The sequence below is a fragment of the Garra rufa genome, chromosome 5 (genome assembly GCF_049309525.1).
Source record: "Garra rufa chromosome 5, GarRuf1.0, whole genome shotgun sequence".
Taxonomy (NCBI): domain Eukaryota; kingdom Metazoa; phylum Chordata; class Actinopteri; order Cypriniformes; family Cyprinidae; genus Garra; species Garra rufa.
This window is the reverse complement of record NC_133365.1, coordinates 28,521,715-28,593,803: the sequence shown is the minus strand read 5'-3', so window position 1 is coordinate 28,593,803 and position 72,089 is coordinate 28,521,715. Positions and strand designations below refer to the sequence as shown.

The window sequence follows — 72,089 nt, the reverse complement described above, 5'->3', positions numbered from 1 at the left end:
AGGCTGTGTTCAGAACACTGCTTTAGCTTGAAATTAAAGCACACACAGAGCAGATGCATGTACATGATGTGTCAAACACCAGGTACAGTTCTACAGTGCATAAACAGCTACATTTCAGATTTTGAGATTGTGACATTTAAAGAATGTGAATGTTAATTCCTCTGATTTTGTTCTTTTTTGTATTTCTTTTCATGTCTAATCACTACTGAGATCTGAAATCTGACATGAATTAAAAGTGTGTGTGATATTGTTTCAGGTAAATAAGAAATAAAGCCCCATTGACTGGGAAATGAATTGCATTGTAATTAAATTGCTGTTTTTTCTCTTTTGTCTTTTATACACTATTGTTTAAACGTTTAGGGTCTGTAAAACTTTTAAAGTGTTTTTGAAGTCTATAAAAAAGACCTATTATGCCCCTTTTGTAATGTAATATAAGTCTCTGGTGTCCCTAGAATGTGTCTGTGAAGTTTCAGCTCAAAATACCCCACAGATCGGTAATTTTTATCATTTTGAAAATGCCTATTAAGAGTGGAAGCAAAAACACGCTGTTTTCATGCAATGTCTCTTTAAATGCAAATGAGCTGCTGCTCCCCGCCCCTTTTCCAAAATAAGGCTGTGCTTTTAAAGCTCTTACTTCAGAGACTCTGCCAAAAAACATCTGTTTTTGATTATTATGTCTATCACACTGAAATCAAGCGTTTTAAAGCCATATCAGTTTAAACTTCTGATAGACATCTTACTGAGCGCAAACATCCAAAGCATGCGCAGAGAAAGCGGCTGTCACACAGCATGTGAGTATTAAACTAAGTTCTCTTTCATGTCTTATTGCACTTAACTGTCAAATACACACAAGTTTATGTTAATAACACGCATGAGTTACAAAAAAGGTTATGTCTGTGAAAGTCAGTGATGGAAATAACGGCATTATAAATAAATGGCGTTACTTACGGCATTACTTTTTCAGTGACAAGTAATCAAACAAATGATTGTTTCTCCCGTTACAATGCTGTTACCGTTACTGACAATAAAATGCACCGTTACTATAATTGAGCTTGCTGAAGCGTTTTTTTCCAAGTAGGCTCTCAGCCATAGGACCTGCAAAGCTGCGCATCACATCACATTCTTTTATTAAGGTAAATTCTGGCTTATTCCTCTCAGCGCGTCTTCTTCAGAAATGAAAGTAGCTGAGATGAACTTGATGAACATTCACGTTTGTTTATAGAAATGACGGTGGCGGAGACCGAGACAGCAGAGAGCGCACCCTGTTTATTTTTTTATTTTACAAAAGTACATTGTTCTGTTGTTATTAAGACTATACACAAAGAAAAGTAGAGCCTTTGCCGTTTCAAACAATACCTTATTCTTATCTGTGGGATGTTTTTCATGCTTGCAGGTTGAAGCGACCCCAAGTAGAGTAAAGGTTACTTTTTCTGGTAATTAGTTACTAACTCAGTTACTATTTGTGAGAAGTAACTAGTAACTATAACTAATTACTTTTTTTAAGTAACATGCCCAACACTGGTGAAGGTAAACAGCTGGGAAAGAAATAGTACATTTATATTAGATCTGTGTGGCAGCAGCGTAATATACAGTAAATAAATCAATAAATCCACTGCTCATTTTTTTTCCTCTGAGGCTGGGACGCTAAATAGTGTTCGTCTGTGAAGTCAATGACAGAATAGTTATCATATATTGCTTGAACTTTTGCCGTGGTGTTAGAGCTGGTACACTGTTGTCACTTGCGAAAGCAAAATGACTGTGGGTGGAAACATGCAGATTAAGATTATTATAATAACGTCATGAGAGGAGCAAAATCTGAGCGTCCTGTTTTTCACAAGCTTGCAGAGAAAGGCTTACCAAAACAAATTTACTGGGTTGTTCTTTTTCACATTTTCTGGGTTGCACCGGGGACCCGATTATAGCACTTAAACACAGAAAAAGTCACATTTTCATGATATGTTCCCTTTAATCTTCACTAGGACAGCATTTAGTTGATCAAAAATACAGTAAAAACTGTAATATTGGGAAATCTTTTTTTCCAATTTAAAATATTTATTCATTTTTTTTAATGTAACTTTCATTTCCTTAATTAACTAATTCTTTTTTTTTTTATCCTACCCAAACTTGAACGCAAGTTTGTATTTTACTCTGTGGCATTTACATAATATATGTTCCATAAATAAGTGCTGGTAATTATAGATTTTCAGTGGCAGATGGGCTGTGTGGATTTCTGTGTGTTCAGGTTGAGTTGAGGTTGAGCTCTGCTGTCCGTCAGCTTAGGGATGTTTTGGGTAACTGGTCTATTCCTGTTGTTCTGAGAGGTGCCAAACGAGTCCTCTTATCAGAGCCAAGTATACACACCACCGCAGGCGGCCACTTCCTTTTCAACACAACAACCCTGTTTTATCCCAAACAAACTGTAGTCGGAGAACGACACACACACTTGTGAAAATAGATCCACGTGAATAAGGTAAGTAAAGTCAGCTGGATTTTCCTCTAATGCCACTGAAGTTTAGCACAAAATTTCACAGATTCTTTTTCTTTGATTTCCATATTTTTTAAATATCTGACTCAGACAAATAGTTCAATTGGTGAATGTTACTTGCCATCGAAATCTCAAAATAGTATTCTTGTAAGAGTTTTGAATAAAATTAAAGAGAGAATTAAAATCTCATACAATATCTTTAATTTATCTGGGAAGTGAGTAATTGTACGTCAAAGGGTTAGTTCACCCAAAAATGAATTATTTAAGTCATTTAATACTTAAATACTCACCCTCATGCTGTTTCATAGCCTTAAGAGTTTCGTTAATCTTAGAAACACAAATTAAGATATTTTTGGAGGGTCAGAAAACTTTCGGGTTTCATCAAAAATATCATAATTTGTGTTCCGAACATGAACCAAGGTCTTATGGATTTGGAATGACATGAGGGTAATTATGAGAGTAATTATGACAGAATTTTCTTTTTTGGGTGAACTATCCCATTAACACCTATTGTATTCATTATAATCAAACATTTGGCTAAGACAATAAGAGAAACTGTAAATTTTAACAAAATATATGTTTTGTGATGTGCAGACCAATGAAACAGGGTAGATAAACAGACTATGCCACTATGACAGAATATTTATTTTTGGGTGAACTATGCCTGAAAATTTTGTTTACTCACCCTCAAATCATCCAAGATTAATATGGGTTTGTTTCTTCATTGGAACAGATTTGGAGAAAGTTGGGGGAGACCCCTCATTAGAAATCAGTAAGGTGATATATATATATATATATATATATATATATATATATATATTAGTGGTGGGCCGTTATCGGTGTTAACGTGCTGCGTTAACGTGAGACTCTTATTGGGCGATAAAAAAAATATCGCCGTTAATCTATTCTCAAAGTTGGGTTGGGAGCTGGGTCTAAACTACGCAAGATATGATGACTTTCACCTTGATATTTTAGCGCGGATGACGTATACCTAGTCGAATTGCACTGTAGGGGACGAGAACGAGTCTTCAACTTCTGTGAAATTACCACATCAAAATGAGACGTGCAAACATGGATGCAGCTATGAAGCCGCTTCAGGGCAGGTGCGTTGCTAGACCCTTTTTACTGGGGCACATGAGTTATAATTTACTTTGATAATCCCGAAATAAAGACATTAAACTATATGCAGCAACTGAATTGACGCTTCTAAAAGCAACGCAGTTTAATGGAAGACTATGCACGCAGAAATCCATGTCCGTGCGCGTCTGTGTATTTAACGGCAACACGCACGTCGTGCAGCCTTTTGCGCAGAAGTACTTGGTTACACAAGTTTGTATAGGTAATTATGTTGTAAATGCAATTGTCAAGCAGTTTGTGATGCATTTTGGAAACAGGAGATGAGCGCCTGATCTAATGCGCCACCTGGCCCGTTCTGGAAGACTTACTTTTAGTCATTATTTTGGTAGCACACATATTCTGAATGCCTTCAGCAGAATTCAAATTAGCCATTTAATCTAGATTAATTCCAAGATTTAATCTAGATTAATCTATGCCCACCCCTAATATATATATATATATATATATATATATATATATATATATATATATATATATATATATATATATATATATATATATATACAGTCAAACTTTTATTCAACTAGCAAGTTTTTTTTTTTGACCGGAAATGACACAGGCTTCTCTCAGAAGATAAAGACGATGTACAAGAGGCATCATTGTGGGAAAAAATATTTCTCAGCTTTTATTTACATTTGAACAAAAAGTGGCATGTCCAAAATTATTCATACCCTTTGCAAACTGTCACAGTCTATGGGAAAATCCAAAGTTCTATACCATTCCAAATAGTCCAAGCTGTTCTAAAGCATCCTAATTACACTGATTAGTTTTAATAAACTCAACAGGTGAAAAACAGAAGCTCTCTGCTGTTGGTTTGTGGACAGTCATGGCTAAGACAAAGGAGCTCACTGAGGACCTGCGGCTGCGCATTGTGGCTGCTCACAAGTCAGGAAAGGGCTATAAGACCATATCTAAATGTTTTGAAGTTCCAGTGGCTACAGTGCAAAGTATTATTAAAAAATACAAGACGTTCTGTGAAAAATCTCAGAGGACATGGTCGGGAAGCCAAAAGTGACACCTGTGCTGGCCAGGAGGATAGTGAGAAAGGTAAAAAAGAATAAAAGGATCACCATCAAGGCCATCCTGATGAATCTGGGCTCTGCTGGTGGCAACATCTTAAGGCAGACAATCCAACGGACACTGCACACCGCTGGGTTCCACGGATGCAGACCAAGGAGGACACCACTTCTCCAGATAAGGCACGCAAAAGCCCGCTTGGCCTTTGCAAATTCTCATCTGGACAAAGAAGAAGACTTCTGGTCTTCTGTTTTATGGTCAGATAAAACAAAAATTGAATTGTTTGGCCACAATGATGTAGCCTTCATTTGACGTAAAAAAGGAGAAGCCTTCAACCCTAAGAACACCATCCCCACTGTCAAATGTGGTAGGAACCTAATGTTTTGGGGGTGTTTTTCAGCCGGTGGACCAGGGAACCTAATCACAGTAAACGGCACCATGAAATAGGAGCAATACATCAAAATTCTCACCAACAACAATAGCCAATAAAGGCTTTTTTATTGATTATTGAGAAGGGTATGAATAATTTTGGACATGCCACTTTTTGTTCAAATGTAAATAAAAGATTGGTAATAATTTTTTCCACAAGGATGCCTCTTGTACATTGTCTTATTATCTTCTGGGAGACATCTGTGTCATTTCTAAATAAAATAAAAAATCTTGCTGGTTGAATAAAAGTAACTTTAAGTCAGAATTTGCCACATAATACATAATTTTGGATGTAGGAATTGTCTATATAGTAAAAAAACTAAACCAGACTACATGAATAATATTTTTCTATAATCAATGTAAATATACAGTTGTAGCAGTCTGTCTAGTCTATAAAGCATCACTGCAAAAGTTTAGTTATGTGATGCTGTTTAAACTATAAAAACCTTTCGTTCCTGAAGTGTTAAGCCCTGCCCTCTTTAATGGACCCCTGCCATTGGCTCCAGCTGAGAAGAAGTTAATTACTTCATCAGACATTCTAATCAGTGGCAACGGAATATAGGAATATTACAATGGATTTCCCAGAAGCAGCTTTCCTTTCATTACGGATGGCTTTGGAGGAACTGTCAGTACCTAACGTGTGTTTGTTTTGGGAGTGCTGCTCACCTTCAGGCTTGGTCATGAACTCTCCTTCCCTTCTACCCAAAGGTACACACACAGATTTTTTTTTAGCTGTTTGTTTGAGTGTTTTGGAAAAAGATTAATATCAGAGCCCTATAGGCAGGCACACACACAAATATATGATGCAGACACACAGGAACACCCAAACAAGCTTGCTGAATAACATGACATGACATAACACAACCAATTTTACATGCATGTGCACACACACATACACATACATGCATACACACAAACACACACTTATGCACTCCACTCTCCTGAGAATAAAAAGTCAGTCAGTCATTCACCTCTGTGCCACCACTTATGTTGAACAATGGAGGTGTGTATTCAAGCAAACAGGACATCCTTATTTATCAGAAAAAAATTCACTTGCACACACACACACACACACACACACACACACACACACGTTGTGTATTATGTAGCATACTGTGTTGCTGCTGTACAAAGTGTTTAAAAATAATGTATGCTTTTTGCACTTACATCAGACTGCAAATATTTTACAGAGACAACAACTACTAGTCCTAAGGTCTAAGTCTACAAGTCTACTTATATTTTGCTAATTTGTAATATCAGGATATAATATAGGTTTCTACATTGTTTCCAACAGTTTATCTACGATTTAATGTCCAAGTAAAGAATCTAATCTTAAAAAATATTTAAATAAACCACATAAAACAAAAATCATTTCACAAGAAAATATTATTTCAGTCTTTCTAGATTTATAGTTCATGTTTACAGTTTTTTACAGACACTAGGACACATTTCCCTTCCGGAGGGAACTCTACGCTGCGTCCTTATTCAGGACACTATGGGAACTGCCTCCAGCGTGACCGGTTCTGAAGCTCTTATAGAACAACAACAATGAACTTTGACCTTGGCCGGCGCCAGCCTATGACATCATCACCAGGCGCCTACCAGTATAAAAGGGGCGCTTGTGAATACATCAACCATCTTTTTGTCCCTCAGACTGACCTTGTTCTAAGCGTGAGTAGAATGATGATTCCTAGAGTAAACAGTTCGGGAAATGTACGAAATCCGTGTCAGAGAAATCTGACACCAGATGACGTGCACAACCTGTTTGTTATGTGTTTGGGTGAAGAGCACGCGCGCTCTGTTCTTGAGAGTGCAAAGCGCGTTCATTGTGAGAGTTTCTCTCTAAAGAAACTCCGCTCTCGTTGTCCCTTTTCCCGAGGGAATTGGGACATTTATCTGCCCTACGCGGCTCGGGTCCCGTTGCAGCCGAGGCTGCACGGAGAACGAGCCCGAGGTGGTTACAGATGAAGCGCGTACACGAGTTGAGAGATGTGTAATCTCTCACGCTCGTCAGCCGCTGACGAGGGCGAGCTGCGGGCAAAGGATGTATTATTCTTTGACATCCTTTGATACAGCAGCAAGTGCTCTACTGGTTTTAGCCAGGTGAGCAGGATGTGGCTGTTATGGGCGAAAAGTGATTTTCTGAGCTCTCACAGCCTGCCTGCCCCGCGTATGATGAGCTGTTGTCTGTTCTGAACTGCGCTGCAGTCTGCTTTGATCTGCGTTCAAAGCACATGCAGGGGGAGGTTGCTCATAGCAGTTTATATGAGCAATTTCACCCTAGCCATAACAGACCAGTCCCCATGTGCATCCCATTCCTTCCTGATCTATATAATAAGATAGGGAGGGCATGGGATAAACCATATTCCGCCCGCACTCATCTATATCAGCATGTTAGTTATGCTGATGCAGAGTGAGTGCGTGAGTATGGCGGGGCGTCGATGCCATCGCCTGAGTATATGCTTGCTGTCTCTCGGCGGGGTTGGCGTCGACGCTGAGGGCATACGCGGCAGCGGGTCAGGCTGGTGCTGCCTGCACACAGTGGCAGTGTTGCAGGCGTACCAGGCTGATCTGCTGGAGGATAAAGACCCGTGGAGATGGCTGAGCTGTTTCACACCACAGATTTGTGGGTGAATTTGGCAGACATCGGGGAGAAAGAGAAGTGCTTTCTCCTCGATGCGCCAGTCTCGCCTTCCGAATTATTCTGTACATCCGTTGAGACGGGGGTCGACTAATTCAGGGAGGCGGAGGCGTGCTCAGCAGCTACTAGACCCCTTAGATCTTTTTGGATCTTCTGGGTCTGTTATTCCTCACCGGTCTTCATCCCCACCCAAACGCAGGGGGGAGCCTGGCCCCTCCTGGCCTGCGGGCTGGAGGCAGGACCAGGCGGTTTGTGTGGCCACTCGAGACCCTCCTCCTTGGAGGAGTAGGTCTCAGAGGAGACGTGATGTGCGTTATAGGAGACGGGATCGTAGGGAAACGATCCTCTCCCTTCTCCCTCACTATCGTTCGGCCGCCTGCCCTTTTTCCCCCATAAGACTCTGTGGCTGGGCTGATGTTAGATTGATAAACTCAGTCTGTTGGCCCGGTACATGAACTGACATATATGTGGGTGTGTATATATGTATATGTATGTATTCTTTGTCTACCAGCTCCGCTTGGGTGAGACTTTAGTATTTGAGCTCCATACTGAGCTTCTACGGTCCCTAAGTGTCGAGTGTAGCCAGGTCTTCCCTCGTTTGTGAGGTAGTGTACCGAGACCTCCACTCGTAAATGACTCCGGTAGGGGTTAAGCGTTGTCAGGCTTCCTCTCATTCTGAGAGTTATCCTTTGAAGCCTCCGCTGTTTTTGAGCTCGGCTTAGGCATTATTTATGCCTGCATATGCATGTTTACACACCTACTGGGTGTGGCAGACTCCCCGTCCCGTGGTAAGAGTCTGGCAGAGACTCCGCTCTTTATTTGAGTGTAAAGACCGGGAGATTTGGGTGAGATCTCTCCCCATCCTATAGTGTAAGCAACCTTGGGTTGAGTGTTGTAGGCTGCCTCTCTTTGTGAGTCAGTGCATTGAAGCCCACGCTCCCCAGGGCTCTGCTTCTAAATTCTTAGGAAGAGGAAAGTTTAGTAAAACCCCCCCTGTGAGTATTTTTATTCAGGCCTCCTCTCTCTGAGAGTTGCGCTGAGGAGATTTTCCCTCTTTTGAGGTTCATGTTTAGGCCGATTTCTCACAGTTCTATCAGCACTGGGCAGTTCTAGTAGCTTGTAGGCTCCTTTGAGCCTCGCTTTTACACTAAGCGTATTGTGGCGGGTCTTCCCTTGGTGAAAGCCCTGTGTTGGACCTCCAGGGTTCACTTTTGAACCCTGTATAGGCGCTTAAAGCTCTGTCCAGATGGTAGTTTAGTATGTAGGCTTACTGAGCCTCATTTCTATATTGGGGTTTAGTGTAGTAGGTCTCCCCTCATTGTTAGTGAGTTGTGTTGTTTAAGACCTCCACTCCTAGATTTTCCTGCCACGGTGAGCGTTGTCAGGGTGTTGTAGGCTTCCTCTCAATATGAGAGTCTCTCTGCAGAGGCCTCCACTCTTGAGTGCTGCTGATTAGGTCTCCTCTCGCCTGTGGCGTTATGATGATGATCTGGCTCTCATAGTCTTCCCTATGGCTTAGACTGAGAGCTCTTAGATGTGTTCTCTCTGTGAAGACCATCTAGCTGCAGCCGTCGCTCTCCTTAGAGCTCCGCTTCTAGTACATTCTCACAGTATATAGCTAGTAGGCCCTGTTAGGTCTCGCTAACTATTTTGGTATAGGCTTTCTCTCCCTAGAGATTCATTTGAAGCCTCCACTCTATAGAGTCCTATGTGTAGACTCTCGGGTGAGTTTATGTACTTGTAGCGTTGAGTGTAGCCAGGTCTCCCCTCAGTGAGGGCTGTTAGTTGAGACCTCCACTCTCGAGCTTCTCTCTCTAGGGAATATTAGGCCTCTTGTGAGCAAACTGCTACCACTATGACAAGGTTTCCCCCACTAGAAAGCCTGGGTACCTCCTTAAACCCACAGTAGTGGTGAGTACTCATGTAAAGCTTTGAGCACTCCCTAAAACCCACATAAAGTGGTAAGTGCACACGCAAGTCTTTGGGCACTTTCTAAAATCCACATGAGTGGTAAAGATCCCCCCTAAGGGTTGGGTTCTTTTCTAAAATCCTGTATGGTATGGGTTACGCAGTACTGCTCCGTTCCCATTCTAGAGTTGGTTCTAAAACCTCTGGTTTTTCCCACTCCTTTTTGGTAGCATGGTGTTTCGGGTCTCCTCTCTGCGAGAGTTGTTTGACCGTCACTCTGAAAGAGCTCACTAGGCCCATTCTCACAGTCATGACAGCTGATAGGCCCCTTCCTGGCCTCGCTAACTATTCTTGGTGGAGTGCTGATACTACCACTCACCAAGACTGAGTGTCGTCAGGCTTTTCTCTCTCTTTAGAGATTCATTTTTGAAGCCTCCACTCTACAGAGCCCTGCTTTCAGCATGCGAGCCCTGCTGTGAGTCTTGTTATTCCCAGAAAGGCGTTGAGTGTAGCCAGGTCTCCCCTCACCGAGGGTCATTATACTGAGACCTCCACTCTTAAGAGCTTCTCGTAGGATTGAGCGTTGTCAGGCTTCCTCTCATAATAGAGAGTCTTCTATGAAGCCTCCGTTCTCCAGAAGCTCCGCTTCCAGTACTTTCAAGCGTGAGTGTAGCCAGGTCTCCCCTCACTGAAGGGTTATTTGAGACCTCCACTCCTAAGAGCTGGTGGATTGAGTGTTGTCAGGTTTCCTCTCATTTAAGAGAGTCCTCTATGAAGCCTCCGTTCTCCAGAAGCTCCGCTTCTAGTACTTCCAAGCGTGAGTGTAGCCAGGTCTCCCCTCACTGAAGGGTTATTTGAGACCTCCACTCTTAAGAGCTGGTGGATTGAGCATTTAGGTTTCCTCTCACTTTAGAGAGTCTTCTACGAAGCCTCCGTTCTCCAGAAGCTCCGCTTCCAGTACTTCCAGGCGTGAGTGTAGCCAGGTCTCCCCTCACCGAAAGGTTTTGTGTCTATGACCTTCACTCCCAGAGTTCCCCGCAAGCACAGAGTGTTGCCAGGCTTCCTCTCGTTTAGAGAATCTTTCTGGAGCCTCCGCTCTTCAGAACACCCGCAGAGTACGAAGACTTAAGGGTAAGCTTCGGTACTTTCTCTAGCGGTGAGTGTAGTTAGGCCTACTCTCACTTAGAAGAATCAGGCCTCCACTCCTAGGAGTTCCGTGCTTGAGTAGCCGAGCTAGCTGTGACGTCGGCCCAAGCGATTCTCGCTGGTAGTGGGGAGTGATGTTCCTTCTTGACTCCTCAATCAGTCAGTTGCTCACTTACTCCTCAGCATGGCAGAGTTGGTATATCGTTCCCATAGTGTCCTGAATAAGGACGCAGCGTAGAGTTCCCTCCGGAAGGGAACGTCTGGGTTACGTATGTAACCCCTGTTCCCTGAGGACAGGGAACGAGACGCTGCGTCTCGTAGCCATGCTTCGGGCCCCACTTACGTCTCCGTCAGACAAAAAGATGGTTGATGTATTCACAAGCGCCCCTATTGTACTGGTAGGCGCCTGGTGATGATGTCATAGGCTGGCGCCGGCCAAGGTCAAAGTTCATTGTTGTTGTTCTATAAGAGCTTCAGAACCGGTCACGCTGGAGGCAGTTCCCATAGTGTCCTGAATAAGGACGCAGCGTCTCGTTCCCTGTCCTCAGGGAACAGGGGTTACATACGTAACCCAGACGTTCTCAATACTTAGGTCACTTTTGCAAAACTCTTCAAGACTTTCAGCTTGGCAAAGCAGTTCATTTCACATTCAAAATGCACCACAACTACCAAAACACTTTATTCAGGTCTCAAATGAACTCATTCTTCCAGAACACTAGCAAAGGTTGACAGCCGACAAACACACTTTGTCACCCACAAAACAATGACCTAAAAAACACTAATAACATGTAGCATTACAAAACAAGGACACATCTCTGTTTATAATTGCAGTATATATGGTTTATAACTGCAATATATGTTACTGGAATGAATCAGACATGATGCAGAATTCGTCAATATTTTATGTTGTTTATTTATTTTTATTTTTTTGCACTAAGTAATTCCAAAATACAAGAATTTGTATACACATCATCCACTGATACAGATACAATAGTAATGCTAATCTACTCGCATTTTTAGATTTGAAATATGTTTCAATAAAATATTGCTGTTGAATTTTGCTGTCTTATTCAGTTTTGCATTATGTTATTGTTTTGAACATAAGTTTAACAGTTTTGAAAACAGTATGTAAGCACGTGCAAAATGTCCTGTACGTACAAAGATTTTTGGCAGTTGTTGTGTCTGAGTGAGAAAAGAATTCATGAAATTTGAGAGATGTAGTCATTGAATGCATTTTGTGCCAAAACAATGATAATTGATCCTCAGTTTAGCCCACATAGACTTCTGTTGTGCACACTGTGTGAAGAGTTTTGCAAAAGTGACCTAAGTATTGAGAAATGTGTCCTAGCGTCTGTGAAAAACTGTAATTCAATGTTACCTGCAATTGTTTAGGAAATATAATGGCAATTTTTAGTTAAAGTTGTTTAAAAACTACATTAATACACTAATTTGTTCAGTGTTCTTGTACCACATTATTAACTAGACGAGTAAAGTTTGCAGACAAACTTTGAAGTTGGCTTAAGAAAGCCATGTCTGAAAGTTTGAAATAACTTAAAGCTTAAATTTTAAATTTAATTTGAGTTTGGGAACACACACACCTTTCTAGCATTAATCAGCATGTTGTCAGTATTATTAGATGATTTGCATGTTACTAGCATGTTGTTAACATAATTAGCACGTTACTAACATATATATTTATTTATCTGGATCCCCATTAGCCACTACCTGTTATGAAGCAGACAGGACAACAAGGTAAGTATAAATGCAGGTGTTTATTATATTTAAGCAGCAGTGCCGGAGATGAGATGGGATCCAGAGATGGTGAGTATAACTGCAACAGATAGACTTGAGCCGGGTTTAAGAGTGTTGAAGATGACTGATCCTTTTCTTTGCAGATGGAGAGACAGGATGATTCCAAGAACGATCGCTGGAGGAAGTTTGGTGAGTCTGTGAATCCACACACCCACCACTGACTTGGGAGTCAGCTTTACGGCCACACACCGCTGAGGACAGGAACTGGAAGGACTGGAACAAGACAGAGTTCAGGTAAGTATAAACAGGTAAGTTTTCAGATAATGACACTCGCAGTGAGAAGCACTAGCAGTCCGCTTCGCGAGAACGAGCCCGGACACTGAGCGGTGTGTGGTGAGAGTTCTTATGGTGCGTGGTTGATTGAGTGCAGGTGCGTGTGAATCAGAATTTAGGTGATAGTGATCTTGGCGTGATTGTGGGTGCAGAACCTGACCAATCCGTGACACTACCCCCCTCCCCAGGGCCCGCTCCTGAGGGCCGAGGTCTCTGGCACCGTGGTGGTCTACCTCGTCCTCGGGGTGCAGGGCACTCAGGGTGATTGGAGTGGAACTCCTCTGTGAGCGTGGGGTCTAGGATGTCAGCTCTTGGAACCCATGACCTCTCTTCTGGTCTGTAACCCTCCCAGTCAACCAGGTATTCTAGTAAACCACCACGACGTCGAGACTGGAGAATCTCCCGGACGGAGCAGACGGCCCCCTCATCAAGCATCAGGGAGGAAGGAGGTTCCTCTTTGTGGTCAGGTTCTGTGGAGGGAGTGAGAGGTGGGTGAAAAGGCTTTAATAATGACACGTGGAAGGTGGGATGAATACGGTACTGTGGTGGAAGCTGAAGTCTGTAGGTGACGGGGTTGACCTGTTCCAGGATGTCGAAGGTACCAACAAACCTGGGACTTAACTTCCTTGAGGGCAGTCGCAGACGGATATCACGAGTGGAGAGCCATACCTTATCGCCTGGGACATATACTGGGGCCGAAGTCCTCTTTAGATCCGCGAAGGTCTTTTGTCTGCGTACTGCCCTCTGCAGATGGTGATGCGCTTCGTCCCAGACCCTCTCGCTCTCCCGGAACCAGTAATCCACTGCGGGGACCTCAGATGGTTCACCATTCCAGGGAAATAACGGAGGTTGGAACCCAAGGACACACTGGAATGGTGTGAGGCCGGTGGAAGGTTGCCGCAGTAAATTTTGGGCATACTCTGCCCAGCCCAGAAACTGGTTCCAGGAGTTCTGATGGTCGTGGCAGAAGGTCCTGAGGAACCGCCCCACTTCCTGGATCTTCCTCTCCGTCTGGCTGTTGGTCTGCGGATGGTAGCCAGAGGAGAGGCTGATTGTCACACCTAGGAGTCGGAAGAATGATCTCCATACCCGGGATATGAACTGCGGACCCCTGTCCGACACTGTCTTCAGGGATCCCATACTGACGAAAGACGTGATTAAACAGGAGTTCTGCAGTTTCCAAGGCAGTGGGTAGCCCTTTCAGGGGTAGTAACTTGCAGAACTTGGAGAATTGGTCCACTATGACAAAGACGCAGGTGTTTCCATCCGATGCTGGCAAGTCAGTCATAAAATCCACTCCTAAGTGTGACCAGGGGCGGTTCGGGATTGGCAAGGGATGGAGCTTCCCTGCTGGTAAATGTCTGGGACTTTTGGACATGGCACATTCCTAACAGCCTTGTATGAATCGCTTCACATCCCTTGCCATACCCGGCCACCAGAAGCGTTCGGACAGCAGCAAAAGGGTGTTGCTGGTCCCAGGATGTCCAGTGCCGAGGGAAGTATGGGTGGAGCGAATGAGATCTACCCGTTGTGTCCTAGGGATGTACCGACGGTCAGGAGGACAGCCTGGCGGAGGTCGAGGCTCAGGAGTGGCGACACTTGGAGGAGCTGACCATTCAATGGGATTAACAAAAATGTCCTGAGGGAAGATGTTGGTGGGAGGCTCAGGAAAATCAGAGGAGTCGTGGATTCTGGATAATGCATCTGCTCGTACATTCTTTGGACCGGGACGATAGGAAATGGTAAAATGAAACCTGGAGAAGAACAGTGCCCACCTGGCTTGACGTGGGCACAGTCTTTTTGCATCACGGAGGTATTGAAGGTTTTTGTGATCCGTAAGTACCTGAAACGGGTGATTGGCTCCCTCCAACCAATGTCGCCACTCCTCCAGGGCGAGTTTGATAGCCAGGAGTTCCCGGTTGCCGATGTCATAATTCCTCTCCGCCGGGCTAAACTTCCGGGAGAAGTAGGCACATGGATGGAGTAAACTAGGGGTTCCGTGATGCTGGGAGAGAACTGCTACAATTCCCGAGGTAGAGGCATCCACTTCGACGACGAAAGGGAGTTCAGGATCAGGATGTCGTAGGATGGGAGTGTGGGTGAATGCTTCTTTGAGGGATTGGAAGGCTGCGGCGGCTTCAGGAGTCCAGAGGAGTTTCGTCGGTTTTCCCTTGAGCATGTTGGTTAATAGAGTTGTTATGATGCTGTAATCCTGAATGAAGCGTCGGTAAAAGTTTGCGAAACCGAGAAACCTCTGGAGCTCTTTGATTGATGAAGGTCTGGGCCATGAGGTGACAGTGGATACCTTCCTCTCGCTTCCTCTCGTCCATACGGATACCCTCACGGTCAATGAAGTATCCCAGGAAGTGAACGGATGGAAGATGGAATGAACATTTTTCTGCCTTTAGAAAGAGCTGGTGTTCCCTGAGTTTCTGGAGGACCTCCGCAACGTGGTGGCAATGTTCGGCTTCACTCCGGGAGTAGATGAGGATGTCATCTATATAGACGATTACGAATCGATGGAGAAACTCCCGGAGGACTTCATGAATGAAGTTTTGAAATACGGAAGGGGCGTTGACCAGGCCATAGGGCATGACGCAATACTCATAGTGGCCAGTAGGGGTCACGAAAGCAGTCTTCCATTCATCCCCCTTCCGTATTCTCACCAGGTTGTAGGCGCTGCGGAGGTCCAACTTGGTGAAGATGGTGGCTGACCGGAGTTGTTCTAGGGCAGCGGGGACGAGAGGAAGGGGATACTTGAATTTAACTGTACTTTGGTTCAGGATACGGTAGTCGATGCACGGCCGCAGCCCTCCATCCTTTTTCCCCACGAAGAAGCTGGATGCTGCGGGAGAAGTGGAATGGCGAATATAACCATCACGGAGAGACTCTTGAATGTACTCCTCAATGGCCTTGGTTTCCGGAAGTGACAACGGGTAGATTCTTCCCCTGGGCAAAGGAGCATCAGGAATCAGGTCAATGGCACAGTCCCATGGCCGATGGGGAGGTAGCTGGGAAGCTCTCTTGGGGCAGAAGATATCCTGGAAGGAGGAGTAGAGATCCAGAATCTTGGTGGATTGCTTCTCCAGGGGGCTTTTGATCGATGTAACATATACTGGGACGGATCTTGGAACAGGACGTGGGATTTCAGGAAAGCAGGCTGGAAAGCAGTCTTGGCCCCAACGGATCACCTCTCCGTTGCCCCAAGAGATGATGGGATTGTGCTTCACCAGCCACGGGCACCCCAGAATGATGTCCATATTGGCACCCTCCAGAACCAGCAGTTGGATTTCCTTCTGATGTAGGGCTCCAATTTGCAGGATGATGGGTTGACATTTTCGATGGATGCGTGGTTTTGCAGTGATGGAGTGGGTTATGGGTTGAATCTGGTAGACGCTCGACGAGGCTTCGGTTCGGAGCTGTAGCTGGCGACAGAGGCTCCCCGAGATGAAGTTTCCCACTGACCCGGAGTCAATGAGGGTGTGGGCTACAACAGAGGATGTAGGAGTGGTTAACTGGACACAGGTAGATAGAGGATACATCTTTTCATCTTCTGACTGGATAACACTCACCGCTGTTGGAACTGGACGAAGGGGGCATTTCATCCGAACATGCCCACTAGCTCCACAATATAGACACAAACCCCGGGTCAGCCTTCTCTGTTGCTCAGCTGCTGAAAGTCTACCAGATTCAAGAATCATGGGTTCTGGTTCTGGAGGTTTGGCGGTTTCAACTGGGCGGAGGAGTGCATGAGACGATGGGTCCGATTGAGACTGATAGGATTGCATGCAGTCAGAACATCTGATGGATTGTTGTATGAAGCACTCTAATCCCATAGCGTCATCCAACGCAGCAAGTTGTAGGCGAAGATGGGGTTGGAGGCCAAGACGATAGGTGGTCAGCAATGACCGCTCGTTCCATCCACTGGCGGCGGCTAAAGTACGGAAATGCAAAGCATACTCATGAGTTGACATCGATCCTTGTGATAAGTGATAGAGTTGCTCACCAGCTGATAATTCCCCATCCGTACGGCCAAAAGCTTCCTTGAAGTGGGAGATGAACGCCTGGATGGAACGAGTGGCCGGGCCGCTTTGCTGCCAAATCGAATCGGCCCACTTCAAAGCTGGTCCTGTGAGAAGAGAGGTGATAAATGCAATTTTAGACTGGTTTGTGGGATAGAGTGCAGGTTGCATAGAAAAGACTAGAGAACATTGCAGCAAAAATCCATTGCACTCCTCCGCCCCGCCAGCGTAGGGCGTTGGTCGGGCCATGGGACTGGATGGTAGTGGTTCCGAAGAAGTGCATGGTGGAGTGGGTGCCGGTGGTGCGGAAGGCGTGATAGATGGAGTGGACAGTAAAACCTTCCTCAGAGAGTCCACCAATTCCTGGAACGGATCCTGAGCACTCATGCTGCTTACTGTATAGGTCCGGGCTTCCTGTTATGAAGCAGACGGGACAACAAGGTAAGTATAAATGCAGGTGTTTATTATATTTAAGCAGCAGTGCCGGAGATGAGATGGGATCCAGAGATGGTGAGTATAACTGCAACAGATAGACTTGAGCCGGGTTTAAGAGTGTTGAAGATGACTGATCCTTTTCTTTGCAGATGGAGAGACAGGATGATTCCAAGAACGATCGTTGGAGGAAGTTTGGTGAGTCCGTGAATCCACACACCCACTGCTGACTTGGGAGTCAGCTTTACGGCCACACACCGCTGAGGACAGGAACTGGAAGGACTGGAACAAGACAGAGTTCAGGTAAGTATAAACAGGTAAGTTTTCAGATAATGACACTCGCAGTGAGAAGCACTAGCAGTCCGATTCGCGAGAAGGAGCCCGGACACTGAGCGGTGTGTGGTGAGAGTTCTTATGGTGCGTGGTTGATTGAGTGCAGGTGCGTGTGAATCAGAATTCAGGTGATAGTGATCTTGGCGTGATTGTCGGTGCAGAACCTGACCAATCCGTGACACTACCAGAGTAGTGGCTATTCTTCCTGGGGTCCATCATGCACACAACAAAATTACATTAATCCATAACAAAAAAAAAAAAAAAAAAATCACAAAAATCAACACTCCACTCAGTACTGTGCCATTAAATATTTTTTCAACATTTTTTTAATCCTTATTTTACTTATTAAAAAACATGTAATGTCCGATGGCAATTCATTCCATGTTTTCATTCCTCTATACATTACAGTCCGTTGCTTTGAATTCGTTTTTGAAACCGGAAGCAAAAAACATCCTTTTGATGCATGCCTGGTGTTAGAATTATGACTAGCATTACTATACAAAAGTTGACAGTACAATACACTTGGAACTCGTGATACAGAAATATTTCTTATAAAACACAGCAGAGAAACAATTACCCTATCCTTCACCAATAGCCAACCTAGAGTTGTGTGCATTTTCATAATATTAACCCTTCTATTGCAGTGCAAAATTAGTCGTGCAGCTCTGTTCTGAACTAACTGTAATTTTTCTAAGTCTTTATTTGATGCACTCGACCATACCACCGGACAGTAATCTAGATAAGTAAGAACCATTGCCTGCACAATTTTAGAGATACAATACTGTGGCAAAAATTTTACACATCTCTTAATAACTGATAAACCTCTTCCCATAACAATTACCATATTATCGATCTGTTTTGACCAATTAAACCTACTATCAAGAATAACTCCAAGAAGCCTAATTTCCTCTACTTGTTCAATAGACACATTCTTTACAGACAAATTTAATTGTGGTTTACATTTAAGTTTAAAATTTGATCCAAACACAATACTTTTGGTTTTAGTCAAATTTAAAACCATCTTATTATTCTGTATCCAATTTACCACTAATTGTAACTCCTCATCTAAATCAGCAGATAATTTTTCAGTTGATGTCGCTGGTAGATATAATGTTATATCATCTGCATACATAACTGCCCTTGCATGTTTTAAAACCAAAGGAAGATCATTGGTAAAAATAGAAAATAACAATGGTCCTAGACAGCTTCCTTGAGGCACACCACATTGCAACTCTTTTACTTCAGAGAAACTTCCATTGTTGCCTCCTACTAGTCAGATAACTTTTAAACCAGTGCACAGTATGAGAAGTAAATTTATACCATTTCAATTTTTCCAGCAATAAGTTATGGTCCAGTACATCAAAAGCAGAGCTAAAATCCAAAAATACTGTTCCTACTAAATTACTATCATCAATCTGCACTAAACAATCATCAATTATCTGTGTTAATGCTGTTCCTGTTGAATGTCCTACTCGATATGCATGTTGAAAGTCAGAGAATAAACTATTTTCCTTAAAGAATAATTGAAATTGTTCACAGACTATCGTTTCAAACACTTTACTAAGAACTGGCAATAAACTTATTGGTCGACTATTAGCACCATTAAAACTCGATGCTGCATTTTTCTGTAAAGGAATGACCTTTGCTTCTTTCCAAGCTAAAGGGAAAATCCCTTCTTTAATACTCACATTAAAAATGTGGCAAACTGGTCCTGCCAAACAACTGGCTGCTAATTTTACAAGACAACCATCTAAATTATCCATTCCCGATGGTGTCACAATCACCAGCTGGAGTGCAGGTCATTCCCAGTAGAGGGCACTCCATCCTGAACTGTTTAATGTTATGTGTTCACTCAACCCACCATGCTTTGCCCTTAAGTGTCATGTCCTCATTGGTTCTCCTGCTCCATGTGTCTGTCTCCCATTGGTTGTTTCTGTCATGTGACCCCTAGTGTTTGGTATAAAGCCTTCCCTTTCCCCTCTGTCTGGACCGATCGTTGTTTAGTCTTTAACCTTCCGAGTTCCTAGTTCCTGTGTTTCTGTGTTTTCTGACCTTGGACTGTTTTCTTGTTTTTGAATCTTGTCGCCCGCCCTGACCTTCTCGCCTGTTTACTGGATTACTCTTTCGGATTTCCCTTGTTGTTCTTGTTTGCTGGTGTTCGACCCCCTGCCTGTTTTGACTACGTCTGTTAATAAAGCTTTGCATATGGATTCACACGTCAGTCTCCAGACCTCTATTGTTACAGAACGATCGGTCACACCCGGATCCAGCAGCTTTATTCACCAGCATCACAACATGGACCCAGTCGACCAGCTTCTGCTCCTACGACGGAGAAATCTCCCCATTAAGGATTATGTTCACCAGTTCCGTAAATTTTCATCTCAAGTACCCTTTTATGACGAGGTGTGGCTAAAGGACTTGTTCCGTTTTGGGATTAATGAACCCGCTAGATCGCTGCTACCTGGAGGGGAATTTAACTGCACGTTAAAAGACCTAATTGACTATGCACTGTTGTTGAATGGCTCTCCTGTTACTGTGGGAGTCACAGAGGAGTTCAACAATGTTCCCACAGTAAATACTGACGCAGAGCCACTGCACATGATGCCTGCTAACCTAGAGCCCCAGCACAAGATGTCTGCTAGCTCAGAGCCCCAGCACAAGATGTCTGCTAGCTCAGAGCCCCAGCACAAGATGTCTGCTAGCTCAGAGCCCCAGCACAAGATGTCTGCTAGCTCAGAGCCACAGCACAAGATGTTTGCTAGGCCAGAGCCACTGCACATGATGTCTGCTAGCCTAAAGCCACAGCGCAAGATGGCCGCCCTTCCAGAGCTTGTTCACAAGATGGCCACCCTTCCAGAGCCTGTTCACAAGATGGCCGCCCTTCCTGAGTCAGTTCACAAGATGGCTGCCCTTCCAGAGCCTGTTCACAAGATGGCCGCCCTTCCTGAGTCAGTTCACAAGATGGCCGCCCTTCCAGAGCCTGTTCACAAGATGGCCGCCCTTCTAGAGTCAGTTCACAAGATGGCCGCCCTTCCAGAGCCTGTTCACAAGATGTCCTCCCTTCCTGAGTCAGTTCACAAGATGGCCGCCTTTCCAGAGTCTACACGCAAGATGGCCTCCCTTCTAGAGTCTGTTCACAAGATGGCCTCCCTTCTAGAGTCTGTTTGCTAGATGGCTGCCCTTCCAGAGCCTGTTCGCAAGATGGCCGCCCTTCTAGAGTCTGTTCACAAGATGGCCGCCCTTCCTGAGTCAGTTCACAAGATGGCCGCCCTTCCAGAGCCTGTTCACAAGATGGCCGCCCTTCTAGAGTCTGTTCACAAGATGGCCGCCCTTCCTGAGTCAGTTCACAAGATGGCCGCCCTTCCAGAGCCTGTTCACAAGATGGCCGCCCTTCCTAAGTCAGTTCACAAGATGGCCGCCTTTCCAGAGTCTACACACAAGATGGCCTCCCTTCTAGAGTCTGTTCGCAAGATGGCCGCCCTTCCAGAGCCTGTTCGCAAGATGGCCGCCTTTCAAGAGTCTGCACCTAAGATGGCCTCCGTTCCTGAGTCCCCGGCCAAGATGGCTTCCTCTCCTGAGTCCCCGGCCAAGATGGCTTCCTCTCCTGAGTCCCCGGCCAAGATGGCATCCTCTCCTGAGTTCCCGGCCAAGATGGCCACCGTTCCTGAGTTCCCGGCCAAGATGGCCGTCACGCCAGAGCTACTGCACAAGTTGGCCGCCAGACCAGAGCCTGTCGCAAAAATGGCCGCCATGCCGGACCCACGCCAAGCCATAATCCTGATGCCAGCACCAGCCTACACCGAGTCTGCTGCTCCAGAACCAGGTCACGCTATGTCTGTCAAGCCACAGCCAGCATCTGCTAACGCTATGTCAGCCAAGTCAGCACCTACTAACGTCACGTCTGCCAAGCCAGCGTTCGCCAGTATCACATCAGCCAAGCCACAGCCTGTTCACGTCACAGTCACTGCTCCTGACAAGTCAAGTCAAGTTACGGCTGCTGTTCCTGTCAAGTCAAGTCACGTCACAGCTGCTGTTCCTGCTGAGTCAAGTCAAGCAGCACTCCCTGAGTCAAGTCAAACAGCTAATCCCTCAGAGCCAAGCCAAGTCACAGCCGCTCCATCAACGTCAAGTCAAGTCTCAGCCATTCCCTCCGAGCCAAACCAAGACACAACTTCACTTCCTGAACCAAGTCAAGACACTACTTCACTGTCTGAGTCAAGTCAAACCATTGCACTGTCTGAGTCAAGCCAAGCAGCAGCACTCAAGCCAGGACCCAACCTCACATCCTGAGTCAAGCCAGGATCCGACCTCACATCCTGAGTCAAGCCAGGACCCGATCTCACATCCTGAGTCAAGCCAGGACCCGACCTCACATCCTGAGTCAAGCCAGGGCCCGACCTCACATCCTGAGTCAAGCCAGGACCCGACCTCACATCCTGAGTCAAGCCAGGACCCGATCTCACATCCTGAGTCAAGCCAGGACCCGACCTCACATCCTGAGTCAAGCCAGGGCCCGACCTCACATCCTGAGTCAAGCCAGGACCCGACCTCACATCCTGAGTCAAGCCAGGACCCGGCTTTACAGTCCAAGGCAGGACAAGAGTCTCCGCTGGTTCCACCCTGGTGGGCTCCTGTTCCGTCCGCTCCGCCCTGGTGGGCTCCTGCTCCGTCCGCTCCGCCCTGGTGGGCTCCTGCTCCGTCCGCTCCGCCCTGGAGGGCTCCTGCTCCGTCCACTCCGCCTTGGTGGGCTCCCGCTCCGTCTGCTCCGCCCTGGTGGGCTCCCGCTCCGTCTGCTCCGTCCTGGTGGGCTGCTGCTCCGTCTAAGCCGCCCTGGTGGGCTCCCGCTCTGTCTGAGCCGCCCTGGTGGGCTCCTGTTTCCCCACTGCCACACGGACATTGCCCTCCGTCGTTCCTCTGCTCCCCCCCACCACCCTCCAGGACTGTCTGTGCGTTGTCGTTTTGGAGTGTCTGGAATCCACTCCTTAAGGGGGGGGCTATGTCACAATCACCAGCTGGAGTGCACGTCATTCCCAGTAGAGGGCACTCCATCCTGAACTGTTTAATGTTATGTGTTCACTCAACCCACCATGCTTTGCCCTTAAGTGTCATGTCCTCATTGGTTCTCCTGCTCCATGTGTCTGTCTCCCATTGGTTGTTTCTGTCATGTGACCCCTAGTGTTTGGTATAAAGCCTTCCCTTTCCCCTCTGTCTGGACCGATCGTTGTTTAGTCTTTAACCTTCCGAGTTCCTAGTTCCTGTGTTTCTGTGTTTTCTGACCTTGGACTGTTTTCTTGTTTTTGAATCTTGTCGCCCGCCCTGACCTTCTCGCCTGTTTACTGGATTACTCTTTCGGATTTCCCTTTTTGTTCTTGTTTGTTGGTGTTCGACCCCCTGCCTGTTTTGACTACGTCTGTTAATAAAGCTTTGCATATGGATCCACACGTCAGTCTCCAGACCTCTATTGTTACAGATGGTTTATCTATATTTATCATTAATAATTTTTGTTCCAATATTAACATGATTATCAAGTTACTAGCATTTTGCTTGCACGATTAGCATGTTACTTGCATGTTGTTAGCATAATTAGCATGTTATTAGCATGTTGTTAGCATGATTAGCATGTTGTTAGGATTAGCAATTTACTAATGTGTTACTATAATTTTAGCATGATTAGCATGTTGTTAGCCTATTTCTAACATATTGCTACCATGTTGTTAGCATGATTAACAAGTTACTAGCATATAGTTAACATGATTATAGCATGATTAGTATTTTGTTGCAAGATTAGCAAGTTACTAACGTGTTTCTAGCATGATTTTCATGTCACTAGCATGTTGTTAGCATGATTCTAGCATGATTAGCATGTTGTTAGCTTGATAAGCATGTTACTAACATGTTGGTAGCATGAATCTAACATGATTAACATGTTGTTAGTATGTTTCTAGAATGATTAACATGTTACCAGCATGTTGTTAGCGTGATTAGCAAGTTACTACCATGGTGCTAGCATGATTGGCATGTTATTACCATTATGTTAGCATGATACTAGTTACTAGCATGATAAACCAGTTACTAGCATGATTAGCATGTTGCTAGAATGTTGTTAGCATGATTAACAAGTTACTAGCATGTTGCTAGCAAGATTATAGCATGATTAGCATTTTGTTGCAAGATTAGCAAGTTACTAGCATGATTTTACCATGATAAGTAAGTTATCAACATGTTGTTAGCATGATTCACATGTTATTAGCATGTTGCTAGCCTGTTTCTAGCATGATCAGCATGTTAGCATGAATAACCAGTTACTAACATGTTACCATCATGATTCTAGCATATTGATAACATGATTAGCAAGTTACTAGCATGTTGCTACCATGATTCTAGCATAATTAGCATGCTGTTAGCCTGTTTCTAACATGATTTTCATGTTACTAGCATGTTGTTAGCATGATTCTAGCATGATTAGCATTTTGTTAGCCTGTTTCTAGCATGATAAACATGTTACTAACATGTTGGTAGCATGAATCTAACATGATTAGCAAGTTGTTAGCATGTTTCTAGAATGATTAACATGTTACCAGCATGTTGTTAGCATGATTAGCAAGTTACTACCATGTGACTAGCATTAATCTAGCATAACTAGCATGCTATTAACATGATTAGCAAGTTACTAGCATGTTGCTAGCATGTTATTATCATTATGTTAGCATGATTAACAAGTTACTAGCATGATTCTAACATGATAAGCCAGTTACTACCATAATTAGCAAGTTACTAGCATGTTGCTAGCATGATTAGCATTTTGTTGCAAGATTAGCAAGTTACTAGCATGATCCTACCATGATAAGCACGTTATTAACATGTTGCGAGCATGTTGTACCATGATAACCATGTTATTAGCTTGTTTCTAGCATTATTACCATGTTACTGGCATGGTTAGCAAGTTACTAGCATGTTGCTAGCATGTTATTATCATTATGTTAGCATGATTAGCAAGTTACTAGCATGTTGCTAGCATGTTATTATCATTATGTTAGCATGATTAGCAAGTTACTAGCATGATTCTAACATGATAAGCCAGTTACTGTCACGAGTAGAGATGAGGTCAGGGTCCAAATGCAGGTAAGATATTATTTAATTAAACAAAACATAAACAAAAGGCCAACACGGCACAAACACGACTTGAAATGCAACACAGACAGAACTGAAAACATGAGCTGAGTACAGAGATCCGGAACATGAGGGACAGACATCAGAAGACAATGAAACCAGGACGAGTGGTGCGAGATGGGAAACTATATAGTCCATGGTAATTGTGAACAGCTGTGTGATCAGAGGTGTGATTGTTGTGTGTGAGGAACATCAGCGGGCACCGCCGCCAGAGGAAAGTGACCGGACATCGCCGCCAGAGGAACGTGAGCGGGCACCGCCGCCAGAGAAACGTCAGCTGGCATCGCAGCCAGAGGAACATCAGCGGGCACCTCTGCCAGAGGAACGTGAGCTGGCATCGCCGCCAGAGGAACATCAGCGGGCACCGCCACCAGAGGAACGTGAGTGGACATTGCCGCCAGAGGAACATCAGCGGGCACCGCCGCCAGAGGAACGTGAGCTGGCATCGGCGCCAGAGGAACATCAGCGGGCACCGCCGCCAGAGGAACGTGAGCGGACATCGCCGCCAAAGGAACATCAGCGGGCACCTCTGCCAGAGAAACGTCAGCTGGCATCGCCGCCAGAGGAACATCAGCGGGCACCTCTGCCAGAGGAACGTGAGCTGGCATCGCCGCCAGAGGAACGTCAGCGGGCACCGCCGCCAGAGAAACGTGAACGGGCACCGGAGCGGGCATCGCCGCCAGAGGAACGTGAGCGGGCACCGGAACGGGCATCGCCGCCAGAGAAACGTCAGCTGGCATCGCCGCCGGAGGAACGAGAGCGGGTGCCACCGCCAGAGGAACGTCAGCGGGCACCGCCGCCGGAGGAACGAGAGCGGGCGCCGCCGCCGGAGGAACGTCAGCGGGCGCCGCCGCCGGAGGAACGTCAGCGGGCACCGCCGCCGTCAGAGGAACCTCAGCGGGCACCGCCGCCAGGGGAACGTCAGCGGGCACCGCCGCCAGAGAAACGTCAGCGGGCACCGCCGCCAGAGAAAAGTCAGCGGGCACCGGCGCCAGAGGAATGTGAGCGGGCACCGGCGCCGTCAGAGGAATGTGAGTAGGCACCGCCGCCGTCAGAGGAACCTCAGCGGGCACCGCCGCCAGTGGAACGTCAGAGGGGACCGCCGCCAGAGGAACGTCAGAGGGGACCGCCGCCAGAGGAACGTCAGAGGGGACCGCCGCCAGAGGAACCTCAGCGGGCACCGCCGCCAGAGGAACGAGAGCCGGCACCGCCGCCGGAGGAACGAGAGCAGGCACCTCCGCCGGAGGAACGTCAGTGGGCACCGCCGCCGTCAGAGGAACCTCAGCGGGCACCGCTGCCAGAGAAACGTCAGCGGGCACTGGCGCCAGAGGAACGTGAGTGGGCACCGCCGCCGTCAGAGGAACGTGAGTAGGCACCGCCGCAGTCAGAGGAACCTCAGCGGGCACCGCCGCCAGTGGAACGTGAGCGGGCACAGCCGCCGTCAGAGGAACCTCAGCGGGCACCGCCGCCAGAGGAACGTCAGAGGGGACCGCCGCCAGAGGAACCTCAGCGGGCACCGCCGCCAGAGGAACGTGAGCGGGCACTGCCGCCATCAGAGGAATCTCAGCGGGCACCGCAGTCAGAGGAATGTGAGCGGGCACTGCCGCCACAGGAACGTCAGCGGTCACCGCCGCCAGAGGAACGTGAGCAGGCATGAAAACATGAGCTGAGTACAGAGATCCGGAACATGAGGGACAGACATCAGAAGACAATGAAACCAGGACGAGTGGTGCGAGATGGGAAACTATATAGTCCATGGTAATTGTGAACAGCTGTGTGATCAGAGGTGTGATTGTTGTGTGTGATGGGACAGGTGTATGTGATTTAGAGGAGTGGGGTGCTGGAGGAAGGGAGACAGTGACCTCTGGTGGGGAAGGGAAAAGTCATGACAGTTACTACCATAATTAGCAAGTTACTAGCATGTTGCTAGCATGATTAGCATTTTGTTGCAAGATTAGCAAGTTACTAGCATGATTCTACCATGATAAGCACGTTATTAACATGTTGCTAGCATGTTGTACCATGATAAGCATGTTATTAGCTTGTTTCTAGCATTATTACCATGTTACTGGCATGATTAGCAAGTCACTAGCATGTTGTTAGCATGTTTCTATGGTAATCCAATTAAACAATAAAAACAGCTAAGTCTTAGCTGGTCTCACAGCCTGACCAGCTAAAAAGTCACCAAAAGCATCAATCTGGGAGAGCAGCCAATCAGCTTATGTTGGTTTTAGCTGATTTTTCAGTTTGAAGGTCTAACCCAAGTTTGGTGGTTACACTTTAAAATTCAGTCTCAGAAGAAGAAGAAGAAGAAGAAGAAGAAGAAGAAGAAGAAGAAGCTTAAATAGTAGATCAGATAGTAGGCTTTCTCAAGCCAAATTAATAAGCAAAATATAATTAAACATCTATTCTAACAGTTTAACTGGAAATTTTATTATAACTAAATAAACATTTTAGTGTATTTTATATTAGTTCAAAGTTTTATTGCTTTGTTTTTTGATTTGAAAACCATTTGAAACTGATTCATTTTTCAGGGTTTCCAGGGCAAGAATGAGACACATCCTTTCATGATACACTAGACAGAAAAGACAGGAATATTAGTGACTAACGCAGCACATCTTCCTGGGGCGTTCAACAGAAGTGAGCTCCATAAATACTGATAGTGATGTCAGAGACACCATAAACAGACGGTGAGGTGGCTGATGTGTCTCTTCCGTTGAATAAACACTGTTGACATCTGAATAACCATGGGAATACAGCACACAAATGGTTTATGTCCCTGTGTGCGCACAATGTGCTTTATTTACGACAACACATCCCCAAAGACAACCTGGCGGACAACACACTTATATACACACAGGACGTAAAACACACGCATTTGAAATATGCCGCACATACTATTTACTATTCAATACACACACAATGCACAAACACTATTGGTATAGGATGTCAGAGCATATGAGTTATAGCAAAACAACTCAAGAGCCCCAAGAAAAAAAAAAAGACTAGACGATTCTATTAATAGACGTTGTATAGCTGCAGAAAGAAGGCGAGGGTGTTTGGTGGGTTTAACGGTGGACAGAAATTCCCACTGTCAAGATTTCTTAGAATAGACAAATGCCAAATGCCATAATCTCTCTCTCTTCCTTTTAAGAGGGAATACTCTTATTATTATATAATTGAGCAATAGATCATCTTAAACACATTGCCCTAAAGTCAGTTTCACATTAGTTTAAAGTCAACAGGAAATTATAGAGGTCAATTGTGTAAGAACAGCACTCTCTCTGTATTTCTCTCTCTCTCTCTCTCACACACACACACACACACACACACACACACACACACACAGAGAGAGAGAGAGAGAGAGAGAGAGAACACTGGTACAACTTCCCTTCTTTTCTCTCAGACTCAAGACAACATACACCTCTCTTATCTCCTTTTCCTTTCTGTGCTTTGACCTTTGCCTCTTTTACACCTGTAGGCAGATGAATGTGTGTGGTGTTTGCCTTAGGCTGTCAATCTACAGGAAGACAGACCGCGTCATCAGCACAACTCGAAAACACTGAACCCACTGAACTCCTGCCAGAAAAGAGATGATTGGCTCACTGTATGTTAAAATTATTCGAATGCTAGCAGACCATAATATAATTTTTCATAAAACATGTCAGAAATAATGCAGTCAGTCAGTCCTTATCATAAAATAAGGTGCGATTAAGGCCTTAGAACAAAATTGAGGCTGACTGTACAGCAAATTACCTCACTTTTTTACATGGCTGCTTACCAAATAAATAAAGGGAAATTAAATATTGATTTGAGTTGAATTTACTTTCTTGGTATATTTGTAGAGCCTGTGGAGAGACAGAACAAGAGTATTTTTTCAGTTATTTAGACACAAGATATAATTTTTGATATTTTTAAAAAAGAAGGTGCAGGACACTATAGTTCATTTATTTAAGTAAACTTCTTACACCACAGACTGAATAAAATGAAGCATTGCTTGGTAATTGGTCAGCAAAGTATTGATAGTTGTGTAAATATTATCACACTAATAGTTGTCTGCATTTTTGTTGACTGTAATCCATTACATACCTTTCTATCAAAGTTATCTGACATTATCAAGATGAATTTGTTCTGACACAGAGTTCTTGTCGTATTTTATTACCATTTTCCAAACCAGTATAACCAAATAAACCTTGATAATGTAATAAATGTTAAAGGTCTGAATAAATTTTGGTTTGTCTGTATATAAGAGTAAAGATCTGTGTGTTTTATTTTTACAAATAACATCTCATGTAACACCTCAAATTATACATTTCAATTCAGAATTTTAACAAACCGGCTATACTAGAAGATATTAAATAGAGATCATTTTATGTGAAATATAAATTCTGCTATCTGAAGTGAATGTATAAATCAGTGGTTCTCAACCTATTTTGGACTCGAAAACCTGCCATTGTCCACAACAATATTTTTTTTCCAGTTGTTTGTCATTTACTGGATAAGAAATGTTTTTACTACAGCTCCTACCCAATAAAAAATAATTATTATAAAATATAATAATTTGAAAAAAAGAAAAGAAATATAAATTATTATAAAAATTCCCACCGAGTTATAATATTCATTCATTTATAAATTGTCAGGTCTAGAAATCAATTTTAAAATGAGGCTGTCTCATACAGTTCCCTCCACTAATATTGGCACCCTTGGTAAATATAAGCAAAGGTGGCTGTGCATTGTTTATATTTTTGATTTTTGATTAAAAAAACACTAAAATTAAAATCACAAAATTCTAACCTTGGAAAGTGGGGGGAAACTCACATGAAATGTGACCCAGGCCTGGACCACAAAACCAGTCCTAAGTAGCACAGGTATATTTGTAACAGTAGCCAGCAATACATTTTATGGGTCAAAATGATTAATTTTTATTTTATGCCACAATCATTAGGATTTTAAGTAAAGATCATGTTCCATGAAGATATATTTTTTTAATTTTTCATACTGTAAATATATTAAAACCTAATTTTTTATTAGTAATATGCATGGCTAAAAATTAATTTGGACAGCAATTTCTTCCAAATTTGGATTTATTTGCACCATCAGATTCCAAATTTTGAAATAGTTTTTCAGCTTCCAGATGATATTTAAATCTCAATTTCAAAAAATGGACTCTTAAGACTGATTTTTTTGGTCCAGGGTCACAAATAAATGCATGTTGGCCACAATTATCGGCACCCCTAGAAATTCTTATGAGTAAAATATTTCAGATGTATATTCCCATTCATATTAAATTTTTTTTAGCAGGGTGACTAGGAGCACAAAATGAAACTTCCGCCATCCCAGTTCCCTGACCTGAACCCTATAGAAAATGAGAGGTGTGAACTGAAGAGAAGAAGCACCAACATGGAGCTGGGAATCTGAAGGATCTGGAGAGATTTTGTATCCAAACTCATCAGGAATTATAGGAAGAAACTCAAAGCTGTTATTTTGGGAAAAAGACATTGCAGTAATGGGGTGCCAATAATTGTGGCCATCGTGAACTAGAGAAAAACATTTATATTTATATTTTCCTCCCAAATTCCATTGTTTTACTTCAATGATCGGTTAGAATTTTGTGATTTAAAAAAAAAAGTCAAAGGGATAAACAATGCACATTTATTTTCACAGCCACCTTTGCTCATATTTTCCAAGGGTGCCAATATTAGTGGAGGCCACTGTATATTCAGGGGCTTCGAGAATGTGGACATCCTGATTCCTCAAAGACAAAAATAAGAAATATTTTGATTTGTAATTGTTTTGGTTAAGTTAAATGCTTCATTTGTCTTATTTTAAGTCAACTTGAGGCCCCACTGGAAGATTGCTAAGGCCCTCTATTGGGCCCCAGGCTCCTGGCTGAGAAAAGCTGGTCTAGAAGCAGATGAATTCCAAAGAAATAGAATTCAATGAAATTAGGTTATTAAGGTTTAAAGACCGGACTAACAGAATAAATGACTGACTTTAGTGTGTAAACATGAATGTTTACAGGAAACTAATGGTACGAAGATACTGAGGACAATAAGCTCGTTAAGTCTTAATGGAGCAATCTGATTGGTTAATATGGCTCATTTTGATATGATTTCATAGAGCTGGTCAAGAGTGGGGTCAGCAGGAGGTTTGAATTTTGGGTGGTTCTTTTGTACTGTCCTTAGAACATTCTAAGACCTATTATTAAAATATACAAGAATAAACTTGGAAGAGCTCTTATCCTGACAAAGACCTTTTGTTTAGTTGCCTCGGATGAATTCAAGAGGCTGAAGAATTGCATGTAAACAGACACTAACCTAAACACATACGCCATTTTCGTGACCTTTGACGGTCCACCTGATAGCTGAGTACAGCCAAAAACATGTCTGTGATTTAGAGTCATGCGTTAATTTATAATGTCTCTAGGGTAGAAGGAGAAGGAAAGCCTTCCTGAAAAGAAGTGGGGAAAGAGAGGAACAGGGAGGACAGGGGAGAAGGAGAGAGAGTAAACGAGAAAAAGAAACAATAGCATGCATTCTGAAATATTGCATTGGTCGGTTGACCTCTGCCCCCATCACACAGGACTTCATGGATATTTACGCAAACAGGCCCTTGCTTCATCAGCCAACCAGTCAGGAGGACGTCCCGCAGGAAACAGTAGCGTGGGTCTGAAACAGTACAAAACTCAAGACATCAGGCACACACACCCAAACACACACAAACACATCACTACACTTGGAAACATACAAAAACTCAACTGCCACTACAGACATAACCCCATGTGTAATGATTCAGTTGATCACACAAAAGCAGAGCGGATACAATTACACACGTCATTCTCTCATTTTTATCTAGTCCAACACACTCTCTTTTAACCTTAAAGCACACAATTCACAGCAGAGGTTACTAGTCCGAGTCCCAAATGGGCCCTCTGAGGATGTTGACATTGTGTGCCCATAAAGATGTTGCATTTGCAGGCGAGAACTGCTGGTTCTAATGTCACTGCCCTTCCTTTGTTCACTGTCATTGTGCCCCAGAGCAAGGCACTTAACCCTTAGATGCTGAAGAGGCCTTCCTGCAGGCCAGTCCTGTCATTACTCATGAAAGCAACCCGTCAAGACAACTGGATCAAAAAATGTGTGTGTTACTGTGGAAATGTAATCTTTAAAAAATTAATGTGTTTTAGTTGACATAAGTAGCTAGTCATACCTAAAACCCTAAATTTAGTAGTACTAGGTGATGGTTGGTTTTTGTTTAATTGGAATGCTCAGCAATATCATCAAACACAAACAATATTTAATTGTTGAAATCAACACCATGCTCTCATGTGACATTTAGATATATCCACCTTATTTTTCAATGCCGAAGTAAGCAGTTTTCTGGTAATGTGTGAGACTTCCGGTTCTCAAATAACGAGAATAATAATGAAATGCAGTAAACGGTAAACTGTTTTGCATTACAAACCATTGAGTTTATAATAAGTAGATTAAATTAATATGGTAAGACACACCATTTTGCAATATCAAGAAGCTAAACGAGCGGTTTTGTATTGATAAAATAGTTGGACGCGGATGATAAAGATAAGGTGGATAGGCCTACATTTTATTTTAAATCATATGATATAAAAATATGTATTTCAATAAATATAATTTGCAAAAAAAAACACATAAATTTAGTAAATGACGGTTGTGTTGTTAAATGTGAAAATATAGCACCGCGAACCAGTTCCCCTGAGTTGAATTTAGCTTTATAAAAATTATTCACTGTGTTTATTTGAACTTCATGCAGTAACGTACTAAAGTGGCGCGCAAACTACTGGGTTTCCGTCTCCACTTCCTGCAAAGTGATGTATACTTGTTTCCTGTATGGCGTTTAATAATTCCTACGATTTGGGATCTATCTTAACATGTTGTAATACTCGTTAATGCAACACACTATCGGCGATTAGGACGCTCTCGCTGTCTCCGTTCAGATTTTCCTGATACTCACAGTTACTGAGAAGAAAATGGATCTCTGGGACCATCTAGTGGGCTAACTCTCTCTTCAATGGAGAGAACAAGTCCTCTACAGGAGACAGGCTTCAAATTAGCTGTGATTACTTTAAGAATACTTAGTATAGTATTACTTCCACAATGATTACATTGAAAAGTGTGACGATAGGCTATCGCAGGCTTATACTTGTGTTGTCAAGAAATCAGATCACCGTAATTTGCCGATGAAATTTGTAATTTAGCACAGTGAGCATTGCTGCTACAAGCATAAAGTGACAGTCTGATTTGGCCTCCATGGACAAAAATCACCAGGTAAGATTATTTTTTTAATTATTATATTATATTATATTATATTATATTATATTATATTATATTATATTATATTATATTATATTATATTATATTAGGCTATATGTAATTATTATATGCCATCTAGTGGTCTAAACTTAGTATCAATTGTATGATACACCATGTAATTTTATCCATTATCCATTTATCATCTTTTTATGTTTGAATATGTACACACACAAGAATGAAAACTTGCATATTAGTGGCTCAGATTAGAAAAGGCTATTTAAGTCCATTGAGGGTGTGTCAACCACTTTCTGGTGGTCATCATGATATCACATGGTATATCTAACTGGACTGAGCTAATAAGAAAATATATCTGCATTTATACCAACACAGTTGACCACTGATGTATAGGTTGTTTTAGAAAAAAAGCGATCTGAAAGTGAAAAGCATAAATTATCATTGCAGGAGCACATTAAGACATGTTGAGTCCATTTTATGTGGTCCAGAGGAGGTTGCCTGACCATTTTGAATTCTTCTCATTTTTGAGTAATCGCCTTTGTGTTTTTTGTTTTTATTTTACATTATTTACGACGTGTTTGTGTTATGGAACACATCACATTTTGGTTATACAGATGTTATGAGATTCTGCTGTTTACAGATCACAGGATAGTAGGAATTTGGGGGAAAGCCTGCTTTATTAATGCATTTTGAGAAATGTGAATATGTTCTCTAATACAATATTGAGCAATATTTTACAGCAATTATGTTTATAAATGAAGTTAATAAGAGCTAAAACACTGGGTTGCAACCAGAGGGTAATGCCCACTAGGTGGCCTCGGAAAACTTTCAAGAAGTACTTAACTATTCTAAACCAATTTTAACCAACTTTATAGTTTTTGGACCACTTGAGATGGACTTGAGACTCTTGTGTAAATATGTTTTGAATGTCCAAGGCAATATGTGTGAATTAACATTTATTGTCTTATTAAGAAGATATAGTGTATAATTAATAGTGCTAGGCAATGATTAATCGTGATTAATCACAAAATAATCCAAAATAAAAGTTTTTGTGTACATATGTGTGTGTACTGTGTATAGTTATTATGTATATATAAATACACACACATGCATGCATATATTTAAGAAAAATATATGTTATGTTTATATATTAAATATAATTATATATAATGTAAATTATATTAATATAAATATATGCATGTAAATAAATGTAAATATTTTCAAAATATATACTGTATGTGCATGTCTTTACTTATACATAATAAATATACACAGTACACACACATATGACCATGGACCACAAAACCAGTCATAAGAGTAATTTTTTTGAAATTGAGATTTGTGCATCATCTGAAAGCTGAATAAATAAGCTTTATTTGGCAGATATATTCAAAAATCTGGAATCTGAGGTTGCAAAAAAAATCTGAGAAATACAGAGGAAAATCACCTTTTTTCCCAAATAAAGTTCTTAGGAATGCATATTACTAATCAAAAATTAAGTTTTGATATATTTACAGTAGGAAAATGACAAAACATCTTCATGGAACATGAATACACTTAATATCCTAATGATTTTTGGCATAAAAGAAAAATCAATAATTTTGACCCATAAAAAGTATTTTCGGCTATTGCTACAAGTATACCTATGCTACTTAAGACTGGCTTTGTGGTCCATTTTGGATGCGATTAATTGTGATTAATCATTGCCCAGAACTAATAATTACATTTATGAAAACATCAGATTGTGTTTGTATGGGCACATTTTGTTGCCTCGGTTGATCATCATGTGATAAATAGTCCTTGATCAGCATCCTCATCAAGCATGAGCAGCTCTTTTTCTGAGTTGATTTTACAGCTGCAGTAGCGTTTACCTGAGTGCAGCAGTGAAGAGAGACCATTGTTGCATGGGATGGTTAGGATCCCTTAATGATTTTCCTGGTTCTTGTCCTGCACCTCTTGAATTAACTGTCCTGTAAAGTGGAAAGAGCATCCCTGATGATGCGCTCAGTGGAGCATTTCGATCTCTGCAGGGCCTTGCAGTCCAGTTTCTAAACTAGGCTGTGGTGCTGCATTAGAGAACGCTTGTGTTGTAAAAAAAATTGACCTTAGTATTTAATAACTTTCTCAGATGTGTGAGGTGGTGGTGCTGCTGAGGTGGATATTGTGGACAGATGTGGGCTGAAATGTGAATAGCGGTTAGAGTCAGGTATAAGGTAACAACACAGTATTAAAAATCCAGTGTATGTAAACGTTTGAGCAAGGTCAATTTTATAAATTAAACTATTTTCTCCTGTGGACTTAATGTAAACGTCTTTTATGTGAAATATCTTATTCAAGTCAGTACTAAATAAAAATTAACATGCATTTTGTATGATCTTTCTTATTTTGGTAAAATAATTAAAATTTAGCAGATTCTGCAAGGTGTATGTAAACTTTTGACTGTATGTTCATTGTTACCATCAGCAAATTTTTGTATTGTTTCAAAAACTGACAGACTGTTCACAACATTTTCAGAAACATGATTGAAAATCGCACCAATCCATAATTTTGGACAGCAGGAAGATAATTGCCCTTTTAGCTTTGGGCAGTTCTTAGACACAGCAAACAGTCGTCTGAAGTCACTTGTATCATGTAGTTTGTTTATAATCTTGTCCTGTGTAAACATTGTAATTATACAGTTTTGCGCTAGGTAATTTATTTTCATTATACAATTTCACAGTTAAAAAGATTGATATCTTAAAACAGCTGCAGTACATTATTCCCCTTTAGCCCTTAAAACCCCTTAAATTTTTAAAGAGGTTTAAAGACCTCCAAAGTTACGGAGAATTTTGACCCGTGCCAGTTGTCTGTCAGTCTGCTTGTGTGGAGCTCTTTAAATTGTCCATCAGTGCGCGCGCGTCTGCGCCCGCGCGCTTGTGTCAGTGCTGAGACGAGCGCTAGCGGAGGCAGCAGTGGCGCATCTCACATATCCGCCGCTGGAATATAACGGCTGCTTTAGGATGTGAACGGGTCTCGGCCTCGTCACCGGCCAAAGCTTCTGTTCTCCCATGACAAGCAGATGCGAGAAGAGAGCGAGCGCGCGCGAGGGTGAACGGTACAGGGGAGCGGAGAGATCCTCGGTATTATTATGAGAAAAGAGGACGGGGTTGTCGGAGCCGTATTTGTTTTGCTCGCGGAGATGAGGCGGGGGGTAGCGAGTCGCTACAAAATCGTTGGGCTTCGGCCAAGCATTACTCTGTTTTAGCACATATATACCGCCGCGCTTGCGTTTTCGTCGTCAACCGACTCGTTTGATCGTTACGGTTTGCATCGCAGAAAAAAATTATGCAGCTGTCTCGAGGACATCTGTGAGATTTGCGGACTGCTGTTGCCGCTGCCATGACAGACGCAGGCTTTATCGAGCAGGCGGTGTGAGAGAAGCACAGCCCCAGCTGCAGCAGCACAGCCGATGTGGGCTGCGTTTACCGGGGGAGATTAAATCTGTAAATACTGTTCGCGTTATTCCTCTTTAATCGTGTGCAATCTCAGGGAAAATGTCCTCTCGGTCTGCTTTACCGTCTGCGAACGACCGGAGCACAGATCATGTAAGTATCATCATTTCAAATGAATTATTATTGTTGCAATATATCATCCCAGCGCCTCGTTTCCACTCGTATCCTACAACGCCCAGTATTTAACGTCAGGTGCACGGTCATTTTTGCAGCCGGGATTGAATTTTAGCAATTCATTGCCTGCTATCGTTCATGGGAGGATGGAGAGGCAGGATACAGTGGCCCATGTACGCGTAGCAGGTTCTTTGGCAAAATGGGCCGCATCCTTGAATGTGCAAAGCAGCAGTAGAAGCGCTGCGAAACGCAAAGGCAGTAGAGCGCAGGCCATCCGCATAGTGTACACATCAGCGCATCATCTGCGCACGGCCGCCATGCGCGCTTCTCTCCCAGAGAGCGGTTTTGCTTCATTGGCAGAATTTGCGGGAGAAAATCAAGGAAACACTCTGTCTCTGCACCTTAGAAAATGAATATAACCGTTCAGGCCACCGGAATCATCTAGGGAGGGTGAAGTGAAGTTGTAGCGTTAGCTGTGATCTGCCGTTCGCGAACGGTAGCGCGATCCATAAACAGACGCACTGGCTGTTATAGTGGCCTACTAGTTCTGCGACAGCAAATTGCACTGTGGTTCATGAACCAATCTAGATTTGTGTTTGCTAATGTATTTAGTGTTGCTTCAGTAAATTAGTAAACTAAAACCACTTACAGTTGATTGTAACAGCATTGAAAAAAAAAACAGTCATGTGATGGTTAATAAATGGTAAATAAATATATTTCAAATATTTTTACTCACTGCAAAGTAAGCACCAAGCTAAATGTTTTAAGTAATTCATTAGAGTATGTTAAGCTAACCAAATGTTTTTTTTTTATAATTGGACCAGGTTTTTGATGTCATAAGAACTGGGAATGCAGCTTTGTCTGCCTCAAAATTCTTTTTATATATGTGACCCTGGACCATAAAAGCAGTCATAAGGGTCATTTTTTTGAACTTGAGATTTACACATTATCTGAAAGTGGAATAAATAAGCTTTATATTGATGTATGTTTTGATAGGACAATATTTGGCTGAGATACAACTATTTGAAAATCTGGAATCTGAAGATGCAGAAAAATCAAAATACTGAAAAATTGCCTTTAAAGTTGTCCAAATGAAGTTCCTAGCAATGCATATTACTAATCAAAAATTACATTGATATATTTACGGTAGGAAATTAATAAAATATCTTCATGGAACACGATTTTTACTTAATACCCCAATGATCTTTGGCATAAAAGAAAAATGATAGATAATTTTGACCTCATACAATGTATTTTTGGCTATTGCTACAGATATACCCGTGCTACTTAAGACTTAAGACTGGTTTTGTGGTCCAGGGTCACATATAGATTTGTTAATGTTTGTGAAAGAAGTCTCTTTTGCTTACAGAGACTGCTTATTTAATTAAAAAAATACAGTAAAACAGTAATATTATTACAGTTTAAATTATTTTTCTTTTCTTTTTTTTATTGCAAAGCTTTATTTTCAGCAGCCACTTTAGAATCTTCAGTGTAATGATCCTTTAGAAGTCATTGTAATATGCTGATTGCTCAAGAACCATGTCCTATTTTTATCAATGTTGCCTTTAATTAAAAAATTCCTTCAGACACCATTGTTGTTCTTTAGAACAACTCCTAAAACAAGCACAGCATTCTGGGATATCACAGAGAAGGATACATCTATAGATTGATTCGAACGGTAATTGTTTCTTATGGGGACAAAAGTGATTACCACCATTTATAGGGGATAGTCTGTGATTTTATTGCCATCTGAATCCAGAATGTCTGTGTTTTTCTTTCACCACCCACGTAAAAATCCCCGGCCGAATTACCTACTGTTTCTTGACAAACACCAAGGTTGTGTGGTAATTTAATTGCCGTCCGAATTCACATCTCTGATGTGAGTTTACAATAAGAAATCAATTAAAAATGTAATGTTTAAATCCCTTTTTGACCACTGCAGAACAACGATATTTCTCAAATTAATTTTATTTAGCAGACAATTAATTTTATTTTGTGGGATCACAGAACTCACTTCTCCACTGTGAATAAATTGTCATCCAAATCCATTAGTTTTATCACTGAGGTGCCATGTAAATTTATTTTTACAGACATCCACATTAGAAACAATTACTGTCCAATTATTGAGCAAAAAATTAATTACGATTACTTAACATCAACCTATGCTCTCTCCTGGATTTATTTCTCCAAAGAGACTCTTTTCATAGGAACAGTCTATGATATTTATTTTTTATAATAATAAAAAAAAAAAACTAAAATAAAATAGGAGTGCTAGTACACAGTATATGCAGTTTGGCATATTTTGTTCAGCAAGTTCAGCAAGAGTAGGGCAGGGCATCGTGAGTAATTTATTCAATCCCTGAGCTGTAATCCTGTGGTCAGCGGTGCAGATGGGGACCTGGGCATGTTTTGATTTCTGTGCAAGCTCCTTCATATCCCCTCTTATGGGGACAGTTGGAGCCCGTTCAGGAAACTTTACCAGATGTTAGCCTGAGTGTTCAGGGCTCAGTCAGGTTTAAATGTGCTAATCTAAATAGAAAGTTTAGTTTTAGCGGCGACAGACTAAAACCCCCATGGCAAAGTAAGTTAATCCTGTATTATAGGGCAGCATTACTCACACACCAATGCTGACCTCAGTTTTCCCACACACTCTTGTATACCATCATCACATTAACAATCTGAAAATGAAATGAAAATCTATGTTTATAAGCAAGCTGAATTATCTAAATTTCCCATTACATTTATGTATTTCTGAATAAATTTAGACACCTAAAAGCACTCAAAACTATAAGCACTTTATTTAGCCTTAAAACCAAAATGGAAAATAAAGTTTGGTTATTTAAATTGAGCAAATTTGGTGATTGAACTTCCAGTGAATGCTTTCCAGCGTGTTGTGTTCTTAGGTGATAACCAGTTGTAACAAATGTTCGAAATTTAACAAAACAAAGTTCTTCAGCAGTAAACCATCTGTTGATATTTCAGCCAAACAAATTTTACATATTAGCATCCTTTCTGGTCAGGGTGAAGTATTTCCTGACTAGCGCATCCATGTTGTTTGCACGAAATAGACGCTGAAATGGTCAAAATATGTCATCGGAGAAGTGCTAATTAAATGTCACAGTTTTGGCCCTTAGTTAGTGAACATTGTATTTTTCAGTAATGCTGTCAATATAGTTTAACCAATCAATCAATTTAAATAAATAAATAAATACTAATTGCTAGATAAAGTAGAAGCTTATGTGTAAAGTAGAAGCTTATTCAGTAAATGAGGATTTAATTCTTAAATCTTGTACAGTTGGTTAGAGCCAGTGTTGCCAAGTCTGTGTTTTTCCCGCAGAAGTGGAATACTTTAACACTGTTGCCGCGGGTGTTTTTCATGTCTGTGGGTTTAAGCAATGACAATAACACAATTTTTACCAGGGGACCCCACACCAAAACATAAGTGGGTTAGTTTTGAGTAGCAATTTGCACGGGTTTTGTTGTGAAAACCTGGCAACCCTTGTCAGTGCTGTAGCATTAGTCTTTTTCACTACAGTTTCTTGAAACTCTTTTATTTAGTTTATTTCTTACTGTCCGAACTCTTCTACTCTACAATTAAATTACATTTTTCATTAAATTAAACATGCAATTTCTGTGATCTGAGCTAATTACTTATTCCTTTGGTCTGGCTAGAGTCACATGCAGGTTTCTTTCTTTAAGGCTTTTTTTTTCTTCTTTCTGTTTGCTTCCGCATCAACATGTATCCTCCAGTTTAGTCCAGTCCATTTTTTTCCAAACCGAACTTGATTAATCTTAATGCATTTTCTCTTTGTCTGTCTTTCTGTCTAGCATGCGTCTCTGGTGGCGAGTCGTTCAGAGAAAGGGACGAATGTGTCGAGTCGTTCACTGGGTGCGAGATGTCGTAACTCCATGGCCTCTTGCTCAGATGAGCTGCCACACATCGGAAACTACCGGCTCCTTAAAACCATCGGCAAGGGCAACTTTGCCAAAGTCAAACTTGCCCGCCACATCCTCACGGGCAAAGAGGTGAGAGAAAGTTTACATAGGTAAAACCAGAAGCGTGTGATAAGATGTTAAAGCAGGAGCTGCTGTATTGTGTCTCATTCTCATCAAAGCGCTTGTGAGCTGTAATACTTTGGGTGGTATATTTTTAAAGTGGTCCAACTTAAGTGTGAAAATTTCCACACCCACACTTACTTTTTATAAACCAAAGCTGATACAGTGTGATTTTAGGTGGACTTCTTAGTGGGCAACAGCAAGCTTTAATAATCTTGGACAGTGATAAATTGTGATGTTTGAAGGATCATGCCAGCATTTAAAGTTCTAAAATGTATTGTATTGAAATACGTAATATAGAGTTTAAATACTCTTGGACCAATAATAGTGAACTTATGTGTGGTAGTCTACAGCCACATATACACTTTTGGGAGTGACAACTGCATTTAAATGCAGATGGGAACCCTGTAGATTATAGTTGTGTTTGTATATGGAATACAGTTGTCACTCCCAGACTCATGAGGGTTGACATAACCACATGGATGCTAAAAGTTTTGTGCTGTCTTTTTTGACCAAAGTAATATTAGTGATCAGATACACATTCTAATATAAAATACCCTTCAACAGAGTGTTTTGTTTATGCTCTTAAAGCTGCTACTAACAGCATGTGCTCTGGTTGAACCTTTAGACCACATGGCTGGTGGGAGCAGCTACGGTGGAGAGAGACAGACTGGCATGTGAATTTGCGAATGAGTCAAGACACATGGCTCTGTCTCTGACTAGCGCCACACTAGAAGAAAAGAGACATAGATGCACTTTTAATGACATCACTGCATTAACAGTTTGGTTCTGTACACATTGCATTTAATAAATAGATTTGGTTATACTACCTGAATTTTTAAATTTGTTGAATCCTGTAAATAAATACAATTCTGAAGCAAGGAGTACTTTCAAAATCCTAACACAGATTTTTCTTCATAATATATATATTATGATATTTTCTTATTTTTCTTCTGTGTATTTTAATAATGGAGTCAAATACACTACTTTTCAAAAGTGTAAGGTCAGTAGGATTTCCTTTTGAAAGCAATAAATACTTTTATTCAGCAAGAATGCATTACATTAATCAAAAGTGACAGTCAAGAAATCTATAATAGAAATGTAAATTGTGTTTCAAATAAATGTGACCTTGGACCACAAAACCAGTCGTAAGTAGCATATTTGTGGCAATAGTCAACAATACATTGTATGGGTCAAAATGATCGATTTTTCTTTTATGCAAAAAATCATTAGGATATTTTTTTTAAGTAAAGCTCATGTTCCATGAGGATATTTTGTACATTTCCTACCATAAATATATCAAAACTTAATTTGATTAAAAAGTTTTTATATGATTTTTAATAAGTAATATGCATTGCTAAGAACTTTTTTTGGACAACATTATACTAGATTTTGTTAAAATTGTGATTTTTTTTGCACCCTCAGATTCCAGATTTTCAAATAGTTGTATTTCAGCCAAATATTGTCCTATCCTAACAAACCATACAGCAATGGAAAGCTTATTTATTCAGCTTCTTTCATTTATTGATGTATAAATCAATAAAAATGTATAAACTGACCATTATGACTGTTTTTTTTTTTTTGGTCCAAGGTCACAAATGTTGTTTTTTGAACTTTCTATTAACCAAAGAATCTTGGAAAAAATAAAATAATTTACAAAAATATTTAGCACCACAGCTGTTTTCAGCATTGACAACACTGTTTGTAATATTATTAATAAGAAATGTTTTTGGGCACCGAATTAGCATATTAGAATAAGATCACAGAAGACTGGAGAAATGGCTGCTGATAATTTAGCTTTGCCAACACAGCAATAATATTTTTTTATACTGTATTTTTAATAAAATACATTTTGAACAGTAGTGTACATATTCAAAAAAAAATTTCAAAACTAATAATTGTTTAAACTGGTTTCCCTTTCTAGCAAGTTTCTTTTGATAAAAGCATCTGCTAATGAATGTCAGATGACACAATATCTGGTTTGATCTCAACAATCAATTTTTTTTTTTCTTGATGGACTATCTATCTGGCATAAAAGAAAATTTATGTTTTGGAGCTTAAATCACTAATTGTGCATTGTATATTTAGGTTGCAATAAAGATTATCGACAAGACTCAGTTGAACCCAACCAGCCTACAAAAGGTAAGACCCGTTTTCAGGACATTTTTCTTTATTAAGAAATCATTGTCGGATGCAAAACTAACTTTTACATGTTGTTTGAACATTAATGTGTGTTGGCAGTTTGTGTATACCACCATACACTGATAAAAATCCACCCAGTGGATTTTTTTCATCTTTAAAAGTAATATCCCCTTTTTAAAATCAGGTCATTCTCAGCTTCTTGTCGGTGTGATGAAACACGACAGAGGCCGCTCCCATGATAGTTGATTGGCATGAGCGCCTTACCTTAGACCCGCCCTCACCGAGCTGAAACAGTCCGACTCCGATCTCCAATGTGTGACTCAGGTGCAGGGGAAGACAAGAATGCCTCAGACTGAGCGATTGAGGTGTTCTGTTGTTGGATGTAATAATGAACATAGAAGTCGTCATTTACTCCCGATATCTGAGTCGCTGAAGATGCAGAGGATTAACATTACTTTCGTTTTTTAAAGGAAAGCGCCGATTCCGATCTACATATGCGTCTATGTTCGTGCAAATCGTTACTGATGCAGCTTCACCCACAGCAGAAGTCAGTATAAGGGGTTTTTATGCGTCTTTGCAAATGGCCTTTCTTAATAATGTGCTTGTTGGCAAGTTTTGCGGCTAAATGTGGCTAAAGTAAACAGGCCAGGCAGAGAGGGGCAGGGTGAGCACTACACTACTTAACAATTTTTATTGTTTTAACCAAAGTATATTATGGACTTTTCATTAAGACCCTAAGAAATCATATGAACTTGTGGAAAATGGACATCCGATGACCCCTTTAAGACAACTGTCACAATGCCACAAAAGCAATAATGTCATTTTAACATGGTTAGCATAAAGGAAAAAATATCGACATTGTACATAAACATCACCCAGTGTCCAGAAAATAATAAGAGAGAGAGACAGTGTGTGTGTGTGTGTGTGTGTGTGTGTGTGTGTATATATATATATATATATATATATATATATATATGTGACCCTGGACCACAAAACCAGTCTTAAGTCGCTGGGGTATATTTGTAGCAATAGCCAAAAATACATTGCATGGGTCAAAATTTTTGATTTTTCTTTTATGCCAAAAATCATTAAGAAATTAAGTAAAGATCATGTTCCATGAAGATTTTTTGTAAAATTCCAACTGTAAACATATCAAAATGTAATTTTTGATTTGTAATATGCATTGTTAAGAACCTAATTTGGACAACTTTAAAGGTGATTTTCTCAGTCTTTTTGATTTTTTTGCATCCTCAGATTTCTGATTTCAAATAGATGTATCTCAGCCAAATATTGTCCTATCCTAACAAACCATACATCAATAGAAAGTTTATTTATTGAGCTTTCATATGATGTATAAATCTCAGTTTTGTCAAATTTAACCTTATGACTGGTTTTGTGGTCCAGGGTCACACACACACACATATATATATATATCTCAGTATGTTGATTTAAAAGAGTATGAGGCTCTTGGAAGACTTGCAGCAATATGTGTGTGCTGTTAGTGTTTAGTGTCGCTGTTCAGTTTGCTCTCTCTCCTACAGTGACTCATCGGTCTCATAATAGATTATCACCGGCCTTCATTCCTCCCACTGAAGCCCACCACTCAAACATAGCACTGAGTTTGAGCATACATCAAGATATTTATTGATTATTGACAAAGCTATGGATGATATGCTTCTGACTTTGAACACTCATGTGAAATCGGTGCTTTTTATTCATCTTGATGGATTTTACATTAAATCTCAGCACACACAACTATGTCACATCTCAGCATTGACCCTGAGCTGACCATATGAAATGTAGTAACTGATTAGATAGAGGGCATTGCTGTGTGAGTTCAGGCATTTAATTTTTTCCACACAAAATATCTATATCAGTATTTCTAGCAGTATTTAGTTACCTTATTTTTAAATCTGGCCATAGGGAGTTTTGTTTTTAAAATGCATCATTTGTTGGTGTGCTTAGTGTATGTGTTGGAGAGGAGAGGTCGACAGCTGCGGTTCTCCACAGGCCCAGAATGCCCCACTGTGATTCAATCCCAGCTCTGTAACACACACAGTTAACTGTACACAAACCGTAAACCACCCTTATTGAACATAAGTCACGTATGGCTTTTTGATTACTCATATGGATGATATGAGCTGTTAGTTGTCAGAATGTTTGCCCTTCACATAGGGAAAAGCTGAGTTTTGTCCCATGTCATGAATGCTAGATGATAGTTCCTACAGTAGATAGTGCTTTAATATATAAGTAATATAAAATAAATTTAAAACTCACAGCTCACAGCATTCATTTCTGTGGCTGTGTCAGCAGTATCTCTTTTTTGATCTTTTGGTCTTTTGATTTGCATGTTTTAGCAGTTTATTCAAACACTTATGAGCTCGTATGTCAACGAAACAGTGTTAAACATGTTTATTCTACTTAAAGTAACAATGTACAAACTGAGTACCAAAAAGAAAAAAAAATAGGGTGGTCACTTTGTTCTGTATGTCTGTTATGATTTGATGAAGGCCGATCTGAATGCAAGCTTGAAGTTGTAAGAAAGGGGTGGTGTTTAAGAAGTCCAACATATGTCATCCGTTTATCAAGTTATGATATTTTAATTATACATTACAAGGTTAAAACAACATATGTGTGGACGAATCATTCACAATAAGATCAATAACATGATTTATCGTGTGGATTTCTATTTCATGCTGACTTTAAACTAACAATAGCAGTTTTTCAATGAAAGCAATGTGCTTAGTCATAATGAGACATTGAGGCAGTGTGATAAAAACAGAAGTGTAATATGATTGGCTTATGAATCGACAAGCCTCAGTAACCCTCGTAGGAAAACAGCTGCTCATATATTCTTGTGATTTGATTGACAGGATTAGCTTTACAAGCTCCTCCCAAATGTTTGATTAGATATTTATGGGCTAGAAGACAGAGTTGATTTAATCTTTACATTTTCAACTCTATGTGTGAATGTATAACATCTGATAAGGCGAATTAAAGAAATGAGGGGTGTATCAAAGCCATTACTTCTGAACACATGTTTGTGAGATGTATTATGGGGCAGATGCAGGTGCAAGATTCCATCCTGGGGTTTCCACAGCAACAGGGATTGTATATTTGGGTACTTCGTACAGAAGTATAAAAATATTGTGTCTGGATATTGCTGTACTACATGAAGGCTTCATGTTGATAATTGTTGATGTTGATGAAGAATATCAGTATATTCTGAGAATATATTAATAAAATTATACTTGATAATAACTGAAGAGTCACATCACTCTCTTTTTCTTTCTTTCTCTCTTCTCTTGCAGCTGTTCAGAGAGGTGCGGATCATGAAAACTCTCCGTCACCCCAACATTGGTAAGATGCACCAAAATGTAATAAATGCATGCCTTAATTGCATTAAAAAATTAGCTAATGCTGTTTAAATGTAAGCTTACTAAAAGTATCAAATCATCTACTCTTATATATTACAGTCCAACTCTTTGAGGTTATTGAAACAGAGAAGACGCTTTATCTTGTGATGGAATATGCAAGTGGAGGTGAGCTCTGATGTACATACTGGAGTATGGAGTATAACTTTGTTTAATACTAATGTGGGCTTGGAAATACTTTATGGTGTGAGGGGTGTGTTAACAATACAGTGCATATTTGTGTAATGAAGTGTCTCTCCAGAGCTGCAACATAATGCAAAAAGACTTGCTCAACATAATATTTATAGATGCATCTGTGATGTTTGGGATATTATTCATGTGTGATTTGGTTTTCCAGGTGAGGTGTTTGATTACCTCGTGTCTCATGGGAGAATGAAAGAAATAGAGGCTAGAGCCAAATTCAGACAGGTGAGACATTTACTTTATCACTACAGCACATAGTGCAGGATTAAAAATGAAGGTATTGCATCAATTTGAGCCTCTGTTTTACAGTTTTAGCATTAATGTGCTTTAACTAGGTTGTATTTTTTTTGTTTGTTTCAGATTGTGTCAGCTGTTCATTACTGTCATCAGAAGAATATAGTTCACAGAGATCTGAAGGTACGAACTGGAGTCTTTACTAGGGATGCACCGATACCGATACTGGTATCTGTAACGGGCCCGATACTTGGCTCTTGTACTCGTACTCGTACTCATACTCGTTAAAATCCCTGTGAAAAAAATTATAAGTTCAGGTTTGCATGAACCTGGTTGACAGCATGTCTAGGAGACTACAGATCGGTAGATCGGTATCGGTACTCAGAATCGGCAAATACCAAAAATAAAAGTATCGGAATTGGGCGAGTACAGGAAAAAGTGGTATCGGTGCATCCCTAATCTTTACATTGCAAAAAAAAAAAAAAAAAAAGTAAAAATAATAATCATTAAATGATAACAAATGTGTATTTTTGTCTGGTTTCCACAAAAAAATTGATTTCCTCCAAATATATATATATTGTAGTATGTGTTTGTATCACTTTCTGTCTTGTTTTTTCTCCTTGTTTTACCTCTCCTTCTGTACAGCATAATTATTTCTCTCTCCTTTGCTATTTCTGTCATTATAGGCAGAGAATTTGCTATTGGATGCAGATGCTAACATAAAGATAGCAGACTTTGGCTTTAGTAATGAGTTTACGTTGGGGAATAAGTTGGACACCTTCTGCGGTTCCCCACCTTACGCAGCTCCAGAGTTGTTTCAAGGAAAAAAGTATGACGGGCCAGAGGTGGACATCTGGAGCCTGGGGGTGATCCTGTACACGCTGGTCAGCGGGTCACTTCCTTTTGATGGACAGAACCTCAAGGTACTCTATTCCTACACCCACTATGATCCATTCCAGACTCTTCACACCCTACTCACTGGAGTGTGGGAAAGAATCAATGCAGTATCTTATTGCAGTATTGTGATACTGAGTTGATAAACTGATACCAGTTACATTGGTATTTATAACAAAATACAAGTCAAGTCACTTTTATTTATTTATATAGTGCTTTATACAGTACAGATTGTGTCAAAGTAGCTTTACAGTGTTAAAGGGGACATCAGATACAAAATTGACTTTTACATGGCATTTACATATAAATGTGTCTAAGCAGCGTGTGGACACAACCACCTTACAATGATAAATATCCATTCATTCAGTTTTGTAAACCCCAAAAACCTAAACAGTTATCAAGCCATTTTGATTTTCTCCTGTCCTGTCCGTGACCACAGACGAACTGTCCCATATTAGCATATTTCATGCCTTTTGTATGCTGTCCCGGCATTTTCTCCACACTTGAGCAGCTGTAGCGACAACAATGTCTTGTAAGCAGCAGTGCAGCAGTTTTGTAGTTGGATGTAAAAGTGACTTTTGGATGTAGTTGGATGTAAAAGTCTTTCTTTTCTCCTAACATCAGAGCCACTAAGGACGCAGTGGATTAGTTTTGTACCAAATACACAAAGCAATGGACAAGAGGAGTGGAGTAAGCAGTAGTTCATTATCATTTAAAGAGATATTCACCGAAATAGCTCGCTGTGAACAGAGCTGTTTTTGACAAGGAAAAAGGGTGTTTTACACAACCAATGAGGAATTTAACCAAAGTATGTCATACCATCATACCAACTTGTGGAAAATCGGCATCCGATGTCCCCTTTAAACAGGAAAATGTTTCAATGATGCAAACACAATTCAGTTCTGCTATAAAGCAGTATTGAGGGACTTAAAAGGCTCTTCTGTGGTGACTTACTGTCTTAAAGGAGAAGTCCGGTGTGATATTGACCTAAAGTGTATTGAATCATGATACCGAGTGTGAACGTACCTTGCATATCTCATCTCGGTTTGTGTCCCGCAGTCCGAAATCTGGGGTTAGTTAGCCGACGCTAACAACAGGTTGTCAATGAGGGTGAATAGGGCATCGGAGTAGCCATGTAAATAAATCACTGTTTTATGCCATTTACGAGGTACAAAGTAGCTCCACACTTCATTGGTAGACTTCCAAGGGCCCTGACATTTAAAACGAGACATTGAGAACTCAGATGGCCGCCGCCATCTTGAATTTAGTCACGATAAGTCGAGTGTCGAGCAGGAAGGAACTTATCAGGTTATCAACTTATCAGGTTGTAGTTTCCTTCCTGCTCGTCACTCGACTTATCGTGACTAAATTCAAGATGGCGGCGGCCGGTAATTTTACTAGGGGGAATGTCTGTATAAATCTTCTTGTAAATAAACTACCGGTGCTTTTCTCAATGTCTCGTTTTAAATGTCAGAGCCCTTGGAAGTCTACCAATGAAGTGTGGAGCTACTTTGTGCCTTGTAAATGGTGTAAAACAGTGATTTATTTACATGGCTAGTCCGATGCCGTATTCACCCTCATTGACAACCTGTTGTTAGCATCGGCTAACTAATGCCAGATTTCGGACTGCAGTCGACAAGCCGAGATGAGCTATGAAGGGTAAGTTCACACTCGGTATCATGATTCAACACACTTTAGGTCAATATCATACCGGACTTCTCCTTTAAGACCAAACTGATAACTGTTTGTCACACATTTTGCTGGTGCATGTGCTTTCCAGGAGCTGCGTGAGCGAGTGTTGAGGGGGAAGTACCGTGTGCCCTTCTACATGTCCACAGACTGTGAAGGGATTCTGCGCAGGTTTCTTGTGCTCAATCCCAGCAAACGTTGCACTCTAGAGGTACATACTTGTAGATACGTAGATACACTCCGCCATACCAAATCCTGCACCAGATACATTACATGATGCCTCTGTGCTGAGTTATATATCTGTAAAGTTTCTGTGCTATAGAATGCATAAAGCATACATTTGCTGGAAATTGCTAAAACTATTTATTCGCTTGTGATTTGAGTTATGAAGTCAATACATTTAAATGACTGAGATGGGAAGTTTCTGTGTAATCAAGATGCTGGTATTTCCTCCACAGCAAGTGATGAAGGATAAGTGGATGAATGCAGGGTATGAGGCCGATGAGTTAAAGCCCCACATTGAGCCAGCGGAAGACTACAGTGATGCCAACCGCATCGGTGAGCATGTAGACCAGTAGGAAACTGGTTAAAGTGTTTTACTATGTACTTTGCTACTATTATTATTTTACTGTTGCGTTCAAATTATCCTTAGAATGAAGAGACTGGCTCTGTTTGTTAATATTCATCTCTGTTCTCTGATTTCTTTGTCTTTCCAGAGATCATGGTCGGGATGGGTTTTACTACAGAAGAGATTAAAGACTCTTTACTCAATCAGAAATATAATGAAGTCACAGCTACATATCTATTGTTGGGCCTGAAGACTGAGGTAATACATTGCACACACACACGCATTGTGTTACTATATACCAGTTACTTGAAAATACTACTTGTTTGCCATCATGGCGCACAACAAACCTGGATTCTTACAGTTTATTTTTACTAATTTTCTTAATTGGCATCTGGTCATAGGATGGCGCTGAGTCACGAGTTAGTGGCAGTATGACTTTGCCGCGGGTGCGTCCGAGTCCAATTACCAACGGAACCAACAAACACTCCTCTTCTTCATCATCTTCCTCATCCTCACACAGCAAGACTCAGCGCAGCGCCTCTACCTACCACCGCCAGCGACGGCACAGTGACTTCTGTACGAGACACTTCAGCTTAAACTCTTAAATGGTGAAATTGTGAATGATTATAATAATTATTTGTTTCTTCTGCAGGTGGTCCCAGCATGCCTGTGATGCACCCTAAGCGTAGCCCGACCAGCGGCGGAGACCGTGAGCTGCGTGAGAGCCGCATGCCGCCGAGGAAGGCCAGCTGTAGCGTAATGGGCAGTCGGACCCTACCACCGTCTAGTCCAATGGTCAGCACCGCCAACAACCCCAATAAAGCTGAGATACCTGATCGACGCAAGGAGATGACCGCCACCACTGTGAGAGAAGTTTCTCTATCTAGATCATTGTTTCATTAATTTATATATACAGTAGAGATCAAAATTAGAGAACTATCTATAAATACTTCACCTTTATTTTGTGAAAAACAGTGATCAAAATTAGAAAACAGTAACCACTGTAGCACAAAAAAACATTACAGCTAAAATTTTACAGGGTTACAGCTGTCAGAAATTAATAGGAGGTGTAGAGACCCTTGCTTTGAATGATTTCGACACATCTGCGGCCACAGAACGTCACTAGTTTCTCAGACTGCGCTGGTGTGATCTTGGTCCTCTCTTCTTCCACTCATAGTTTGGTAGCTGTAGTAGTGTAGTGGGTAGCAGTGTTGGGCAAGTTACTTCCAAAATGTAATACATTATATATTACTAGTTACTGTCTTTTAAAAGTAATTAGTTACATTACAATATTACTGTCTCTAAATTGTAATGCGTTACACTAATTTTGAGTTACTTTTGAGTTACTTTCATCAAAATATCCACAGATTATAAAAAGTCAAAATCTAAGTTTATTGCTGCTCATTATACATTCAGTGGGGGATAGCTAGCATAATATTATAAAAACATATTTAGGTAGGCCTACCGGTATGTCTATTAATGTTACGTTGTAGTTTAGGTTAAACATGGATAAGCACAAACCGCATTAATACATTCATAAATAACACCGGTAAATAAAGCAATAAATAGCCTATAGGCTATTTTAAACGGTTTTCAGAACAAAACAAGAATGAAGAATATAATTTGCTAAACAAGCCAAAACGAATTAGGGTGAAAGCGAAACTGAAAGCAAACAGCTTTGTTCTCACGCAGCCTACCTCTCTCATTCGGCATTAACCAATTAAATGTGTCCATATTTGTGATGTATTTGAATGCTAAACTAAACCAGGAGTTGTACTTAACACGCTTAATAAACATAATCCTTACATGAGCAAATATGTGTCTGGCCCGAGCTCAGGCTGAACGGCACGGATTGTACTACGCAGTACACACTATTTAATTTTACTAGTGTTTCTATATTTGATTGACTGTATTTTATTCTTATAATGAACAGACTGCAACGTTTGCAATGGGTGCTTGAGGCGCCGTAGGTTTCACGTAGGTTTTGATAAACATTTGCATTCACCCTGCCATGTAACTTTATAAGAGACCCAACTCCTGCTGCAGAAAACATCCCCCAAACCATGACAATTCTGCCTCCACCTTTCACTGACTTCTTTACACACTTGGGCTTCAGTCTTTCCTCAGTTTGATGCCAAACAAAATGTTTCCCATCAGACCCAAATAAATTTAATTTGCTCTCATCATTAAAGTGAACTTTGGACCAGTTCTCCTCTCTCCACACAACATGCTCCTCAGCAAAAATGAGCTTAGCCTTTTGATTCTTTCTGCTGATGAGAGGCTTGATCACTGCAGAGTGTGCTTTCAGTCTGACTTCTCTTAAACTTGCCAAGACAGATCCTTACCCTGTTTAGCACTGAACTGGGAAGCAATTCCAGCTGCAGTGTTGAACCGATTCCCCATTAAGAGTCTCTGCACTTTCCTGTTGTCTCATGCATTTGTCTTATGTGGATGACCAGCTTTTTGGGGGGATTTGAATGATTTAGCGTCATTGTAAACCTGCAATATTTGAGAAATCACAGATTTGGAGTGAACAACTTCTCTTGCAGTGGCTAAAAGGGTCATCTCTTTGGTCTTCATCTGGACCACCTCCTGTTGCAGGGTTTCAGTTACCTTAGAGCAGCCCGCCATTTTGCAATCTCAGTGAAAATTGGAGGAATGCAGGCAGTTAAATTAGCTAGGGTTTGACATATAATTAAGAAAATTAGCACCAGAGGCCAGATTAACACCAGTAACTGGAAGGGTACCTTTAACTGTTCTAAATTTGATTTGAGTTCTTTTCAAATATCTAATTTAATTTTTTTATACTGTGCTTCAGAAATTTAACAAAGATTATATGTATATAGGGATCTTTATATACTGTATATATAGATAGATAGATAGATAGATAGATAGATAGATAGATAGATTATACACGCTAAATTTTTTTATGTTGTGTCCCATCTTTGTTGTAGAACAATATCCCAGGAAGTACTATGACCCGCAGAAACACATATGTATGTACAGATCGTTCTAGCACTGAGCGACACTCACTGCTGCAGAACGGCAAAGACAACAGGTGACAACCCATACATTCACAAACACAGATACACTCTGTCACTGTGCTGCATATCCCAGTGCATTGTTTCTGTTTCTGACTGTTTCTGTCTCTTCTCAGCTCCCTGTCTCACCGCCTCCCTCCCACCTCTCCCTCCACTCTCAGTATTGTCGGAGCGGGAGCCTCCTCCTCCTCTTCCTCAGGTGAGCGCTGTCGTCTGACACGTGGATCCACCATCCGGAGCACCTTCCACGGGGGTCAGCTCCGTGACCGTGTCCCGCCCACCTATGGACCTCCGCCCACGTCGCCCACCCTCAGCCATGATGCCGGAGCCCTGCCGCCCAATGTCCGCACCCGGGCCACTTCGAACCTGTTTAGCAAACTCACCTCCAAACTCACACGCAGGTAAGAGGAAAGACTCTTATCGGATAAATTAAAATAACCACTGATGATGCATTATCATGCAATTGATAAAAAATCTGAAAATCATGTAAAGCATTAAAAATGTTGGTCTCTAAAGCTCCTTTTACACTGACAAGTCATTGCTCAATATCAGGCATTTGTGCTGCTAGATCCAGCAGTGTATAATGATCATATCATAGGAACAAGATGAAGAATTAATGGAAAAAACTGTAATGCTCAATATGGCTGTAGTTAAAAAGACACCTTATAGAGACATCACAGTGCTCAATATAACAATATGAGGAACAGAAGTACGTCCATACGATGGATGTGCGGAGGAGGTTGCTCATTCTGATATTGTGAACAACACTACATTTCAAGATTATAACATGATCAGTAAGAAAGACTCTTTGGAAAGCAGTTAGTTTGCTATCTAGTAGAATAGATATTAGTTTTGTAGTTGTTATTTGTGTATCATTCGTCATATTTTGTCATGATAAATTATACATTTTGCCAAACAACAGTAAATGTGACTGGACCTTCCAGTTCAAAGATCTGGAAAATACCATTCTTGGCATGAATTGCTCTTAAGAAGCTCAATTTATAACACTGGTTGTGGTCCAGGGTCAGAAATGAACTTTTCCATTAAGGGGCAATATGTGCCCCCTGGAATTTATTTCCAAGGCAATTTTTATAATCACCTTATTATTATACTAATACTAATATTGATATAGAAAACAATATAAAATGACTTGAATTTATGGGCATTTTTGTTCATTTTGGTGCCAATTTTGCCACCAACCCTGATTAATAGCTGAGATTTTTTTTCTTTATTTCCTGATGATTTTTTACAATATATTATTGAAATGTAGAACCTACAAGCAGTCACACAGCTTTCAGTCTTTTCACATTCAAAGACATATACCGTACTTCATCATCTGGAAATAGGAAAATAGGAAATAGCCTAATTTATATAGAACAGAGTAAAATCACAGTAACATTAACTTTAGTGATGCACATAAATTTTGACAAACAAAATTATTTGGCCCGAAAATAAAATAAAAAAATCTATATATAAAAAAATAAAAGTTTGGGTAAAATTGTTTTGGAGAGCCAAAAATATTGATATATACAGAGAAGCTAAAAGTTATTCTAAATCACTTCCCTAAGCTGCAAATATGCCAACATTGTGGACGCAATTCACCATGACCAAAATGGATGCTAAAGTAGCGATAGGTAAGATATGCTTGGTTAAAATATAAAGAGGCAGCTTGTTGTCTATGAACTTTACTACCACTGATTTAATTTATCACCCAAAATCACGCCAACCTGGACAACATGTTAAATTCAGTTACCCAATTACCCAAATGTTATTTATGTTTTCCATTTTTTGCTTAACCTTAACTTTAAACATTAAAAAAAAATCTGTGCATCACCCGGTTTTACCTATACTGAACTATACTGTCCTCCAAAGGCAAAGCACAGTAACTACACATTTGGTCAAAATTGAGTTAAGGCTTAAAATGGACTTTGTGACAACTGTTTTGCCTTGTGGCAAAGTCTCCTGGTTTAATTTTGTCCAGTTTCAGAGAAATGTTCAGAGAAATGTTCAGAGAAACGAAAGTTTCAACATGTTTGACTAGCTGTTGTAAAAACTTTAAAGGCATTTAGTGTTCGCGTAGTTACTGCACTTTGCCTTTGGAGGGCAGTATAGCTATCTTCATTCTTATTAGTAATTATCACATTATGTCACTGCTCATTTGCATAAATGTAAAGTATCAAGTATCAACTTTATCAAGTCATTAGACAAACACACAACACTTTGCCAAAGGTCACTCTCAATACTGTCAGTGGAAATTGAAAATGGATGACTGAAGAGGTTTGGTTTTAGGCAATACTTATATGGTTAAATTTGTAAATAAGCTTTTGATGGACACATTCTTCCAACAAATAAATGCATAGACTTAATGATATTTGGTTAAATTTCAGTTGTGATGTTGTGTGACCAAAATTCAATGTCAATTCAACATCCAATGTCAACGTTAATTTGAAGTCCAATACCAATGTCCAACGTCAGCTGACGTTGATATTTAGTTTTTTTGTATGTTGTGTAACCAAAATCCAACGCTAAATCAACGTCAAATACTGACATCAAATACTGACGTCAACTCGATTTTCATTCTCAACCAAAAATGCAGCTTGAAGTTATATTATATGGGTTATGTCACATTCGAAAAAAATCCTTTAAAAAAGTGCCGGAGTGCTGCCTGTCCAATAACACTGGGGTCCCACTGGGGAATTCTTTCAGCTTAAAAGTTGGTTTTACAGTCACGCTTCATACATTCATCATTCCTTAGCTTATTGCCTCTCTTTTTCAAACTTTCCAAGCATACAAATGTGTACCTTTCCTAGTCTGTCCCTCTTTGCTCTTATTTCTGTTACCTTTCTTTCTCTCAATTACATTTTCTCTCGCTATCAATCAGTCTTTCTGTGACTTCTCTTTTTCTCTTACTCTCCTCATTGTGTCTTTCTCTCTCCTAGGGTCAATCTTGACCCCTCTAAACGCCAGGGCTCTAATAAATCAGTGTCGGGTTGTACTCTTCCACAGGGATCCAAAACAGTTAGTAAGTTCCCCTGCCTGCCTCTATTTGCCTGTCTGTTGCCACTGCACGTTCGTCTGTCCCTGCACATGGCATGCCTGTCTGCATGCAGTCTCCTTTGCAGAACGTGTGTCTGGTAAACAGAATGTGAGGGTGAGGAAAGGCTGGATGATGGTGCATGCTCTTATCGGCTTGCATGCATCTAGGAACATGCACAAGTTTTTATTCTATATGAGCCATTATGCATCGTAATCAGGTCAGTATTGGTCTGCCAGTTATACTGACCTGCTAGCAGTATATATTGGTGGACAGGACTGAGAGATCCAGAAATGTGTGATTGCATTTTTTTCTTTGTTGGTTTTGGTGGAGTTATGTTGCATGGATCAGACACTGTTGGGGTAATGCATCCGATCTAAAAATGTGATTCTTTACAGGGTCACAAATGAATCTGAGGGAGTCAGCAGATCTTCGGTCACAGGGTAAGTCCTCGTATGATTCTACATGTTAGAATCAAGAATGGACCACTGATTAAACATTATGGGTCAATTTCTTTTTAAAGACACAGTTCACCCAAAAATGAAAATTCTGTCATTAATTACTCACCCTCATGCTGTTCCAAACCCATAAGACGTCAGAACGCCAGCTCCTGCATCAGCAGAATTACACGCAAACATCCTGGTACTCTCCTGTGCTTCGAAGACTGAAATGGAGAAGAAGAAATTGTTGAATAAAGTCATTATTTTAGTTTTCTTTGCACACAAAAAGTATTCTCGTAGCTACGTAAAATTACGGTTGAACCACTGATGGACTATTTTAACATCGTCCTTACTACCTTTTTGGGCCTTGAACGGCCTTGAACGTTGCCTTGCAACATTTTGCGTTGCTGTGTATGCAGGGTCAGAAAGCTCTCGGATTTCATCAAAAATATCTTAATTTGTGTTCCGAAGATGAACGAAGGTCTTACAGGTTTGGAATGACATGAGGGTGCATAATTAATGACAGAATTTTCAGTTTTGGGTGAACTATCCCTTTAAAAATGAAGCATACATGGATACATTTTTCACAGTAAGATCTATAACATGCATCTACAAAATAGATTTAGATCATCAGATTGATGCAAAATGATGAATTAGATTTTTATGTCAACTTTAAGAATGTACTTTGTCAACAGATAGGGTGACCATACTTGCCATTTTTACGGGCCCATGTCCTGACCAGGACTTCCATATTGCCTAAAATATCCAGGATTTGTTTTTTTTGCCAGGCAGAGACCAATTGTTGTATGACATCCATGAGAGCTATAGAGAGCAGACGGCTCCTTGTGCTTTTGACTCACTCTTCCAATACTTTGATGTCATACAACGATTGATCTGTGGAGAGTGCTTGAATGAATGAACAAATGAACACATCTAATATGTACGTGTATTTGCATCGCTTTGACCGTTCTCTGTAGATCCCACCTTCTCACACGCCACGAGTGGTTGATTATGTACACTGCCTGCACACTATTGGTCAAACTACTTTTGATCATTATCTTCAGAAAGATTGAAAACAGGAAACGAAGCCAAATGTAGAATTCCTGGCCAGGATGTGTCCTGTAAAAATGACATGTATAGCCACCCTATCGACAGATTGCAATGATAGAAGAATAAAAACTTGAACCGTCGCTTTGTCTTATTAAGCTGTGGATAATTTAGATTTAGCATTCACGTAAACACACTCGGTTACGTCTTAGGTGAATGTAAACAGTTGGGAGAATATCAGACGTTTATTAGTACATTGCATCCGTACATTCGTTTTTTTAAGGGACAGCAGCCTAATTTAGTTGCTATTGTCTGTGGCATTGATGTTAATCAAGCAACAAAAGAAAGACAGAAAATCACTCACTGCTCTTGACTGAATCCCTTTAGTAGCCCTTATAAAGATTAACCCAAATTTATTTATATAAATAAATATGTCTGCTTGAAAGAATGAAGAATGTGGTAAACAAGTTCTTATGAAGAATGCAAAATTAGCCTATATATAATATATCCATTGGCATTTCATTCAAAAGAAGACCATGTTCTTGTTTCTTTATAAGAAGTGGTTTCATTTAATTTTAATATAAAGGCATGTTGCTTGTCACAGCAGTTCAACCTGTGTCTGTCATGATACAACCTTAATATCAAACCTATAGTAATTTTAGAGAAATGCTTAATAAATGCATTACACTGTAAATAAACCCATTAGATTTTACCCAACTAAATCTACTGTGGATTTTGTTGACTAAAATCTTATGATATTTAGTCAACTAAAACTAGACTAAAACTAAATAATTCAGATGACTAAAATGTTACTACAACTACTGCGACTAAGACTAAATTAAAATTTGCTGTCAAAATTAATTCTGATTCATTCCAAACCCATAAGACCTTCGTTCATCTTTGGAACACAAATGAAAATATTTTGAAATATTTTGAAATCCGAGAGCTTTTTTTACCACCAACACAACTAGCACGTTCAAGGCCCACAAAGGAAGTAAGGACATTGATAAAATAGTCCATGTGACATCAGTGGTTCAACCTGAATTTTATGAAACCACAAGGATACTTTTTGTGCGCAAAGAAAAAAAAATGACTTTGTTGAATAATTTCTTCTCTTCCGTGTCCGTCTTTGATGCATACTTAAGAGAGTACCATGACACATGAGTATGGTGCTACTGACATTTTCCCTTTCACATAAAAAAATAGTAATAATAAATAATAGTAATAATAATAAAACTAAAATTATAAAATTATGTAAATACACTAGAATAAAATAGACACTAAAATAGAATGAAATCTCTGTCAGTGTTGGTGTTTCTCTTCATACTCTCTTTCTCTTTCGTAGTGGCCATTTATCTGGGGATCAGAAAGCGTCCGAGCCCTGGAGCGGGGGAGGGGGGTGGGATGTAAGGGGTCATCTCTCCCGTCCCCCCCGGGCCCCTGCAGAAGTGGTACTGGCCTTGCGTGAGGCGGCGAGGGGATGCGGCTGCCAGGTCCGGCACGCTGGCCCGTTTCTGCTGTGCTGCAGTCATGGGGCGGCAGGGTCAAAGGTCGCTTTCCAAGCTGAGGTGTGCCAACTGAGTGTGGGTCCCGCAGAGGCAAACGGAGTACGCTACACACGCCTTTGGGGGGCCCCCCTCGCCTTCAGGCACATCGCATCGCAGATCTCTAAAGAGGTGGAGCTCTGAGGGGACGGGGGAGGACACTTGACTCTGAGACGTCCCCTCACTATATCCGTCGTTATAGCGAACTGACGTTGACCCACCCACTTATGTGTTATAGACTTAAAACAACATCTGATCCCCCCTCCAGTCAACACACTGAAACGAAACACACATACAGGTAAACAAACACAGTCACCTTAAAAGCAAGGGACACTCAACCCTGACAATATGGAAATCTCTAAAGTACAAAAACAAGCACACCCCTTCCATGCACAACATAAACCTGAGCACTTCTTAACATGGACACACACACACACACACACACACACACACACACACACACTCTGAGCAGCCTCATTCACTGAATCTGGATTGAATCCAGTTTAGTATTTTTATTCTCATTCTAGTCATGAAATTCTTACTTCAATAATTGATGTCACTCTTTTTTTTAACCACTTTTGTATGTTTTCGACAAGTCTTGACATTTTAAACGGGTCATAATTTTTATGTTTTTGTGATTTAATGTGTCTTACATTTCTTAATACTGAGTCAAAAGCATTGAGTCATTGACAATGTAGAACTGTAGCTGCCAATGAACTATATGCACAAATGTGAAGTTGGCAAACCTATCCTAACTTCATCATAGCTTCACGGTGCCCACCCAAATCTACATCGCTGGCGACCGCAAATTTGATCAGGCTGCAAGCCAATCATCCACGCTTTGTTTTTGAGATCGTCCAAGCTAAAGTTTGTTCCCTAGAAAATGTTTTTCTGATGTATAGTGCCAGTTTACTTACTTCCTACCAATTTTAATTTAGAAGAGACATTTAATGCCAAATGACTTTCCCTGACCCCTCGCGAACAGGCTCTGTGATTGGTTGGTTCTAGATATTAATTCTTTATTTCAGCTCCTATTCAATGATCCTTTGCAAATAGTTCCCTCTCCCTTTACCTTGTCAGAGTGGAGTTGAGGTTACTGCAAAGATGGTTTTAGTGTTCAGTGTTATTAAAGTCACATTTCCTGCATTGTAGATATCTGAAAAATACCTATTTATTTAATAATCAAACAAAAAAAAAAATTCATGTATTTAGTGGAAAAATAAAAAAGGGTTTTTTCTCCACTTCCAGTATTGAAAATGAATAGAAAAGTGTGTTTTTCATTAAAATGTGAGACTATATTGCTATCTAAAAATCTTTTAATTCCTTAACTAATCAGATTTTACTTAAAAATCACCAGATATCTAAAATGCAGGATGTTTTCATGCAGGAATGCAGGAAGAAGTTCAGTTCTCTTACTGCTAGAATATATTTTAGGGGCAAATGCACCAACAGGGCTTTTGAAAAGAGTAGTTTTTTTGATTCAAAGTCAGTTACACTTGCAATCTTATGATAACATAGCATTATATATGACTCAGTTTCCACTGCAACGTCTTAACAATGCTGTGTAACATAAACAGAGATGCAGTTTAAGATTGGACCAGACATTGTGTCATGGACTGGCCATGTTTTCTCTGCAGCTCATGATGGTTTTTAGTTTGCCTCTTTAACAGATGTGGAAGCATCTTATTATTGACTTAACATGGATTTCTTGTGCAGGTTTGACACCGGAAGAAAAGATACACGCTGCTTAAGATTATTTTTCATGAGTAGAAATAGATTTGTTTTTTCAAATAATACTCTTGGCTTGCTTTTTGACCAAACCAGTTCTGGTCATTTGTTGTATAACAAGGCCTAACTTTGCAATAGGTGTCAATTTGGCAAGCATAAAATAAGCAGCGATTCACAACCGAGTGAATCAAAATGTACCTGTGAGTGGTGATAATTGTGCAATAGCAATAGATGTTACTGTCACGTTTAGAAGTTGTTTCTATCTTAGTGTAAAGCCATGCTTCGGCCCTGTTGGTGCTGCCAGCCTGTAGACAGTGAGAAACTGAGCAGGTACTTCAAAGTTTTTTTAGTCAGGAAGGTGTATAGGACACTTCTTGGCTAGTTCAGTTCGGATAAACAGGTTGGTTTAATATGGTTGGTCTGTTAAGTTTTGATTGGGGAGTCATTGTGCTATTGTGTAAAATGTCGTAGATACTAAAGGATTATATTCCACTTTCTCTATGTTTGTGGTACAGAAAACAAGCTTGGTTCTGGATTTTGATTGTCTACAGCAAGTACGTCAAATGCTTTGAGATGATTAAAAGTATAGTTGTGATGACCAACCCCACAGCAATCACTGTGGCGTGTCACCTTTGACCTCTAGCCACACAGTGAGCCCCCAGACCACGTTGAAAGTCTGCCATCTCTTCATCCATCCACTTTTTGTTGTCTCATTCATTTTATTCTCTGCCTTTGTGCCACACATTCGCAAAGACACCCAGTTTCTCCTCGTCCGATTGCTGAATCACTGGAAATCCTTGTGTCATAGTTTTGTCTGCTCTGTGACTGGACTCCTGTTGTGGAGAAGCTTCCTGTTTGAAACTGAACAGGGTAAGGACTGGACGTCCTGGACTATCTGGTTTGGACTGCTGAGATCTGTATCTGTTCGATGTCCATTAAGACCTCTGTGCACTCATGTTGACTTGAATCAGCTGCATCCTATGGCTCTGTGGGTCTGTACCCACGTTTGGCCACCGGAAGGCGCCAATGTCTTAAATGTGAACACTTCGATTTGTGTATATTTGCACAGGTACTTAATTTATTTTCTAGAATAATTATCTTGGGAGAAAAAAAAAATACATGGTTTATATCAGTCAGACTCTGGCTGTATATAAAGATTATGATACTGATGATAATATTGTGAGTATAGTATATACAGTATCTTAGAACTCCAGGTTAAATTATAGCTAGAGCAGAGACCCCTCTGCTAGCTCTCCAGACGTTTCTATGTGTGCTGAAGTGAAACACTAACCTGCAATCCTGCATGATTCAGAGCAAGGATGGAGAAAGTGTGAAGACAAGTGTGAAATAACAGAACGGGCGAAAGAATTCGAGGGAGAGAGAGCGTGTATGCGTGTGCATGTATGTGTGAATGTGTGCGTCTGTGTATTGCGCTACTCTGTTGCCCTGCCTCCCTCTCTCTGCTGGTAGGAAATGTTTGTGCGAGAGGATTAGGGCAGACTTTTGCTCTGGCAGCCATACTTGACCTGGAGTGAAAGTGTGTCGGTATGAATGAGATTTTTAATGTCCAAGGCATTAAAAAAAGAGAGTATTAGTGAGAATCGTGAGTCGGCCACGTCACATCTGAATGGTAAATCCCTCCAGTTCAGTGTTGTGCTGTCTGTGACGTAAACTGTCTGCTATGACATTGGGTTTCTCATGATGCATTTAGCTAATATGCAATATGACAAGAGAGAAGTCAGGTGGACAAACTATATATATATAGAGAGAGAGAGATCAAGAGAGAGACAGAGAAATTCAAACCTTGATGCTGTTTGCAGAAAGTCAATTTTTTTTTCCCCAGAGGTGTTTGCACCTCTGGCCAAATATTAAAATGGAAACAAAAGATCTTGAGAGAAATAAACTTCACTGATGTTGGCATCTTTGCTTGTGCTCAATTATTGCATCATTTTTATCCAGGGAAATTTTTCCCTCTGCTTTTATGGGTATTTTTATTTGTTGACTGGGCACAATATTTTGACAAATGAAAGTTAATAGGTGGTAAAGATATGTATGAGCAGTATTAATTAAGATATTAGTCTAATATTTCACCTACCTGCCCGGAAATGATAAGAACAAAGTCAAGATTCTTGCCTTAATTGGAAATCCTGGTTCAGTTTGACCAACCACAAATGCTTTTTTATTTGTTCCTCAGACAGTTTTTTCACTCTTCTCCTTGATTTGTTATAACTTTTGCCAGTCTGTAGTATACAAAATGTTTATTCAAGTCTGACCAATTAGTATAGCCCAAAACATGACAATAATTGACTATCTTCAGCAGCAATAATCAGCTAAATATAAAATTTTCATTTGGTTCAGTGGCATTGTTTACATTCAGTGCCGCCAATATGGCCGATTGATGATGATTGATACGGCCGGTTGATGCACTGATTTGCCTCCTAGAGCGAACGAGCCGTAACTAACGAAAATAACTGTAATTTTTACTCTTCTGTTCAAATATTGCACTCCAAATATCATTAACAGCTATAACTTGTCAATGGTGGCAAACTACCTCGGTATCCACCTTATTTTTCCTGTTAGAGCAGGCACGGGCATTTGTAAATTTTATGGGTCTGGCTTCCAGTCTTAGCGTCCAGCTATTTTTGGCTGTACAAAACAGCTTGATATTGCAAATTGGTGTCTTACTATATTATTTTAACGTATTATCTTAATTATGACCACAGTGGCTTGTAGTGGCTTGAAGTCTCACCCATAGGCCCATAGTGTCCCGCACTGAAGAATAAGGTGGATAAGCGATTTGCGTCAGTGGTTCTTGGCCTCTATGTTGTGAATTAAAAATTAAAATCGCTTAATGCACAGCTAGCCGTGTATTATCCACGACTTATTTATCTAAACTCTTTTATCTAAACTTTCAACATATGAACTCATTACAAATTGAATAGTTTTTATATGGCTGCTGAAAAACTATAGACACCATCACAAAAATAGTTTTAATAGTTTTACTGGTTATAATGGGTATTGGTTTTAATGGAAACTAATGGACTCTGTGGGTTTCTACTGGTAATTGGTAACCTTCAATTGGTGGCTTGTTAAAACCACTAAATCCTAATGGAATATGTCCCAAAACACACTACAGAAAACCATTTTTTAATGGTTAAAAGTTGATGGTTTGTAATGTTTGTAATGGAAACCATTAGAATTTCTGTGATGGTTTCTATAGTTTTTTTGTTTTAGCAGGGATATGTGTTTGTGTGTATATTGACTCTGATAAAATAGAAGACATGTTTATGTTTTGTGGGGTATTTTTATTTAAACTTGATAACTTGATTGATTCACGTTTTACAACCAAGGCTGAAATTAAGGTGAAGCCTCGACAACAGGCACTCACGCCTGCGCCGGGAATCTGATCCCAAGATGTTACCAACTAAACAGGAAACAAAGTGGAAAAAAGTGATGGCGAAATGACATGGAAAATAAAGAAGAAGGGAAAAAAGGAAAGCAAGACAGATGCAAAGGCGAGACTGTCTTTTTGAGCAGCAGTTTCCTCTGCATTGATGTCAGAATGCACGATGGACTGTAAAAAAAAGACAAAGACGAGGGAAAAAAAATGGAAGGGCCCCCGCTTTACTTCTGGGCAGGGATCATGCTGTCAATGGACTCGCCCTTCTCCAGCTTCTTCTCCATCTCGACCATCAGCTTAACGCCATCAACCACGCACTGAACTTGCTCAACCTCTGAAGAGCCAATACGGTCAGCGTTGGAAATGTCAAACACTCCACCAACGGAAGCGGTGTCCACACCACCTAAAAAAACAAATGAGGATGGAGGTCAGCAAACTGAGCAGATGTCTTCATGACATTTACATCATCAATAAACATTTGTACAGTATGTTCAGGCAGGGTTTGGATACCTGTGCCACGCTTCTGCAGACGCAGTCTGGTCAGGATCTCCTCAAACTTGGCGTGTGTGCTCAGCTTGGGCAGCTTGACGTGGACACCACCACGCAGGCCTGTGCCCAGGTTGGAGGGGCAGGTCAGAATGAAACCAAGATGCTCGTTCCACATGAATCCATGGTTGTGCTTCTTGAAAATCTCCTCAATCTGTCCAAGCAGATCATACACATGCTCACATTCTGCAGGCAACAACAGAGGTTTACGTATGTGCGTTTATGTGTGCAAGTTCTCCATACCCTCTGAAGACCAACGCAGAAGCGCTTGAACACCTCCTTCATGTTGCCACCCTTCTGCATGGAAATGACACGCAGGTGATCCTCCTCATTCACCCAGACCAGGAAGGTCTTGTTCTCATTGTGCCTGTAATTGAAGCACAGGCCTCATTTAAACCACTGAACCACAATTGTGACCCTGTACCACAAAACTAGTCATAAGGGTCAGTTTTTTAATTAAGATTTATACATCATCTGAAAGATGAATAAATAAGCTTTCCATTGATGTATGGTTTGTAGGACAATATTTTGCCGAGATACAACTATTTGAAAATCTGGAATCAGGGTGCAAAAAATTAAAATAATGAGAAAATCACCTTTAAAGTTGTTACTAATGCATATTATGAATCAAAATTTTTTTTTTTATAAATTCACGGTAGGAAATCTACAAAATATCCTCATGGAACATGATCTTCAATTAATATCCTAATGATTTTTGGCATAAAAGAAAAATCAATCATTTTGACCCATAAAATGTATTTTTGGCTATTGTTACAAATATACCTGTGCTGCTTATGACTGGTTTTGTAGTCCAAGGTCACAATTTATTTACAAGTCAAAACCTAATTTATATAACACGTATATTCTACCTATTCAATAGGTTTAATAACACTAGAACTTTTCATTGTATCACAGTCCGTTTGCGCTCCGTTTGAGTCAGTGAATCATTCACTCAATTGACTTTTACTTAAGTAATTGGCAATATTGTGTCTAAAATGTGAGTTACTCAGTCATGCTGTTGGTGTCCTTGTGTGGTATTGATTAATTATATATCACCTTTGTTCAGTCATTTGGTATGTCTCATTGGATGTCACATTTGTTGGGAAAGTTTCATAAACGTGAATTACATTCCAAAGTAAGAAATAAATTACAGTAATTTACTCTTCACAAGGAATAAAAGTCAATTTTATAATGGTTACTTTTCTAAAATGAGACAACCTGTGGCTGACAAATGTGACCTGCAAAGGGTGCAACCTTCGAAATAAAACGCCAATTGATTCAACTCACCAAATGCCTCTGCCATCGGGCCAGTCGCGGGCCATACCAGCAGCCAGCAGCAGGGGGGAGACGGGTTTGTCAAAGAGGAAGTGGTCAGCGATCAGCTGCTCCTGCTCAGCGTCAGTCATGGACTTCAGGGGGTAGTACTTGCCCTTGAACTCTCCGTCCAAGCTGTTCAGAGCTGGGGGAAAAAAAGAGCTTAAACTTAAACTAATTCTTATGCTGTTATGTTATTCTAGAATTATTACGCTATCCTCCTTATTTTTGGAGAGTGGGCATGGACATTTGTGAATTTATTGGACTGGCTTCCAGTGTCATTCGTTTCCAGCTATTTTTAGCTGTACAAGACGGCTCATTTTGCTGCTTAATACTGCAAACTGGTGGTCACCATATTATTTTAATGTATTATCTTAATTATGAACAGAACGGTTTTACTGAAACTGTGTTATTCTTGTTATTCTTCTCGTTATTTCCCTACAGCGACTTAATGAACTGAACGTCTCACATATTCACAGAAAAGGGCTTACTTCTAAGTTGAAAAATAAGGTGGATACTCTCCTACTACTGGACTGTTGTTAGGGTTTGTAACATGAGTAACACTATGTGTACATTGACAGGTATATAATGTGTGCCAGTGTTATTGTTAACTTCAACTAAAACTTTATTTGAAATAAAGCTGAAATAAAATTTCATATAAATATTAGATGAAAAACTTCAAATCTTAAATGAAAACTAGAAATGTTGCCTTAGCAACTTAGGTTAGTTTGGAGTATTGAAGTGACTAAAAAATAACTGATGTGTGCACACATGTACTGTAATGACAGCACACCTTCAACAGACAGCTTCTCCACAGCTCTGCGCTCTCCACGGCTGTTGTGGGGGGGCAGGGCGTATCCCTTGATGCTGCGGCCGGTACGCACACGGCTGCTCAGAACGTAGTTGGGGTCCAGGTCATCTCCACCCTGTAAGTAGAGATTTAATTCAATTCAGAACATTCCCAAATATTGTTACACAATATGAATTGATTTTCATATTTACTCACTTATCTGACATTTCACATGTCAAGGATTAATTAAGACCACCGATAGTCTAGTGTCTATTGATTTCTAACACACATAAAATAGCTATTTTTGTTTTGTACCTTCAGGTTCTCAAAGTTGAGGTCAGTCTTGTGCTTGTCAGTTGCCTTGTATCCACCGTGACGGTCGGAGATGACAGGGTCGAAGAGATCCTTGAACACGTCATAGGACTCCTCATCACCAGCAACACAGCCGACGGTCATGATGAAGGGGTGACCTGGAGAAAAATGACATCTCATTAGAATATAAAGGAAGGAAACACGCTCTGTTTGGGGTAAGGATGTGAAACTGATGTCTTTACTCACCTGGGTTGTCAACACCGGTCTGGATGGCATCATCCAAGGTGAATCCAGTGGGGGTCTGCTTGTCCCTAAGCTTGCCATACATTTCCTTAGTCAGCACCTTGGCCATGTGGTTGTTGTGCTTGGTAAGGTCTGGATACTCCTCCTCAACTTTATAGTTGAATTTGAAGTTGTTGTGGGTGTTTCCGAAAGGCATGGTTGCGTTTCAAACACTGAGGATTGGACAAAGAGAACGTGAGATAGAATATTTGGGTTTGATTCCTTGTCTCACCTGACTTGGAACATTAATTTGACTAATTTTGTTTAGTCAGTTAGTACTGTGTGTAAAAGCTTGCAGCATAATTTGTCTCACCAACAGCTGTAGACACATTAGCATCATGTTTAAATTAAAAATGGCCAATAATGGACTGTTTTAGTATATTTCAGTATACAGTTTTTAGGTTTCCGAATGTTGTACAGCATGCTGGCTAAAATCAGTGAATCTGTATTAAGTACAGAATCATAACAGCCTAAACACCAGCTTCCAGTGGATTGTGATAAATGATAACCTGTGAAACACAGCTGCACACATTAAAACATATTGTCTGGTATCCTAGCACCATCCACTTGAGGTCCTCACTTGTTATACGATATGTCTGATTGGTCCAGGAATGAGAGAGACACTCTCAAGTCTAAATGTAGACTGATCTATTTTTACTAGGGTCTTCACTCCCTCCCATTTACTTTCACATAATCTCAAACTTTTTCCCAACATATTGCAATGATTTCTGCCCATATAGTCACTTAATGTGCTATTAAAGTGTTCCTGCACAGTCTGACCCTTTAAAAAGTTTCCTCAGACTTGCATGTTAATCACATCTTGGTTGTGTTATTTTATCATTTTCAAAGGTCATTTGAATTCATTTCTGTGAAATATGGCTATCAGAAGATTCTCGTATGCTTACCACGGGATCTTATTTTAAAAATAGTCAGCAGAGGGAACCTGTCCCATATGTGTCAGTAGGAGAAACAGAAGCAAGTCCCAGGTTTTTATAGCTGTATCCAATTATGCTCTCAGAGCAGCTGCATATCACACGTTTGACATCTGCTCCCACATTTCAGCACAGGTCAATCAAACCAGCCCCAAAATATTTAAACATGCATAGAATAATATAATAATTTTTCATAGCAAACTCAAAAAAACAGTTCTTCTGTCATGAAAAAAGAACATGCATTTGTTGTCATGTTGGTGTGTATAATAAATGCATTTTAATTAAAAGCATCTGACTATAAAATAATAGAATGTATGCAGCAAACTTATTTTTTTTCTATATTAGAGAGTATTCCACTAGGACAGATCTTGTTTTTTTTTTTTGTTTTTTTTTTATAAATTATTTTATCTTGTGAAATTTTCAATTATAATTTATTTTTAAGATAATTTGTCCTAAGCTTTCTCTCTTTTCTCCTCACAGTGTATAATGGTTATTCAAGAATGTTGTCTTTACCTGCACACAAGACAATAAAAGTGGTAACAGTCCTTGGGATCAGATCCTGTTCACCAAAGCCGAAATAGGGGTCACCCAAGCAAGTAGAGTCTGATTTGGGTTTATATACCTCCAACCCCTGCAGCCATTGGCTGGCCCATTTTAGAGCTCGCTGAATTCTGATTGGCTGGCCCCTGTCTCTTATGCCCTGTTTAGTGTAAGAAAGGCTTCAATTTAGATCGCAGACATCTTAGATGAGGTGGCAGCTGTGGGTCGTGCCCCCCTCTCCTCCCATATCCATTTACACTTCCCACCCCATACATAGCTTTCAAGTAGGGTATAGGTTGGAGGAGGGGTGATGGGGCATGAAGGGTCTGCCATGCTAAAAAGGCTGAGCAGCACTTTTGCCAAACATACCACGGATATTAGAAGTGCTCACGTCAGGCCGACGGCTTTGGAAAAAATCAGCTGGTAGGCTCAGTCCATCACATGATTCTTTGCACAAATTCACTTAGCGGTTTTGCAGGTGAAGTTTGCTGCAGTGTCATATTTAATTAATTGATTTGTTCATGTTAGATGGCGTATTTATGCAATGGGCTAAAGGTTCATTCAGCTGCCCCCTTAGAATAAACTGAATGTGATTTGAAACCCAATTTGATGGACTCTCAATTGTGTACCAAGTCATAATTTATATGCAACAGCAAAATCATACAAAACTGTACAAAAATGTACAACTCCCAGTCTCTAACCCTAATCATAACTGCTGTTGAGAAAAAAAAAACTATAAAATGTTCTTATGATCCAGACTTTAACATGATTTTGCCAAAATTATAACAGCTCTAATAATGTTGCCATGAGAGTGTGTTTACAGTTCGAAAACCATCAGTATCACAAAGTATTCTGAAATCTTAAGGTTTAGACACTATTGTGTCTTCTTTTTATTATGCAATTCAAAATTAGCTATTTCCATCTCCAGTTTCAGTCACACGCACACATACATGTTCTCACTCAGGGAGGCCCATTAGTGTCCCCAGTACTAAAGTCTCACTGGATATTATATTATTAACTCCCCTCCCCCACTGTATCTGTCTAGCAATCCATTCAGTCTCAACTTGTTTAACACATTTGATACAGCAATGCATTGTTAGGAATTAATTTTAACCGTATTGGTTTATTTTATCTTTATGCCTCGTGACTTTAGGTTACACAGGACTCTAATGCTAGTCTAACTGTCTCCAACATGGCACCAAGTGTGAATAACAGGCCTGCCATGGCTCATATGCTTACCAGCAGCTGTCATGCATGCACACACACACATGTATCAGCACAGCTTAGATAAACATAAAGTCTTTCTTTCATGCATTATGCTTAATTCATTACTCTGACTTGAAGATTTATTGTGGCTCCAGTTGCAAATACAGATTCAAGAGATAATAATATTTGAAGACTGGTTGGTTGGGGAGGGTGTAGTATCTATGGCCAGTGCTGGATATTTAAGAGGGAGGGGTTGTTCACCGTGGCCTTGCCCTGTGGTGTCACCCCATGTCCCCTTACTCATACAGCTGTCTTCTGTTTGTCCCTGTACAAATAGTATGCTAGCCTATCAGTCTATCTAGAAGCAGATTTTCAGAAATGTTTTATGCATTTATTTGATCCAAAATACAGCAAAAACAGTTGTGAAATGTTATTCCAATTTTAAATAACTGTTTTCTATTTTAATTTTACATGTATGCATGAATGTAATTTATTCCTGTGATGGCAAAGCTGAATTTTCAGCAGTGATTACTCTGGTTTTCAGTGTCACACGATCCTTCAGAAATCATCTAATATGCTAATATGCCTATCTTGTTATTATTATTAATGCTGAAAACTGTTGTGCTGCTTAATATTTCTGAGCAAACCATGATGCAGTTTTTCAAGATTCTTTAATGAATCCACTTTATTCTTCAAAGCGGAAGTAAGCCTACGGACGAGACTTCCAGTTCATTTGCCACCAGTGTTGGGAAAAGTTACTTTTAAAAGTAATGCTTTACAATATTGTGTTACTCCCTTAGTAAGTAACTAATTACTGTACTTACAAACCCAACCCAACTTGGGTTATTTGCAATCCAGCACTGGGTAAATATTGTAGAGAACACATGCTGGGTTATTTTGACTCAGCTGGTTGGGTTAAATGTTTTACCCAACATGCTGGGTTGTTTTTATTTAAGTCAACTATTGTTTAAAAATTATTATATTGCTGGCTTAAAATGGGCTGGAAAATAAAAAAAATCACACACAGAATTATAGAGGCAACAGCAATAATCAAAAGATGAGCCTTTATTATTAAGCACCCACTGCCAAAAACATAAGACAAACTGTGTAATGTTTAATGAGTAATATTTACCAGCCACATTTAGCCGCTTTTAGCTGCGTTATCAGTGAAACAAGCACATTATTAACTAAGGCCGTTTGCAAAGATGCATAAAAAACCCTTATACTCACTTCTGCTGTGGGTGAAGCTGCATCACGAATGATTCACATGAACATAGATGCATATGTAGATCGGGATCGGCGCTTTCCTTTTAAAAATGAAAGTAACGTTGTCCTCTGCCTCTTAAGCGGCTCAGATGTCGGGAGTAAATGACGACTGCTATGTTCATTATTACATCCAACAACAGAACACCTCAATCACTCAATTAGAGTCTTCCTCTGCACCTGAGTCACACAATGGCGACCGTATTCTGACTGTTTCAGCTCGGTGAGGGTGGGTCTAAGGTAAGGCGCTCATGTCAATCAACTATGTTTCGTCACAACGACAAGAAGGTGAGAATGACCTGATTTTAAAAAGGGGATATTACTTTTAAAGATTAAAAAATACCACTGGGTGGATTTTTATCATTGTAGGGTGGTTGTGTACACAAACTGCCAACACACATTAATGTTCAAACAACATGTAAAAGTTAGTTTTGCATCCGATGACCCCTTTAAAAGCAAAATAGTGCTAATTCTCGTTCCAGTGATGGGCTGCTGTTCGCCAAGGGAACTATGAACCACAGGATGACGACTCACGTTTCACTTGTAGCTGAAAGATGCCATGACTGCCCATAAACAAACATTAATGAGATTAGAGAACATATTTTAACATTAAATTAAATTCAGCATTATAATGAATAAAATCAATCATAATGTAAAACGACAGCTGCTGACACAGCTGACTGACATCTCGTCCTTGTATGTTGTGTTGCATAAAATAAAGACTAATAAAACTACCTAAATAAAATAAAACTACCTT

General features: G+C 40.6%; 3 protein-coding genes across 4 annotated transcripts in view; 2 read left to right on the top strand and 1 right to left on the bottom strand.

The window, feature by feature from the left end:
• Positions 1-299, top strand: part of exoc3l2a (exocyst complex component 3-like 2a) — a 14,713-nt gene extending 14,414 nt beyond the window's left edge. The window contains exon 11 of the mRNA XM_073840041.1: positions 1-299. This exon is cut by the window's left edge and continues 790 nt beyond it. The gene's annotated coding sequence lies outside the window, so the exon portion shown is untranslated.
• Positions 300-36,052: 35,753 nt separating this feature from the next.
• Positions 36,053-62,667, top strand: mark4a (MAP/microtubule affinity-regulating kinase 4a). 2 transcript variants are annotated; one of them, XM_073839638.1, is made up of 18 exons: positions 36,053-36,692; positions 40,542-40,739; positions 42,858-42,911; positions 46,223-46,271; positions 46,388-46,453; positions 46,683-46,753; positions 46,889-46,945; positions 47,449-47,685; positions 49,437-49,556; positions 49,804-49,903; positions 50,062-50,171; positions 50,315-50,489; positions 50,566-50,777; positions 52,868-52,971; positions 53,071-53,355; positions 55,894-55,976; positions 56,387-56,431; positions 58,821-59,026. In XM_073839638.1, exons 1-18 carry the CDS (start codon positions 36,642-36,644, stop codon positions 58,883-58,885), a joined length of 2,082 nt encoding a protein of 693 aa, XP_073695739.1. In that variant the 5' UTR covers positions 36,053-36,641; the 3' UTR covers positions 58,886-59,026. The 2 variants fall into 2 exon arrangements, with proteins under 2 accessions (XP_073695739.1, XP_073695738.1); XM_073839637.1 differs by lacking the exon at positions 55,894-55,976 and having other exon boundaries at positions 58,821-62,667.
• A 1,364-nt stretch (positions 62,668-64,031) lies between these two features.
• Positions 64,032-68,992, bottom strand: ckma (creatine kinase, muscle a). Its single transcript, XM_073839636.1, has 8 exons — positions 68,837-68,992; positions 67,356-67,564; positions 67,113-67,267; positions 66,801-66,933; positions 65,981-66,152; positions 64,937-65,060; positions 64,658-64,847; positions 64,032-64,550 (listed from the first exon to the last, which is right to left on the bottom strand). The coding sequence occupies exons 2-8, from the start codon at positions 67,546-67,548 to the stop codon at positions 64,372-64,374; spliced, it is 1,146 nt and encodes a 381-aa protein (XP_073695737.1). The 5' UTR covers positions 67,549-67,564; positions 68,837-68,992; the 3' UTR covers positions 64,032-64,371.
• Between the last annotated feature and the right edge of the window lie 3,097 nt (positions 68,993-72,089).

Coding starts and splice junctions, on each gene's coding strand:
- ckma (XM_073839636.1), bottom strand. CDS start 67,548: ATGCCTTTCGGAAACACCCACAACAACTTCAAATTCAACTATAAAGTT. Junction 67,268..67,355: donor GACCGGTGTTGACAACCCAG/GTGAGTAAAGAC, acceptor ATTTTTCTCCAG/GTCACCCCTTCATCATGACC. Junction 65,061..65,980: donor CCCGATGGCAGAGGCATTTG/GTGAGTTGAATC, acceptor CTTCAATTACAG/GCACAATGAGAACAAGACCT.
- mark4a (XM_073839637.1), top strand. CDS start 36,642: ATGTCCTCTCGGTCTGCTTTACCGTCTGCGAACGACCGGAGCACAGAT. Junction 50,778..52,867: donor AGGAGATGACCGCCACCACT/GTGAGAGAAGTT, acceptor TCTTTGTTGTAG/AACAATATCCCAGGAAGTAC. Junction 53,356..56,386: donor ACCTCCAAACTCACACGCAG/GTAAGAGGAAAG, acceptor GATTCTTTACAG/GGTCACAAATGAATCTGAGG.